Genomic DNA, 71218 nt, shown 5'->3' with positions numbered 1-71218 from the left:
GAGCTTTTAGAGGAGACAGAGACAAAGGGGGGGCTAATGAGCAGATAGGAAACAGGCGAGCACAGAGGCAGAAACAAAACAGAAGCTAGGGAAAAAGGAGAACACAAGAGGGCAGCAGAGGGCAACAAATGAAAAACCTGGAAGACTGAAAACAAAAAAATAATAACTAAACCACTAAGACTAAAAAACATGGAGTAAAACTAACCACTAAAAAGAAAATAAAACAGAACCAAGACTCGGACAGTAACAGAGAAAAAACAAAAGAACACAATAAACAAAGAATTAAACCATAAAAAACTAAGAAACAAGAAGAAAAGCAAAACTGAATACTCAAAAGAAAAAAACATCAAAGAAAACAGAAACATAACAATTAATACAAATTATTGATAGTGATGCCCTTTTTAAATAAAATTACTTCTGTATGTGAGAACTATGACCTAAAAACACATCTAGAAAGATGGCTGACAGGGTTAAGGTGACAGCAACCGTTTTTTAACTGAAATTCACCAGATTTATCTTTCTAATCTTCACCGGTTTTTATAACAAAATAAAAAGGAAAAGCTCCTTTCTCCTCTCTACTTCATCAACCAATTCACCTGAGAGGTATTACAGACAATTAAAGCCCTTTGGGAAACTCCTCCAACTCCCATTGTCATTGTGACACAGCACACACAAGTGAACACTGCACACCATGAAATTGCATTTATGCCTCACCCGTGCAAGGGGGCAGCCCTCAATGGCGCCCCAAGGGAGCAGTGTGGCGGGACGGTACCATGAGCATAATTATGATTATTCATTCTTCCTTTTGTCTTATACAGAAATGATTTCTTTTGTATTAAAACATTTTTAGTTAGGAATTATTTTGTATCACTACTGTTGTAACATGAGTGTTAACCATTTCATTGTCGTTACTCTCAGTCTCTTTAGTTCATGATTCTGGTCTGTCAAATACTTGTCTTTTCCTTTACTCTCCTCCTCTGGCTCTCCACCTTCCGCTCACTGTCATCAAAGCTCGTTCCTTCAACTTGTCTCAAATCCTTTTTTTAAGCAGCATCAAACTAGTTGATAGGGCCAGATTATTGAAAACCTATGGTTAGCAGATGTCCAGCGTTCCTTTTCTGATCCTGGTTTTGATCTGCAACTTATTCGCCTTTGATTGGCCGCCCCTGGACCTCACAGATTTTTCAGAACATCAACGATATTTCTGCCCCTGACTGCCGCCTCTGGCCTAGTCCAATTTATAAGCCTGATTCTGCCTCCATGGTTCTGACCCTGTTTCTGTTCCCGGTTGAACAAGCTCTGTCTCTCCCCTGGAAAAGCAAAACTGAGAATCCTCTTCAGAGGAAGTGACAGCATTCCTCCGTCCACCTGTTTCATTTGAATGTCACTAAACCCGCTCTCTGAGTCATCTAAGCCCGCTTCAAGGCTTAGATGACTACCAGACTGTCTTCATTAATGTAACAGTTATTTTTTTTATTTCACAGATTCAGGCTGCTGTGTTGGTAAGAGCTCATTCTGGATTTAATCTGGTGAGGCACAAACGAGAGTGGATTATTCCTCCAAAAACTCTGAAGGAAAATGTTGACTATAGTCATCTGGAATATATTGCCAAGGTGAGCAGCTCTGAACCATCTCACTGAAAGACTTCTCCATGTTTCATGCGTCGTCTAATCAGAGTCTTCTTCTGTTTCAGATCCGATCTGACTATTCAGCTGCAGAAGGTGTGACTTACTCCTTAGAGGGAGTTGGAGCAAATAAGTTTCCTTTCCATGTGTTCGTGGTTGACCCTAATAATGGAAATGTTCGATTGACCAAAAAGCTAGACAGGGAGAGTATTGACACCTACTATGTAAGTTTCCAACTGTAAATCCAAACGCATAATTCTGTATATTCATATTCACGATTTAAACTTCTTCCGTCCGTGGAGGATCAGGAATCAGAAAGGTGGAATAACTCTTTTTTTTCCCACTTTTACCCAATGTATTCCAGCATCCAGCTGCCATGCACGTGGGCATTGTCAGTTTCACTATAGCTCTGGTGAATTTCAATGGTGAAGTCCTCTGGAAATCTTCAATAATTGTTGTTGATTGCAGATGTGTCTAGTAGTTCCCATTGATTTAGCTTGGAAAGCGGGGAGAATGGCGCTAGGCTTACCGCACCGTGACGTCACTGCTGGACGATGGCAGGAGGGAGGGGCTACTATGTTTGGGCAAAAATGGCTGCTCCCAGACTCAGTGATCGCAACGAAAATTCGTTTTTTTATTTTTTTACTGATAAACGCTAAATTCTTTAAATCAGAGCAAACGTATTAGTTTTAGGTATAAATAATGATGCACTGATTCTCCTTTAAATGTGAAACTTGTTCAACATCTATCTGGCTTCACCCAGATATCAAGCATTTATTCAATTCAACTCCATTCAATTCAGTTTATTTCTATAGCACCAATTTACATCATGTCATCTTAGGCACCTTCCAGTTCACCAGATAATTCAGTCAAATTGATTCAGAATGATAACGCAGCAGCTACATATCTCCTTTTTTGAAGAGAGTTCGATTCGGAGATCATCCATTTTGTTTTCCAACGAGCGGACGTTGGAGAGCAGGATTGAAATCTATTTTTAGCTGCAAATAAAACCATGCCTGGGCTTCCCAAATGCAATGAAACGGAGCTATAGCCTAAAAACACAGAATAAATCTTAGTATTTTAGACTTCAGAAAAGCTCTAGAGGATGCCAACGTCATCTGCTTAAACATGTGAACTGGAACTGATTATAACATTGATATTAAAGCAGTCAGAAGATGAAGTTTTTAGGCAGTATTTAAATGTCAATAGCGGCATGTAAGGTTCGGCCTTTACTCACTCATTGTCATTGTGGGTCAGCTTTAAAAAGATAAATATTCAGGAGCTGAATTTCCAAAGCTTTTTCCCCAAACAGGTCAGGAAACACTTCTGTCACCAGCTGAACGTATAAAGAGCTACGTAAAAAATGTTATTGAAACCTTTGCTCCATCTGTAGGGGGCGCCGTTTGTAAAGTCAAAAGGTCAAAAATTAGGAGCAATATTTATGGTTATTTAGCTGTTTTTTAAGAGAAAAATCTAGGGGAATATTTTTTTCAAACTAATTTTTTCACTATGTCATTCATTCATTTATAAATATCTTACTTTGTTAAAAATATAATTAGTTAAGAGCTCAATATTTAGTTTGCAAATTAAATATTTAGTTTGTTAAATAATTATTTAGCTCTAAATTAAATATTTATTTAACAAACTAAATATTCAGCTAGCTTGGTGCTAGCTAAATATTTAGCTAATATGCAAATTCACTTGCCAGGAAGCGGAAGTGGACTATCAAAGTAAAAGCGTGGTGTCATGATTTAATTAAAGATCTAAACCCCAAAATGCAGAGGACCAAACAGAGAGACCAGGGGAAGTTTAACAGGTTTATTAGAATCCAGTGCTGCTCAGAACACTGTCAAACCGGAACTGGGAGGTGAGGGGAAGACACTGCGGTTAGTTCAGGCTCAGTGGGAAGTTAGATTTTTAGGCTTGAATTGGAGGAATAGGTAGCAAACTCACTTCTCCAGGAAAAGGTGTCCATTATGGAATCCAGTCTGTGTGGGAAGATTCCAGTGATTGTCTTGTTTGGTGTTGGGCGGACTGGGTTTACTCAGACTGCGGTTATTCCTAGGAGAACGAAGAAGCCGACTGCCACTCAGATTTCCTGCGGTATATAAACTGGCTGCGGTGCAGATGAAACCTTTGCTCGGTGTGAAGCTCAAACGACCTCTTGGGGAAAGTGGATCCAAACTTCCTGTTTGGAACCCCAGCTTATGTAGAAGCTCAGTTGATCCTTCCAGGGAGAGAAGGACCGAACAAATCCAGTTTGCAGGATGACTTCCTGCCGAGAGGCAAAGACAAAAACAAAGTTAAGACTCAGGTTTACAAAAACTCATTTTGACTCAGAAAAAACTCAGCTTGGCTAGAGAATCCAAAACTGGCAAACCAAAGCTCAGGTTAGACTCTGCTAAACTAAGCATGGCTAGAGCACCCTGTTTAGGCAAACAGTCTGGCCTCAAGGGTAGTGGCAGTCAGCAGCTTGAGAACACTCCACAGGTAATGAGGCAATGAGCTGCAGGTGTGCATGGAGAACCAATGAGGACGAAGCACCACCTGGTGGAGGAGGAAACACAAAAACAGACCACACAAACTGGATTCCTGACACGTGGGAATATCTACACAACTCCTGCGGCTCAAGAAGAGAAACTGATCTCTGTTTAGTCACTTTGTCGTCAGCTGAATCCCAAACTACCCCCTAAGCACTAACCCTCAACTATCGAGTGTCACTCCCAATGAAGTCTCACTCACCGCTTCGGAAGGCGCATTGATTGAAGGCGGTGGTGGAGGGGTACTGATCGAGAATGGGACGGCCTCTTCCCTCTAGTGGAAAGGGCAAGCAGTCGTTGCTATGGCAACACAGTGACGCCCCATGTGCGTGGCTGTAGTAGCTCTGTGGTGCAGGTTTGAAAAAAATAACCCCCTTATTTTTCTACTAAAACAAAATAACCATAAATATTACTCCTAAGTTTTTACTGCTTAGCCTTAGAAATGGCGCCTCATATTTCTATGTGTCTTTGTGATTTTTATAATCTTTAAGGATGTTTTGGAATTGGCAAATGTATTTATATCCTTCCTGTTATTAATGTTTTGCAAACAGCACAAAAGATAACAACACTATTGTTTATTTTCAGCTTCAAGGTATTGCTACATTCAAAAATGGAAGCGAAGCAGAGAAAAGAATTGACCTGAAGCTTAAGGTGCAAGATGAGAATGACAACGCTCCAAAGTTTGACTTCTCTGTGGTGACAGCTTGGGTGGATGAGCACAGTCCTAAAGGTCAGTAGTGCAAAAAAAAAACATAAAACAATAAATATAATTGTTTTTTTAAAAGTTGATTAAACTAATGCTAGTGAGAATGTTTAATTTACTCAGTTCAAACAACAAGCACTCGACCATATCAGCATTTTTGTCTTTTGTTGTATTTCCTTTCACAGGGACGTCGGTTACAACAATCTTCGCCACCGATGCGGATGAACCAGAGACGCTCAATTCTAAGATCGCCTACTCCATCATCAACCAGATACCCCACAACTATTTCAGCATAACCAAGGAAGGGACCATCATTGTTAATAATTCTGCATTGGACAGAGAAGTATGTTCTCCAAAAACTGGTGTTTTACTTTTATTTTAAACATGATAGACCTTTATCAATGAATCTGTATTCATAGCAAAGAGCTCAAAGCGTACACTAAGCCCTTTACCTTCAAAAGGTTTGAGTTTATTAAAACTCCTGCAAACTCTTCACCTGATCTCCAAAGCTATAATATAAACTCTAGCAGCTCAGCTTTGAATTTAGACATTAATGCAATCAATAAATCAGCATCCCGCACTATTTTTTATGCAATGATTTTGCGGTTGGAATAATTAATTAATGAAATAAACTTTCCCTACATTTTTTTTTTGGCTAGTGATAAATACTATTTTTTTTTTTCAGGAAGAAGACACGTACATTCTTACAGTGACTGCTGCGGATCTGGATGGTGCAGAAGGGGGACACACTGCAACAGGCACTGTCACTGTCTACCTCGATGATGTAAATGACCATCCTCCAACTTTGGAAAAAACAGAAGTAGGTGTTACATGCGAATTGAATCAGCAGAATAATCTCTGCAGATGTCAACATTCTTTGGACCAGTTAGCAATGTTGACCTTACTGCTGCTGAACGTCCATGTTTGCTCCTCTAACCCGAAGGCCTTATTAGGTGTTAGCAATCTATATAATATACTTGTAAGTATTATTACTACGGCTACTTCTATCCATAAATAAAGCTTCTGCTCACTGAGCTCTGTGACGCATCTTCAATATATGGAAGCCTGTTTCTGCCACATGAAAGTAGAAATTACAACATAGAAAGACATAATTATGGGATAACTTTTACTTTCAAACTTTGTATCATACTTATGACTTTGAAAGTCAAAGTTATGACTTTGTATCTCATAATTATACGGAAGAGGATTAGGGTCAGTGGAAAAAAAAAAGTTAACTGATTTTATTTCAGTTTAACATGGGAAAAAAGTCAGAATTCTGACTTTTTTCTCAGAATTCTGACTTTTTTCTTAGAATTCTGACTTTAATCTCAGAATTCTGAATTTAATCTCTGAATTTTGACAATAAAAAACTGAAACAACTGAAATAAAATTTAAAAATCAGTTAACTTTTTTTTTTTTTCAGTGGCCCAAATCCTCTTCCGTATAATTATGACTTTGTATCTCATAATTATTACTTTGTAAGTCATAATTATCACTGAAAGTTGAAGTTATGACTTGGAATCTCATAATTATGACTTTCTATTTGGCATTTTTTTATTTTATTTTTGTGGCGTAATAGGCTTTCATATCAATAACCTTTGCTTAGTAGAAATTTAAGTTTACGTATTTCATGTACTACTACAACTTATATATAATACCTCTTATATATAAGTAAAATAATTGAATAATGATGATGAGGATCAACAGTTTCTGCCACATGAAAGTAGAAAAATGCCAAATAGAAAGTCATAATTATGAAATACAAAGTCATAATTTTGACTACGTTTGTGTAAATCTAGACATAAAGATTTGTTTTTTATGGTCAAATTAGTCATGAATGTCAAATAAATCAGTTTGGAACATTTGGTCCAAATTTGGCACAATTGTGACCTTTAAGATGGAAAACGGATAGTTTCAAAATGCTTATGAGATCTGAAAATTTACACAGTTGTTCTTAGCAACATGAAGAACGGGTGCAGTACGTGGGAAAGGTCAGCTTTAAATCATACAAAATATATAACATAATAAATATTGTATGCTTTGTATTTCGGGGGAAACAGGAGGGTTTTTTAGACATGTTGGCATAGTTGGACAAACCTACAGAGTCGAACACATATTTCCAGAAACTAGAAGGGCTTAGCTTTCAACTGAAATATATCACAAGCATGTGAGATGTAGAATATTATTTTACTGGCCAATGGCATTTTTTGGTACGCATACTTTTGTGCACAAGCTATAAAAATGTGGGTTTGAAGATGTCAGTAGATCAGAAACCCTGAGCTGGGAACATATTTAAGTTAAAGAAATGATGATGAACAAATGTTTTAACTGATCAAATGTTACCACAATAAACCATCATGTTGTTTTGTGTGTTTTTTTGCAGTTTGAGTTAAATATTAAGGAGAACATCTTTGGTGTTGAGGTGATGAGGTTCAAAACACAGGACATGGACCTTAAGGGTACAGAAAACTGGGAAGCTGTTTTTGAAATTGTCAAAGGAGACGAGGGTGGATATTTCAGCTTTAAAACTGATCCCGAAACCAATGAGGGCATCTTAATGCTTGAAAAGGTAATGTTCCATCATTTTCCCCTCAGGATGTACAGCTAAACTCCAATAGTACATAATTCTGGCAAATGTATGTTAGAAAACAAAAAAATACAGGAAAAATGCTAAACTAAAGAATGGTAAGAGAATTGAAAAAAGTGGCAATTATGTCCTCCAGCAGCCTAGGCCTATATCAGCATTATCTAGAGAGAAATAGCAGGTTAAACCAGGCCACTCTATGTTTTATCAACAATGAAAGGTTTATGTCTGGTCTTATAGGTGGACCGGTTGTCCGCATCACTGACTGTTAATGAAGGTTTGTTACACAGGAGAGGAACCTGACTAAAAAAAATCTACCTGTGCTCCTTTTTTTTAATTCTAGAAACCTCTAGTGAACCTGTAGTCTGAAAGGAAAGTGCTCTGCACTCTAAAAAGAAAATGCTACTCCAACTTTAATTCTTTCAATTAGTTACAAGTAATTGAATCAAGTTGATTAAACTCAATTTATTATGTTTATGAGTTGAAACTTAATTAAATTAAGTCGGGCAATTCTTAGTTATTCTGATTAGCCACTGTCAGTTGCATTTTTTGAAATAACTCTAAATATAATTTCTATTTTCCCATGAAGCTAATGTAGTAAGTAATGTGCTTCAGTGACGTGATTATCTCTGCATGCAGCTGAATCCTACTGAAGCGCATTGCATTCAACGAAGGAAAAATCTTATTTATATATTCCGTCAAGTTATTGTAGGGTGGGCTTTTTCGCCTAAGAATCCTAAGTACTTAAGCTATCTGCGCAACGCTAACAAACTCAAACTAATTCCATCCACATTGATGAAACTCAGTATTTCCCAGTGTCCCATTTCAAAAAGAAAATAAAAGCATATTGAATCCGACAACCCACCCATTGTTCACGTTTCATGTACATCTTATCAACATTATGGGATACTGATTTCATAATTATTTGGTGAATGCAATACGCTTCCGAAACCGCTTCCATTTTGGTAATACTCCGCATGCCAAAGCTTGTTTTTGAACCTGTACTTTGTTTTCTGGTGTCATTTCCAGCCTTTGGACTATGAATCCATTAAAAACTTGGACCTGGGACTAGAAGTACGCAACAAGGCTCCACTGTTTGATGGATCTGGCTCCAATGCTGAAGCTGGTATTAGCGCAGGGGCTGGTGGTGCTGCAGGAAATGGTGCAAGCGGAGCCAGTGGAGCCAGCGGGGCCAGTGGTGCCAGTGGTGCAAGCGGTGCCAGCGGAGCCAGTGGAGCCAGTGGAGCCAGTGGAGCCAGTGGTGCAAGTGGAGCCAGTGGGGCCAGTGGAGCCAGTGGTGATGGCAGTACCACCGGATCTGGAGGATCCAGTGGAACAACATTTAAAGGCTATTCAATCAAAATCAATGTGATGGACGAGCCAGAAGGACCTAATTTTGATTCAGCTGCTAAAGCTATTCCACTCACACGGGCCCACTACTTGGACGGTTCTAATATCATTGGCCGTTATCCTGCAATAGATGAAGTCACAGGAGAGCCAGTGAATAATGTCACGTCAGTATAAACGCAAACCTAAACCTTGTAAAAATGAAAATACTTCTCCTGTCATGAGTCATCTAAATATATTTTTCTACGATGCGTAGATATCTAAAAGGCTCTGACCCTCGCGGATGGTTTAGTATTGACCCCAAAACAGCTGAGATCAAACTGATCAAGAATCCTTACAGGGAGTATTCTTCACTGGTCAATGGGACATATTTGGCTGAAATACTCTGCATCACAGAAGGTAAAGTTTTATTATTTGTGGTTATTGTATTGTTATTATGAATATATTAAATAATTAGAACTGCAAGTTATAGTTTATCAATAGGTCATTCAAATTGACGGGAAAAATAATTAATGATTATTAGTTGATTGATTACAACTGTAATTTGTTTACTCAACATTGTTCTTAGCCTTTTACATAAAATGTTGGACTCCCTGACCAGCTGTTAACATCCAGTTGCCCTAACCAATTTAGTAATTCAGACTATGGCTATCACCAAATCAACAAACTATGGATGCTAGAGGGTGTACTTAAACAAATGGCTTTCAAGAATCTGGCAGTTAGTCACTGGGATTGCCAGAAATATACAGTGCTCCTCTCAAGTGCAGAAACTCCTCGTACGTGGGGCTGTTTGAAGGATAAAAGACCAAGCCACCATATTAAAAATAACATTCTGTTTTTGCTTTTCCATGACAGATATGCCCGCTAAAACATCTACTGGTACCATAGCCATCCAGGTGGACAGCGGCGACTGCCCCACCCTGCCAAGGAAATCCCTGTCTATGTGCACATCAAAGAACTTTGTCATTGTTAATGCTGATGTTGAAAATGCATTATATAGTAGCCCACCTTTTGATTTTACCATCGACCCAAGTGAGACAAAAGGAAGTTGGCAAGTGGAATGGTACAATGGTAAGACAATACATTGACATATATCTTATGTGAGGAAAAAGTGGAAATGTGTCCAAGACTGCTGAAAATATTTGAAATCAGACAAGATAATATCCTAAGGAAGGTTTATGGAAATTACAGAGAGCTGACAGGCTGTGGTTTCATTCTAGGGCTTTTAACCATAAACTTTTATGACCTGCATCCAGTAGGTCATGAGGCAGAGTCACACTGTTGTGTGACTTCCATCCAGCCAGATGGTCATTTCACACTGTCTTATGACCTGCATCCTGCCAGATAATCATTGCAGGGTTTTCTGTTTAAGACCCGCCCTATTATTATTAATAAAAGGCTTTGCTGTGAAGGGATCAGTGTGGAAAGGTGCTTGGATATGAGCATTAGCCTTTCTCATTCCTGCAGAAAAAAGCTCTGTTTGAAAATCCTTTTGTGCTTCAGATAAATTTTTGTCCTATATGAAATATGAAAAATGAACTCACAATATTTTGAATCTAACAATATATAAACAATCAGTACTGTAAATAAACAGTCAGCAGTGCAAATCAATATTCCAGTCAATGTAAATAGTTCAAGATGCATTTAAACAGTTGTTACTATAGTAACAACACCAATATTTAATAACAATGTTAGAGTTTATAAATGTCGACCATTGTTTTATCTGACAGATACTGCAGCTATTGTGAAGCCGAAGGAGAACCTTCCGCCTGGTGTCTACGAGGTGACGCTGATGGTGAAAGACCAGCATGGACAGACTTGCCTAGATCCACAGAAAATCTACATCATTATCTGTCAGACTAGGAAAGTCGATGCAAATCCGGTTAGCAAATTAGGAAATGCAGGATTAGGCGTTCTTCTTCTGGGATTGATGCTTCTGATATGTGAGTATGACTGGGTTCTTATTTTTTTGCAGGATAATGTAAATACACAGCTTAAAGCTCCCATTTTCTTGTTAAGTAGTTTGGGTCCCTGGAAATCCAGGTTTTATTACAAGGAATTAGTCATGATTTTTTATGTTTTCCACATGAGTTTAGCAGAATGCCTCCCGATCTATAACCTCAAAACAAACCAGTAGGGCTGCTCCAGCTTCATAGGGATTAGATTAGATTAGATGCAGTTTAGTTCTAACCAGAAGTGCAATAGCAGCAAGTGCAGGATATACAATGCTATTACTATAAAAAGAATAAATAAAACTTGGAGTGAAGCTTTCTGTATTAAAGTGCAGTGGAAGGTAATTGCATATTACAGTTAAAGTACGGTAATGCAGATATATATGTAAACAATCGGTACTGTAAATAAACAGTTGAAGTGCCAACCAATATTCCAGTCCAAGATGCATTTAAACAGTTGTTACTATAGTAACAGTCAGCATTGTGGCCGGTGTGAGGAGGGAGAGGAGAGTCTATAAGGCTCGGGCACAGCGCGTTGCATCCTGGGTACGCCGCCATATTAGTAGCTAGTTGCTACCGTTGCTACGGTAAACAAAGACCTAAAACAGCATAGAGACAGAGCAGAAAGACGAGTAAACAGCGATGTTAAAAGCGAAGAAAGGATGCGGAATATACCGAGACACACTGCAGAGGGAAGCCAGGGACCGTTATCTGCAAAAGATGGGCTTCATAAACGGACTTGATCCCTACGAAGTAGAAAGCAAGGAGTGGTGCGTTGGGGAAGAATTTCTACCGCCGTTTGCGAGGGAGGACGTATTTTCGTATCTAGTGTGTGGCGTCAGTGCCTACACACATGAAAAGTTTCGCTGCTACAAGTCGCTAGAGGCTTACAAACAGCTGACAGATGGAAAAGTTCATGACATGGAAGTTATCAAGCCGAATGAGAACACAGTCATCAGAGCCAAGGTAAGCTACCGTCTCAACATGGTGTGGTGTTTGTTGTGGTGATAAGACTAGGTGCTGGCACTAACGTAAAACATCAAAAATGTATCTAAATAAATCTTGTGCTGACTGTACGTGTCCAGGGATAATGTAGTTACATTCTGATGATATATGACTGTCCTAGCATGGTACTACCACGCAGGGGCGGAGATAGATGAATAAAAACAGTATGTTCTGTAACTTACCAGAATGAAAATGCCGGGAACACACTCTCATGGACACTGGGATTGAGTTGAAAGTTATATTTGGCCGTCTTACAGCAGCGACCCATGCTAGCCGGCGACTCTTTGTTATGGAGGACATTTGTTTTCCATTGAGACGCCTCCAGGTTGGAAAACGGTAAAAAGACAATCCATTTGGGATTTTTTTCCCCGTCCAGTCACAGCTTGCGTTACTACACCCTACGACACAGCAACGGGCGACCATAACGACAGCAGAGGTAAAATGAAACGGCAAAAAACTAAGCAAACTACTAGCAGAAGAAAGCTAGTCCTTACAGGCGCGAAGTCAAAGTGTAAACAGTGGGCTGACCAGCTATCAATATGTCTGCCGCGCAACGTGTGACGTCATGTGCCCGAGCCTTATTAATATGTGAGCGGAGTGGGATCAGTGAGGATCAGAGTTCAATAAAGAGACAGCTCTGGGAGAAAAACTGCTCTTTAGGAAATAAACTTCTTAAATTCTTTTTTTATCCCAGAAGGCCTCTGGAAAAGTTGACCCAGAAAAACCATTTGCTAAAAGCAGGTGTTGTTCTGTGATTAAAGTATCTCTGACAGCATGAAAAAAAAATTAAATGTTGCTAGAGTTACCAAATACGGCCAAAGATAAACACTATTATGGATGAAAACATTTCATTAGCATTTAAAGGAGAACTCCGGTCAGCAAGGAATAATAATAATTCATTATTTATACATAAAAACGAATATTTTCGCAGTTATTTGATGAATTTAGGGTTAATCAGTAAAAAAATAGAATTATGAATTTCATTGCGATCACTTTAGTCTGGGAGCGGCCATTTTTCCCGTGACGTCACTAACCAGTAGGTGGCAGTAGTGTTCTTTGACAAACATGGATGCCTCCAGTAAAGCACATTCACATGAAAATAACTCTGAATTAAAAACACTGATCATTTATTGAACAGGATGGAATCATTTCACATTTAAAGAACTTTCAGAAGTTTGGATTCTGAATCTGACCGAACTTTTCCTTTAAATATCTTTAACATGTCCTAGATTCCGATGCTTATTGAACTCCTTTACTTTTGCCATTTCTCTTCTAATCTGTCTGCTCATCTTGGCAGGATTCTGGGGAGAGGGACATATGATTTATATTTAAAGTATTGTTTTGCTTTTGGTTGACGTACATATTTTTGTTTCAGTGGGTACATGCCTGTTGCATCACTGCACCTGTTCAGGCCCATTATTTACTGAGTTAAATGATTCCACAAGCTCACAACTCATTTGCCAAAACTATGAGCACCCAGCACCAGCGCCCAATATGGTGAGACAAACAGTTTCTAGTTGCACTTGCCAGAAAATATGTAAAAACAGATTTTGCTCTAACATTAGTATTGTTGGCCTTTCATAGGACATGCCTTGGAAAATCTGGTCAAACATGAAAGCTGCCAGGATTCCATTTCAAAAAATGGGAGCAGGGTCTTATACGGATTCCCAGCAATCAGGTTCCTTCATAAAGGCGGGCGTGCACCCGGCTGACCACAGAGCAGAGCTGTGGGAAATAAACCAGTGGGATGGCAGTACCTTCTACTCTGAGTGTGAAAGCAGAGCGGCCCGAGAGGACATTGTTACTGAGGACCTACGTTTGTCAAGATACCAAAACATCTACCTCAACCAGGTAAAATTTCAAATTATTAAGCCTCCATAGTAAAAAACATGTAAAAGAAGGAAAATATTTATGCAGTCCTTCTTTACCTTCTTTACCAAAAAAGTATTTTCACAGTATTATTGTCATGATGGGTATCTGGATGCTAGCCCATATGCAGAACACAACCAGGAGGCAGGGAAAAAGTTCAAAGATTTAAAGGAATAGTACACCCAAAACATGATTAGCCTTCACAGGGCCGGTTCTAGCCCTTTGGTTGCCCTAGGCGAGATTGAGTTTTGCGCCCCCCCCCCCGCACACTTTTGCCGTGCTAAATACGAATACTGTTTTCAGCATCTGTTTAGTGCTTCATTGAGTTCAGTGAGTGGATTTGCTATAAGTATTAATAGTTTTAGAAATTGTGCTATAAGAATCAAGGTTGTGTTTAAGCATTCAGAAAAAACTGTAACTTAGCATGGAGTGATGCATAGACAAATACCAGAATAGGTTTCAGTACCTCTTATTTTAAATAATTTATTACACACTCAAAGTTAGGACTGTGCAAAAACACTTTTAACCATCTGTAAGGACACTTAGGTAAAGTATAACTAAAAAACTGGATTGAATCATTGAATGAATTTATTTCAGACAATTAACAAATTTAACACACATTAAACCAATATTAAATAAATCAATTTCAGAAATTACCAAATAACAATAAAAAATAATACATTTAAGAAATTCTTCAACCAAGGACTACATAAAAAAGTAATTGATAAACATTAAATTAAATTTTCTTTTCCAGTTCAATTAAATCATTTGAACATAAATAGAAATGAGATAAACAAAATTTTCCTCTAAATAAAATATATCAGGTATATTTACCCTGATTTCTGACATTGATTAGTGATTAAAGAAAGGATTAACCCTCTACAAACAAAAGTGCTTTTATGAATACCATTACAAAATTAAAAGTTTGAAGTTGTTGTTTTTTTTTTGTTCACATATTCTATGATGAACAGCCATAACTTCATATATTTTGATGATTATTTGTACATCCCTTTTGAACACTCAATGCAGATAATCACTACAAAATATTTTATTTATATTAGTATCTTCTACCCATTCTCAAGCTAATAATATAGCACATAATTCTGAGAAAAAAATGTCAACATTAGGGATGGGGATCGTTAATATTTATTGATATCGATACCTTTATCGATACTCCTTATCGATCCGAGTCTTTATCGATACCACTATCGATACTTTTCTGTTATTTGGTGGAAAGACGATGCACCAAAATTTATTAACAGAACTGGTATTGCTTCTATTGCTTAACAAGTGAGCATAACAAAAACGTTTCTAGCCTTCAATAAACATGGCTAATGTAATAGGCCACTTGGAAATGACATAAAACTAACTAGAATATATTTTCACAATTGTTGGTTAATGTATTGTCTACTGTCACTTTTCATCATGTTTTTAGTGATTACGAAAATATTTAACAAATAAATAATTGTATTTTAAATTAAATGTAATTTTTAATAAATGTTGGCATCAGTAGTTTAATTATATATAGAGCAATATACAACTGTATTACTCATGTTTTTCGCCAAAAACAAAATTTCCCGTTTTCTTTACGTTACACTTGAACGCATCATGATAACCTAATTGTCATTTTACTGAGCCAATCTGAACACATCATCACGCAGCACGTCTGAAACTTTATTTACTTTTCAAGCTAACTAGCTTGTATGCTTCCGATTACAAGACGGATTTCACAATTAATATTTTTAACTGACCGGACAAGCTACAAAGTCTGTGTGCGCTTACCAGTGGTACTCTGAGTGGATGATTAAGACGGCCCGACTGCGGCAGCAGCTGGAGGAGGAGAGGGGAGTCTTTTCCGTTCAGCCATCCTCGAGTCGCGAGCAAAGTTAAGTGTCAGAATTCACTTGTTTTACTTTTAATATCTGTTTGCTTACAATTTCATTCCAAAATATTGGTGGACATGCTGCAGTGATTGACGTCACGACTTCCGGGTTGGAGGGCGCTTGAAAAGAGATCAGAATCTTTTCCGATTTTCTCTTAAATGTGAAAAAATAAATAAAAAAACGGTGGTATATTTATTTGTTCATATTTTGCTATTTATATATACGTAAGCTTAAGTCAAACTGACGGACGCTTCATAACCGGTTTAATTCGCTTTTTTTTCTAATTCTATGATTAATGGGAAGTAAGCCTAAGGGCGACGCTAAGTATAGAGGGCGCCCCCAACACATTTGTCGCCCTAGGCAATTGCCTAGCTCGCCTATAGCAATCGCCGGCCCTGAGCCTTCATTTTCTACTCACCCCCATGCTGAACAACACTCTGGAGTACTTTTTTGATATCTCAAATGCATCTGGAGATCTGGGAGGCTGCTTGCTGTCTGCTGACATTCAAATAATGGAGGTCTATGGCGCCCGAGACAGAAAGGTCCATAAAAGTCCACAAAAAACGTGTCAATATTCCTCCATACTGCTCGTCCAATGTATTCCAAGTGTCCTGAGTGGGTAGCATCCAGAATTTACTCGAAACGAAGTCATTTAGAATGTTTTTAGAGCATAAACAGTAGTGTATAGGATTTCCTAAAAGCGCATTCACGAGTCTACGGAAACCGCGGCAGACCAAACCAGATGAAAGTGCGCATTCAGCTCGGCAAAGAACTCATGCTCTTCCTCAACACTGAAGTCCTCAGAAATTTTTCTTTCGTTGTTTCTTTATTTGCACAGGTAAACAGCACATTTCTTCTTCTACGCTTGCATTATCGGCAGAGCAGACGCTGAATGCGCACTTTCATCTGGGCACAGTTTGCGCACAGTTCAGCCCAAACTATAAGTTGTAAATACAATTGAAGTATATAAACGGCTAGGATGAAAATGTTCATTGACAGAAATGTTTACATTTATTTATTATATAGATTTTTACAACATTGGAAAATAGAGTGAATGTTTGTTTGACCTCCTGCACACCATATTAAAATACACAAACAAAAAAATCTATTTTCATACATTTTTGAAAAAGGTCCAGGGAGCCGCAAGGGGGGGGGGGGGGGGGGGATGGGGGCGCTAAAGAGCCGCATGTAGCGGCAGTTCTGACCCCCTCCAGGGTTTGGAGAGGTGAACATAGCTGCCTCTCTCTATGTGTTTAATATTCTCAGAACAATGTTTATAATTCAAGAAAATTTTGTAATTATGGAATTTCAAGTTGATGATTTTCTTTGTTTCATGCAAATATTAAAATAACTGATGATTTCTTATTTTACCAACAGAAAACCAGGGGAAATGAGCTCCTTGGGGGAGAACAGGACGGCCCGCATGCGTATGACTATGAAGGCGCGGGTTCCGTTGCTGGCTCTGTGGGCTGCTGCAGTTTTCTGGAATCAGACAACGATCTGCAGTTCTTGGATGATCTTGGGATCAAATTTAAAACACTTGCTGAAATATGTGGAGCCAAAAAAACTCAAACTGAGATAACGCGATTGGATACTCCCCTATCTAAAGATTCTTCAGGCAGAATTCAAATGTCAGAGGCAGATTTGTTGACAAGCCAAGCGATGTCCTCTTCATCCAAAGTGCAGCAGACTGTAGCCAGTGAGATAACAGAGCATAGTGAGATAAGGGAGAGCAAGGCCACAGTGAGGGAAGAGATGCACTCAGTGCAAGCAGGGATGGAACATCAGAACAGGATGCTAGTTTTAAAGCAACAGCAGCCTGTCTACCCTACAGCCATACCTGTGATTCAGCCCGTGCACTATGTTGTTCAGCAGCCTCCTCAGAATGTCATGTTTATGGTTACCGGCACTAACATTGGTTCATCCCAGGCAGTTACTGTTCAAGGTCAGACAGTGATGCACAGAGCACAAACCCAGAGCCCAGAGATGGTGCTGATGGACAGCATGGGGACCAATGAAAACCTGGTCTTTACTTCCCAGAATATGTTTATTAAAGGCATGCTCCCTGCAGGATCCGTGAATGGGAACCAGGTTAGCCTAGCTCAGGGTGATACTGGACTAAACCAGCTCTCAGGGTCTCAGGCAATCCTGAAGGTTGAGGCGTCAAAGTGCAAAAAGGATGGAAGAGGTGTCTTCCAAAGGTCCGAAGTCTTTGGGGTTCAAAAAGTTATCAGCGATGGCGCATCCAGTGGCTCTGAATGCAGCACCTCTTCCTGCAGGCTTACAAAGCAAATCCAGTTCAACTAAGCAGCTAACTCTAATGAGGGAAACAGACAGGTGAAAAAGGCCGTTAATGTTTGAGGCCTTTCTGAGCAGCAGGTAGTCTTACTCATTGTGAACAGGGATAAAGGTGTTTTTGCACTGGTTCTGATTGCTTGGGCTGTGGATAATAATTGCAGGCTTGAAGTTGTGAATGGGTATATGTATGTCTATATGTGCATCATCTGATTCATTTATTTCCTCACTTACTGGTTTTTGTGTAGTATGGACTCTTAAGTTAAATGGGAACCAGGAAGATCTTTGGTGTTAAGGACCGTAGTAAGGTGAAGGGTGATGGTTAAAAACGTTACACCTCTTTGTTCCTCCCTCAAACAATAGCACAAAATTACAGTATATACTTTCTTGGTTATAGATAACGTTTGCATTTGGTAGTTTTACAATTTTACATGGTTGTCTGAAATAAAGTCATTAATTCATTCATTCACTCATTCATTCTTTTTTATGACAACAAAAAGAAACATTTCCATTCTAATCGGATGGATAGGAATAGAGGAGAAATAAGAGAACAATATTTAAAGAAGGTCTTTTTGTTTCCATCTGGGTCTTTATACAAAAGTAAAGATGGCGGCACAGCAGTGCTTGGAACATTTTGACAAGAAAATGCTTTTGGAGCGTTCCAAGAACGTGGAGCGTTCCAAGTTCTCCCGATCTCATTTTGCTTCAGTCACTTTGAAAGCAGCTTAGGATCCTTAGGAAAGTTAAAAAAGGAGGCGCCATCTTTATGGTGGCTGAAACAAAAAGCTGGAACAGAACGTGAAGGAAAAACTGTGTCTAAATCCATGAAAACTTCGGCAGCTGTTCATAAGTAGACCGCTGTTCCAGCTTCTCCTGCAAACTTCTCTCCTGTTTTCTCTCTCAGTCACTGAGTGGTGCTGCAGCTCTCTGAATGCCAGAGGTTTTTTTGATAAAACCTATTTCATGCGGGGGTCCTCTGAATTTCATTGATCATTGATATTAATGTTTTGGTCTACAAAAAAATACTAGAAACTTTCAAAATTGTGTCATCAACACTTTAATGTAACATTTAGTATTCTAAAAATTATCCTTAAAGCTTTCCAGAATATCTTTCTCTGTTTCATTTGATGAGTCAAAGGGGTAATTGGTCTCAAAGTTATCATTTTGGTTCATCTAGAAGAAAAATAAATCAAATATACACAATAAAGTAAATAAACATCTAATTCAGTGTAATTATTGGTTCCTTCAGCGATCAGCATCCGGTCCTTATCGGATGACCTGAAATCGGGTGCTAACCTTCAGAGTTCTTTGATATAAAAAAAAAAAAAAAAATTATATATATATATATATATATATATATATATAGAGAGAGAGAGAGAGAGAGAGAGAGATTTATTGGCTGCCACCCCAGCAGTAGATCCCTGTCCTGTGATAATGCCCCACCTGAAGTCATGTTATTATACTTTTATCTCCTTTTAAGTGAGATCACATGATATATTCCTAATATGAAATGTTTCACATGAAACACGTACTGTACAAACTATTTCTCACCAAACTGTGATAACTGCGATTAAATAAAGAATAAACAACCGCCATATGTTGCCACCCTTCAAAAATTCCTGCCCCCCTCTCACCACCCCATAAATATTTTCCTAGATCCGCCCCTACTTAAAAATATAAGTAATTAAAAAATAAAGTTGAAGATTATAAAGGACAGAAAAATAAATAAGGTAAATATTACAAAGGCAAATAAATAAAGAAGCTAATTAAGAGTTATATACATTTATGTCTCACTTTTTTGTTATTTCTGTATTTATTTTTAAATATGGCAGAGTTGGTCCTTCATATGGAAGACTTTATATATATATAAATAGCGTCCCGATCCGCACTCCAGCCCAGTAGGTGGCGGTAATTCGCATCAATAAGTCGCCTGCCAGCCGCCATTAAAAGAAGAAGAAGAGGAGGAGCAACAACAAGAAGCGTGTCTGGTATTGTGTTTCTATCTTTGTGCCTCTCTGGTGTTTTTCCTCAGGTTGGGTTCTGGGTCTCATTCAGGAAGCAGCGTTAGCCTGACATGCTAGCTGCATGTCGCTACCCGATCCGTACCGGTAGCACGATCCGTACCATCAGCTCTTTTTTTTTTTTTTTTTTTTTTTTTTTTCCAATGAACTTTATTTAAATGAAATTAGTATACAACAAACAGCATAAAGAACAATACAACATTCAAACAATACAACCAGGGGTGATTAGATGAGAACATGCAAAGACGTACATATCGAGATTGTCCTTTGAGCTTTTTGATTTGTAGAGTCTGTTATTGATTTGACATATAGAGCCATATCTTTAATGAAAAAAGAAAAACAAGGTGTCCTATTAGCAAACTTGCATTTATGAATATAATATTTAGCAGAGAGTATTAGTAAGTTTATTATAAAGAAATGATTAGCAACCTTTCTATGAAATCTATAGAAACAAAATAAAACATTTTCCCAGCATAAAGAAAAATTGTTTAAGATATGGTCAATAATAAACCTGCTAAATTCAGACCAAAACCTTTGAATAACAGGGCAGAGCCAAAAAAGATGTGTCACAGTTTCTGGATGGCCCTCACAGAAAGTGCAATTAGTGTTTATGTCGCGTTTATATTTTAACATATAATGTTTAGCAGGGTAAATTTTATGGAGAATTTTAAATGACACTTCCTTCACCTTGTTAATAATTAAATATTTATGAGGGATCATCCAAACAGTTTTCCAGTGAATATCTGGGATATAACGGCTCCAATAAAATGTTATGGCTGGACGAGAAACAAGTTCTTGGAACAATCTTCGTATTCTCTCATTGCTTTTCCTAAACTCGATTGAAAAACAGCTTTTTCCCACAGATGATTCGGTTAGAGCAGGGATAAAAGGTGGAACAGACAGAGAATAATTTGTGTTTTTAAACAACATTAAGGTGCCCAAAGGTACAGCATTAACCACCATGGAGAATTCCTGGATACTAACTGGAAAATTATATATCGAGCAGAATTCATTGTAATTGATTAATCGTCCTTCTTTATTAATCAGCTGAGCCACCAGTAAAATTCCTTTTTGAACCCAGGTTTCAAGATAGAGTGACCTGTTTTTAAATAGAATATATCTGTTGTTCCAGATGAGGTATTTGTGAGGTGAGAAGTTATGTTTATAAATGAGTGTCCATGCTAAGAACACCTGCTTATGGAAAGATGAGAGTTTTACAGGGAGTTTCTCAACATTGTAATTACAATGTAGAATAAAGTTGAAGCCACCAAAGCATGAGAAAATGTGTTGTGGTATAATGTTCCAGATAGAGGTTGGATTCTTAAGGAAGTGTTTAGCCCATTTAATTTTAAATGTGTTATTTAGGGTAGAGAAATCCAGAAAGTTAAGTCCACCTGATTCATAATTATTCATAATAACACTTTTTTTGATATAGTGAGTACGATTTTTCCATATAAAATTAAGAAGCATACGATCAATATCTTTACAGATTTTATTGTCTAAATGTAAGGCGAGAGCAGCATAAGTCAGTCGGGATAATCCTTCAGCTTTAGAAATCAAAATTCTTCCTCTAAGAGATAAATCCCTCTGAAGCCACTGGTTCAGTTTATTTTTGGTTTTCTGTATAATTGGTATTAAATTAGAGGAGCATCTTAACTTCTGGTCTTTAGAGATTAAGATTCCTAAATAAGAAACTTCTTGTTTAACAGGAATATTGCAAATATCATTAGCATGACAATCCTTAATCGGTAGCAATTCACATTTTTTTAAATTTAAAAATAATCCAGAGGCTTTGGAAAAAGTATTAATCACCTCTAAGGCCAGAGGGATCTGGTTTGCATTCCTTAAAAATAGTGTTGTATCATCTGCCAGCTGGCTGATTATGAGTACTTTGTTAGGTAAGCTGATTCCTTGTACGGCACTATTGGAGATATGAGTTGTAAGGATTTGAGAGCAAAGTAAGAATAAATAAGGTGAGACGGGACATCCTTGACGAATGCCACGTTTTAGGTCAAATCTTGGGGTGGTGCCGTTTGGCAATTTAATGACACTATTGGAGTTGGAGTATAATGTTCTGAATGCATTACAAAAAAAGGGGCCAAAACCAAATTTTATTAAAGATTGAAAAATGAATTGATGTTCTATTGTGTCAAAGGCCTTATAGAAATCAAGGAAAAGAATAAAACTTTCATCAGGCACTAGATATGAATAATCAAGTAAGTCTAGAACAAGTCTAATATTGTTAGAGATGTGTCTGTTCCTCATAAAGCCTGATTGTGTCTCATCAATAACTGTGTCCAAAACCTCTTTAAGTCTGTAAGCAAGTATTGAAGCCATAATTTTATAATCATTATTGAGTAGACTTATAGGTCTCCAATTATCAATAAGTAGAGGGTCTTTGTTTGGTTTTGGAATGAGTGTTATTAGGCCTTGAGTCAGGGTAGGAGGGAGAGTGTTGTTCTCTATACTTTCTAGAAATACCTGTAAGAGAAATGGAGCTATATGCTTAGAGAATGATTGATAAAACTCAGCAGATAAACCATCTGTGCCGGGGGATTTATTGGCCTTGAGTGCATTAATGCACTTAGAAATTTCCTCCACGGTAAAAGGGCTGTCACAGAAGTTTTTATCTTCTACATCAATAGTTTGTACATTTTTTATTTTGTTAAGGAATGATTCTGATATCTCTTTATTATATTTTGAGCTGTATAAATTAGAGTAAAATTTAGTACAAAAGGTTGCAATTTCTTTAGGATTGTTTGAGATAATGTCATTGATATTTAGTTGGTAAATAGAGTTTATTTTTGATCTGTATTTTTCAAGTCTAAAAAAGTAAGCAGAATTTTGTTCTCCTTCTTCCAGCCATCGTTTCCTGGATCTGATGAAGGCACCTTCAGCCTTGTGTTTATACAAGGCATCCAGTTTATTCGGATTTTCTATTAAATTTAATTTATCTACCTCTGAAACTTCTTCTTGGCATTTTAGGTAATAGGAGGAAATCTTGCTTATGACTTCTTCCTCTTCAGCTTTCTTTAATTTAGAGATCTGACTTCCGTAATGTCTTAAAAATTTGCTAATTTCAAATTTGAGAAGTTCCCAATTGTTGCAAAAGGACCCTTCCTTGTTAGCCTTATTCCAATAATATAAAATTAATTTATTAATATGAGTTTTAACCACATCATGCTTTAGCAAGGAGTTATTTAGTTTCCAGTAAGCACATTTATACGATGTATTATCTGGGGTATAAATCTGGATGCTAATGCGAATAGCTCTATGATCTGTAAGAGGGGTGGCAAGTACGTTAACATCGATATTGTCTTTGTTAATATATTTGGAAATAAGCCAAAAATCTATCCGGGATTGTCTGGAACCTATTTTATTGCTCCATGTAAAGGTTTTGTCATCTGGGAATTTTTCTCTCCATATATCAACAACATTAAATTTCTCCATAAAATTTTTTAAATTGGCACTGAATGAGGACTGCGGCTTAGGGGGCCATCTGTCCATCGTATTGTCTAAGGCAATGTTAAAGTCCCCACCAATTAAAATGATTGAGTTTGGGTATTTGGCAAGCCAAAAAGTAATTCTGTCCTCTAATGATTCGAATAGTTTGTTGTTTTCCGTTATTTTATTGTAGCCATATATATTAACAACAATAAAGGTATTGTTAAGGCATTCAAGCAAATGTAATGACCTAGAGTGTCGCAAACAGTATGTAAAACAGAACCAGAAAAATTATTTTTAAGTGTGGCGACACCAGCAGAGCGCTCAGAACCGTGAGATAACCACATATCATTTCCCCACTGGGATTTCCAGAAATTAACATCAGAAGATGTAGAATGACTCTCTTGAAAAAAACAAAAATCTGTTTTAAATTTTTTGGCAAATAAGAATAATGCTTTGCGTTTACCTGTTTGTCTTAACCCCCTGGCATTGAGAGATACAAATGAAACGGACAGAGTTATTTAAGAAGAATAACCGAGAATAAAGAACAAGAACTAAACTTTTATGATAAAGTGGAGTTCACAAAGGAAGGGGACCGATAGCTGCACGCTTTAAGTAGTAAATCGGTAAGAGGCCTGACTAAATTTTTATAATATAAGAGAGATAATTGAAAAATAGCACTTTGCTATCTATTTTGGTTTGACTATGGTACTTTAGGATCTTACAATAAGAACAAGGTAAGACTTCATAACTAAATTATATATTGCCTAAAGGAGAATATATAATGTTCAAAAGGAACGGGAAGTGAGAGTATAGTGTAGAACACACTTAAATTGTAAATGAAAAGGTGAAATTAACCTTTCTAAGGATTCATTGAGAGTTAAGGAGGGAAGACTTCTGATCTGTTGATAAATCCACGACCTCCAACGAAGTACGCTGGTTTACCTTCCTTGCGGGCTTTGTCTATCAAGGGCCAAAGTTTGTTGCGTCGTTCTCTGTCATCCTTGCTCAGGTCCTCAGTGAATCTCAGTTGGTTGTTTTTCAGGTACGAAGATGTCTTGGCTGCTTTCCATGTTGCATCCCTGAGGACTCTGGAGGAGAACTGAATGATGATCCCTCTAGGTTTGGTGTTACCTGTACGTTTGGCTCCAAGACGGTGAACAGAGTCGATGGCATCAGGCAGCTTGTGTTTATGTTCTGGTAGAACTGACTGGCAGATTTCTATCACTTTTCTTCGTATGTCTTCTTTCTCAGTTTCTTCAGCTCCTTGTAGTTTGAGATTCCACCTCCTGGAATATCTTTCCAACTCATCAAGTCTCTGCTGGTAGTTATCTACACGACCTTCTTCTCTTGTAACTCTTTTTTCCAGATCATTCACTTTCATCTTCACATCATTCATTTCAGCGCCTAAAAAGTCAATAGTCTTTTTGAGACCCTCAATCTTTAGCGTGTTCTCCTGCACCATGCTCTCTAGGTTGTCAGAACGGGCGTTTATCAGCGCAGACAGACTGGATATGATCTCATTTGTAGCAGAAGGCTCCGGGTTGCTGCGATCATACATAACCTTCTTCGGTGCTGGCGATTTCAGAAGTGTAACAGGTAGGGCAGGAAAGTCGGTAATTTCTTCCTCATTCAAAGTCAAAGTTAAGGGGGCAGCTGCGTAGTTGTGGCAGTTATCAAATAATGCGTTACCGGTTGAAGCGCTAGTCACGTTAGCTTCGCTAGCCGTCTCAGACGCAGGCTTGGACTTGGATGTTTCTAGAACTCTTTTAGCTCCTTTCTGGTTCGGCATTTTGTTGTAACTAATATGTATTATGTTGACTATGTTGTCTTGTAGAGAATCAATAGTGCTATTGTTTATATAGTCAGGGCTTTACCGCGTTTTATGAGTTTTATGTGCAGATCTCGGTAGGGAGCGTCTCCTCACTCCGCCATCTTGAAGCGGACCTCCCGTACCATCAGCTCATTTGCGCCTGCGCGAACAGAATAACTTCCGGGTCGCCAAAAAATAATGTAATTACGGTACTGAAAAAACTTTATTTATATCCTTAAATAATTAAAGAATACTAAACTACATCGTAAAGACAATATTGAAGACTTTTCTGGAAGAAATGGATGCTTTTTAAATTCAATCCATTGTATTGCTTGACGTCATTTTTTCTGGAATAAAAATCCAAATTTTCGGGAAATGTTCCCTTATCAATGAAAAACTGCAGGTCAGGAAAGGTAGCAAATGAATCCATTGTGGGATCAGTACTGCTGGAGTGCATAGTTAAGTACAGAGTAAATCAAATATTTAAACAAATTTAAATATATACGCTGTGTGACGTATATTTGCGCATGCTCAGAGCAGTCAAAGTAACTATCACAAGGCGATTGAACTTTTTAATGTATTTCTGTTTTTTATTTTTAGAAAATGCAATATTGACGAAAATACAAAGATATACAAAAAGAAACCCATGCCTCTAAAAAATACAAAAGAATAAAAAAGTAAGAAAACGGAAATATTTCCACCGGAAGTTATTCTGTTTGCGCACGCGCAAATGAGCTGATGGTACGGATCGTGCTTCCGGTACGGATCGGGTAATGACACTGCAGATAGCATAAAGTAAAACCCTCTGATGTCTCCATTCTCTGCTCTTTAGGGAATGTCGTTTTTTTCCTGTTTGTTTAGAACCGCTGGGATTATTTAGATCCAACTGAAATGTTCATCTTGGTTAGCTTTAGCTAAAGAAGCTTTTCATCGTTTAAAATGTTGAAAGCTTGTTTTAGCTTCTCACGGTCAGTTAAATGTGATGGTGTTTATAGACGGTCAGTGGACATCATTGTCCATCTGAGGTCAGAGATTAGAGAGAGAAACCAAACCTCTGACTGAAAGCTGTCACTCTGAGAATAACCTGAGAATAACTACAAGTGAATAAAAAAAAAAAATGATTAAAGCTTATTTAATGCTCCACATCTCAGCCTTCATGGTACTCATCTACATTAAGATCCACAATTCTGACATTAAAGTCAGACTTTGAGAAAAAAGTCTGAATTCAGTTAATATATTTTTTCCCAGTGGCCCTAATCCTCGTAGATGAGACACCCCTAGTTTGTTTATTTTTCTTTGCGTTCTTCTTGTTTTGTTCTTATGTCTTTTCTATAAATATGGAAGCAACCTGAGTCGGCTTCTCCAGGTTTTTCAGCTTTATATACACCTGATGCAGATAAAATCTCTGTTTTATATGATGGTTAGAATAATCATAATTAAAAAAAAGGTACCCCTCATTTTATTAAAGGGAAACCTCACGTGGAGCGAAGATGCCTGAGATGATGAAGGTCGAAGCTGAAGATCCTGGAGGAGGAGTCGGGTTGGTGACCCCTGAACCTGCAGCCTCCACCTCACAGCTGGAGCAGACGGAAGACAGCAAAGACCTCAGTAAGTGACGAAGATGCTAAAGACGCCACAGAAAAATAATAACAGCCAAACACAAACATTTAATGGTCTATAGATCATAGATCTATGATCCATGCGCCTCACTGACCAGTCAGACCAACATCTGGATACATTCAGAGATCCTCAGTATCTTTACTTACTAACTCTACTTAACTATCTCTACTTTACATGGGCGCACATTCTTCTGAGGACTTTAAACTTTTCCTCCCTACATTTGAAACCATATTTATACTTTTTACTCCTGATTTTCTCCAAACTGGCTCCTTTTTTACAAATTGATACCACCATGCAGTAAGAGCTGCAGCAGAACAGAGAGAATCTGTCCAGTTGGAGCTCAGTTAGTTTATAGAAACACTGAACACTTTTATTTAACTGGTGTATATATTATTACTTAAACAAAAATGTAAGAACAATTTACACCTTTAGAAACACATTTTACTGCAGGAACCAGCAGCTGAAGTGAGGAAAATAAGCATTTTAACAACCTTTTATTTTGTAAAGTCCCCCACTTAGAAATCATGGAGGGTCTGAAATTGAAACTATTTATTTGTATAATAATTTGAATAAAAAAAGAAGAAAAACGACCCCCATTCCAAAGGGGGGGACCCGTTCATCCGTTTCTATTTGCATGTTTTCTAAACTAAAACCAGGCTTTGTTGGGCTGCTGGATAAAACCTGGAACTAAACGCTATTTCTGACATTTTGAATTGGAAAATCTTTCTTTTTTGGAATGACTATGACCTGGATTTCTCACAGTTTTATTCTGGCAATGGTACGACTTTATACTGGTAATGTTATGACCTTAGTTTGCCAATGGTACTAGCGTATTCTTGTTATTTTATGACTTTGATCTTATAGATCTAATATTATGACTTCATTCTCTCTAGGGCAAAAACAACTAATCGGATTAATTGTGATTAATTGATTATTAAAATAATCGTAAACTAATTTATTAATCAATTAAACGTTAACTGGAGTATAGAGACTGTAAGACGTGCCTTTAGATGACAAAGTGACCCACTAAGAGCAGGAATTAAACCAAGATTGTAAAAAATTATAAAAATACAGAAGAGGATTAGGGCCAGTGGAAAAAAAAAAAAAATTAACTGATTTTTTTATTTTTTTTTCAGTTTAACATGGGAAAAAAGTCTGAATTCTGACTGAAAAGTCATAAATCTGTAAACTTTTTTTTTTTTTTTTCAGTGGCCCTAATCCTCTTCTGTATAAAAACATTTTGCATTTAGGATAAAAAAAAAACAATTTTTGGATGTCAATCTGTTCTATCCAGAACTCCTCAAGTCAAAAAGTTTGAGTTTCACCTGGTTTCATTTCTTAAAAATCTTCTTTAAGGAGCCTTTGGCTATCTGATTATTAATCGATTTATCGAAAAAACAGTCGACAGATTAATCAATTTGCCAAATAATCATTAGTTGCACCTAATTCTCTCATTATTATTCATGATGTGATTTTCATAGTTTAAAACCTGTATCTCATAGTTTGGCTGTATTACGTCACAGAAAAGAAAGATGTTTGCTTCTGATTTTCATGATAGATTTAAAGTGTGTTTCTTTCTGAGCTAATTGAAATAAATTTAGTCAGAGTGTTTGTTCTAAACTTAATCATATTTGTTATTATTATTATTGCTGCATGGAGTTAGCATGTTCTCCCTGAGCATGTGTGGCTTCTCTCCGGGTACTCCGGCTTCCTCCCACAGTCCTAAAACATGAGTTAGGTTAACTGGCTTCTCTAAATCCTCCTTAGGTGTGTGTGTGAATGGTTGTTTGTCTCTGTGTTTCCCTGTGATGGACTGAAATAACTGTTGAGTGTAAATGTCACGCCAAACTGAACCAGACTGCGGCAGATACGACCAAACCGCGCTAACATGGTGCTAGTTCATCAGTCGGGCTCGGCGCGGTTCAGTTCTGGCTCAGTTCTCAGATAACAAAGAGCAGACCGCGTCATCTCCTTACAGTCAGCCTCCGTAATCATTCATAAAATCCTAGCTTCCCTACCGTGCCGCACGATTTCCATTGATGGTTCTGCTCAGCAGTGTGATGAACCTCAACGTCTGTCGTTGTTTCCTGCGTCTGGAGGCCCTGATTAGACGATCGTTTGTCGTTTCCACTTCCCAAAAGCCGACTCTGTCTCGTAAATTCACCAAAGGCTGCCCTCTACGCCTGACTCTATGTAACACTTGGGCTTGACTGACTGCTAAATAAGCTCAGAAGTAGATTCGGCTACAGAGTCGAGGGGTGTGAATAAGCACAACGAAGAAAATTATAATTAATAGTTGTATATTTATTTTTCTAACAGAGTATTGGTTACATATACATGTTAATGAGCTATATTATATGATTTATATGGATATGAATTGATAGAATAAACATACACAAAGTAGATGATCAATATAATTTCAAAGGAAAAAAAAAACAAAACAAATATATTCCAACAGGATAATTCAAAAGAGAAAAATAAAACCAAAGACCCCCCCAAAAAAAATTTACACTCTTCAGTTCAATTAGTTACAGGTTCACAGTTCATGAGGTCCATTGGGAAACCAAATTCAGAGGATCCGGGTTTGTAAGAAACTTTTTCCTACCACTCTGTAGCGGTGGTTCTCTGGTAGCTCGCCACCCAGTGGACAGTCAAAGGAACAGCACACAAAAAAAAAACCTGACCGAAGGGTAGATGATTTGGGAGAGAATATAGGGAATGTCCACCAGGTTATGAGTTGTAAATCGAGTTGAAAGAAGCTAAAGTGATCTATGGTGAAGGCATCAGAGTAAATTAAGCAGCGGTGGAGTGTCAAGGCGGGTTTTTTTTAAAAACAACAGAGAAGCCACAGCGAGGAGCAGCGTTGGCTGTAGCATCTGTGGAGCAATCTGTTTGGGTCAGGGATCCGCCCCCTTTGTAAAGGGACTGGGCGCACTACTCTCAGATTGAACCCGGAAGTAGGGCCTTATGTGATATGGGTTACATCTACGCATACAAAGAAATATAACAATTATAACCAAACTTCCTGAATGTTACACCATGTTTGTTTGCTCGTTTACCTCTAGAGAGCAGTAGTACCATAAATCGCCACTAGGAGGCGAGGAACCGTGCTAGAGTGGCGCGTAAACGCTTGTAAGGAACCGAGCTCGGCACGGATCGGTTTTCAGAGGGTAGTGGAAAAGCGTAATAGACCTCCATAGAGGGGCACCGGCCCCCGCGACCCTGACGACGACTAAACGGGAGAAAATAGAGGGAATGGATTTTATTATCAGTCACTCAGACTTTAAGCTCTTAATAAAATAAATGCTCATCTTTATTTGCAGTCAGATATTAATGTCTTTATGTGTCAATGTTCTCAGTCCATCAGGTTGCATTGATAAAAGATGAAGTTCCTGATGACTGGAGCTCCGGTTTGGACCAGCTGGACCCACAACCTGCCCAGGTGAAAGAGGAGGAGGAGGAATCTGGGATCAGTCAGGAGGAAGAGCAGCTGGCTGTGAAGAGTGAAGAAGAGGATAAAACTTTATCAGTAGAGATTCAACTGATGAAAGCTGCAGAGAAAAGTGAGACAAAAGCTTCAACGAGCAGCTCAGTGGAGCAGAGAGACACAGAAACTTCCTCCCGACAAAGGAAGACGGCCAAATCTAAACTATCCTTCAAACCTTTGGCTGAGATCGGACTCCGTGTGGGGGGGGCGCCTTGGCTGCAATGTTTGTGGCAAAACATTCAAATATAAAACTTCAAGTAAATTACACGTGATGATTCACTCTGGAAAGAGACAACATGGCTGTTTGCTTTGTGGGAAAAAGTTTAAGGATATGAGTTCTCTGCAGACTCACATGAGACTTCACACTGGAGAGAGACCTTTTTCCTGTGCTGACTGTGGCAGAAGGTTTCACCGAAAAACAATTCTTCAAAGCCACCTAAAGGTCCATGCAGTAGAAAAGGCGTTTTCCTGTCATGTCTGTGGGGCTAAGTTTAAAAGACAGGGAACTCTAAAAAAACACTTTAGGATTCACGCCTCAGAGAAACCGTTTGTATGCAAAGTTTGTCGTAAAGGATTTTCACTTGAAAACAGTCTAAATTCTCACATGCATGTCCACACAGGAGAGAAACTGTGCGTCTGCAGTGTTTGCAGTAAAAGATTTTCACATCAGGAGGGTCTAAAACGACACATGCGCATTCACACAGGCGAAAAGCGGTTCCTTTGCAGTGTTTGTGGTAAAGGATTTTCACTGAAACATCACCTGAAAAGCCACATGGAGCTTCACACCGCACCCTTTAGCTGTAGCCACTGCGGTAAACATTTTGTGAGGGAAAAGCAGCTGGAGCGACACGCCAGAGTCCACTCAGAGGAGAGGCCTTTCGGCTGCGACGTCTGCAAAAGCCGATTCTATCAAAAGTGTCAACTAGAAAACCACGGCAGGGTCCATTCAGGGGAGAAACCGTTTGTTTGTGATGTTTGCAGGAAATCGTTTTCATTAAGTGGAAATCTGAAGCGGCACATGGCCGTTCACCAGGCTGCATCTGGGAACTAGTGATTAGCCAGCCTGCTAACAGTATTAGGAGGACGATCCGGTCTCAGGATAACTGGAGTCACTTTGTTAACCTTCATTTTAAATATATCAGAATTAAAAAATCATTTCCCAAAACTTGCAAAAGGAATTTATAAATTGAGCAAAGCTTTTTTTAATGGTTTGTTTTTAAATCACCATCTCACCACTAAGGGCTGCTGCAGCACCCCTACACCCTCAGCCAGGCATCAGGCTGCCTCCAACCAGCATCACCAGGCTCAGTGGGAGCAGGAATCTGCTGAGGCTGATGGGTTCAAGGAGACAGAAAAGGTCCGATCCCTGTTAAGATCCTTTGTGGAAAATCTTTGGGAAGAACCATCAGGAAGTGTCCGATTCATGGCTGCTCTGGTTAGACCAACACAGGAAGCTTCCATGCCTTTAAAAGCACCGGAGGGTTGATGAACCATCAGGTAGCTGCAGAGAAGCGAGTGAAGGTCTGTGGAAGCTGAGACCTTAACTGAGGGTTCATCTGGATCCTCTGCCAGAGAGCAGCGGTCCCAGATAACCTCTCTTCCACTCAGGGGTAAAACTACATATTTTTGCAGTGGATGTGAACACGTCGCCTCCCCATTTATGACATTTAAACTGTTACATTCCGTGACTTTGCACTTGCCCATTTGTCAAGTATAGCATGAAATGAAATAGATCGTCCCATAATGTTTTTAATAAACATCACTGCTAACTGGGACAAACCATCGGTGCTCATATTTCAACAAAGGTATGTTTTGATGATCAGCTTGCTAAATTATCTCTCTGCAGATGCAACTGTCAGAGGCAGGCATCCCCAAAGTGGGTCCTGGAGGGCCGCTGTCCTGCAGGTTTTAGAGGTTTCCTGCTTTAGCACAGCCGATTATGATTGCAGTTCAGCAAAAGCATGTTAATGAGCTTTCAATTAAAATCAGCTGCTGGAGCAGAGAAACCTCTAGAACCTGCAGGACAGCGGCCCCCCAGGACCGACTTTGGTGATGCCTGCTCTAAGGCTACTGTCAAATTTGGAAATACCAAACAAAGCTTCTCTTGAATGAGGAACTGAATCGCTCTCCCTTTGTGGAGAGGAGAGCGATAGGAGGTGAAGGATCAGTGCCGACACTCCGTTATTTATCATTTGATGCTGTTAAATACAGAAAATCTATTTTCCTAGAGGGGGTATTGAAGCTGCCCTCTAGTGCAGCGCCCCTATACGCTGCATTCACTGCATGCCCAATTTTTGCACCACTACCTTGTCAAACAGCAATGGGTGGCGTCACACTCAGATCTCAGAAGGTCAGCTTAGACATCCTACAGAGGAACAGACATCAGAGCCTCAGGAGGATGTTCTGCTTCTTTGATCAGCAGGTAGAGGCCAACTAAACCACTGCTGACCTTTGCTACGACATGTTCCATTAAGCCAGGCCTGCAATATACCATTTTTCTTTTTGCAGAGTTTGAGCCTCATTGTGTAGTAGACAGGAAATAACGATCAGCCTCTCACGACCAACTCCTGATCAGGAATCATGAGGGAAAAAACCAAACTGAAATTCAGGCAGTCGTCGTGATCGTAGACAATCCTGCTGTTGAAGCAGAGCTAGGAGCAGATTTACCAGAACCTCCAGCACTGCGCAGTCGCTAACAATGGAGTTCTTCTTCCAGACGGAAGAGTCCGACCAGCGCCATCTCTCTGCGCCGAGTCCGATGTGTGAGCAGGTAGATCGCATCAGAGCGTGTGAGAACATAGTGAGCTGTGAACTTTTAAACCCCACGGTTTCATCGCTGTACAGGTGCTGGTCATAAAATTAGAATATCATGAAAAAGTTGATTGATTTCAGTAATTCCATTTAAAAAGTGAAACTTGTATATTATATTCATACATTACATACAAACTCATATATTTCAGATGTTTATTTTGTTTAATTTTGATGATTACAAATGACAACAAATGAAAATCTCAAATTCATCATATCAGAAAATTAGAATATTGTGAAAAGGTTCAAAATTGATGGCCCCTGGTGCCACACTCTAATCAGCTAATTAACTCAAACCACCTGCAAAAGCCTTTAAATGGTCTTTCAGTCTAGTTCTATAGGCTACACAATCATGGGGAAGACTGCTGACTTGACAGTTGTCCAAAAGACGACCATCGACACCTTGCACAAGGAGGGCAAGACACAAAAGGTCATCGCTAAAGAGGCTGGCTGTTCACAGAGCTCAGTGTCCAAGCACATTAATAGAGAGGCGAAGGGAAGGAAAAGATGTGGTCGAAAAAAGTGTACAAGCAAGAGAGATAACCGCACCCTGGAGAGGATTGTGAAACAAAACCCCTTCAAAAATGTGGGGGAGATTCACAAAGAGTGGACTGCAGCTGGAGTGAGTGCTTCAAGAACCACCACACACAGACGTATGAAAGACATGGGTTTCTGCTGTCGCATTCCTTGTGTCAAGCCACTCTTGAACCACAGACAGCGTCATAAGCGTCTTGCCTGGGCTAAAGAGAAACAGGACTGGACTGCTGGTGAGTGGTCCAAAGTCATGTTCTCTGATGAAAGTAAATTTTGCATTTCCTTTGGAAATCAAGGTCCCAGAGTCTGGAGGAAAAGAAGAGAGGCACTTCATCCACGTTGCTTGAAGTCCAGTGTAAAGTTTCCACAGTCAGTGATGGTTTGGGGTGCCATGTCATCTGCTGGTGTTGGTCCATTGTGTTTTCTGAGGTCCAGGGTCAACGCAGCCACATACCAGGAAGTTTTAGAGCACTTCATGCTTCCTGCAGCTGACCAACTTTTTGGAGATGCAGATTTCATTTTCCAACAGGACTTGGCACCTGCACACAGTGCCAAAGCTACCAGTACCTGGTTGAAGGACCATGGTATCCCTGTTCTTAATTGGCCAGCAAACTCTCCTGACCTTAACCCCATAGAAAATCTATGGGGTATTGTGAAGAAGAAGATGCAATACACCAGACCCAACAATTCAGAAGAGCTAAAAGCCACTATTAGAGCAACCTGGGCTATCATAACACCTGAGCAGTGCCACAGACTGATCGACTCCATGCCACGCCGCATTGCTGCAGTAATACAGGCCAAAGGAGGCCCAACTAAATACTGAGTGCTGTACATGCTCATACTTTTCATGTTCATACTTTTCAGTTGGCCAACATTTCTATAAATCCTTTGTTTTTATTGGTCTTCAGTAATATTCTTATTTTCTGATATGATGAATTTGAGATTTTCATTTGTTGTCATTTGTAATCATCAAAATTAAACAAAATAAACATCTGAAATATATGAGTTTGTATGTAATGTATGAATATAATATACAAGTTTCACTTTTTAAATGGAATTACTGAAATCAATCTACTTTTTCATGATATTCTAATTTTATGACCAGCACCTGTAGCTGCGTGCAACGATTGAAAATATGGCAGCTTTAGGTTTGGATTCAGGAAGTTCTGGACAGAGAGAGGGGAAACCTTCCAGGAAATTTAAACTTTATTGAAAATCCAGCAAAGACTCACATTTCGCCACAGTTTCTGCTGAACAGCTAAAAATCAAGAACAGGACCTCTAAAACAGAACCAGTAGAGCAGCGGGTCGGCCCGGCTCAGAGAACAAGTCCATTAAAGTGCAAGTGATAAACTCGCTTAAATAAAAAATAAAATATGGTCTCAGGAGGCTTTGATGAGAGGAGCTGCCATCTTCTGGATGATGGAGGAGCTCAGCTGAGGAAGGAGGCTGATCTTCATCAGTTTGCTGCTGCAGTATTTCTTCTTCACGGCCTGCAGGAACAGCAACATTTACGCTCCGTTCACACGGCGGCAGCAGGCTGGAAGGATCAGAGACTCACCAGGAACTTGGTCTTCCCCTCGTTCACCATCACCACATTCTTAGCCAGGTGCTGCATGATTGGCTTCAGGTGGGCCTCATCATAGGTGGAGTAATGCTGCTGGGTGGGCGTCTGAGGAAGAGGAGAAGCCTTCAGAATTCTATTCACTTTATTTCTATAGCTCCAATTCACACGGACTAAAACTGGTAGTTGGTTCCACAGGAGAGGAGCCTGCGAACTAAAAGATCTGCCTCCCATTCTACTTTTAGAAATTCTAGGAAACACTAGTAAACCTGCAGATTGAGAGCGAAGTGCTCTGTTAGGAACATCAGGAACAATCAGATCTCTGATATCAGATGGAGCTTGGCCATTTAAGGCTTTATATGTGAGAAGGAGGATTTTAAATTCTATGCAGAAGCAGAGGACAGGAAAGCAGGATGACTCACCCACGGCAGCCCGCCCAGCAATCGCTGGGAGAGACATAAAGAGGCAGCTGCGATCTCAGAGGGCCGGTAGTGGACCATCTCGTAGTCCAGGAGGGTCAGCTCCATCAGGTACTTGGCCAGAGTGTGTTTCTCTACGTCAGCCTGAGACAAAGACATCCAGTCAGCTCCGATGGATCCCAGCACTGCCCAGATCTGAGGGACACTCCTGATCCCACCCCAGTCAGGGTTCACCTCCACGCAAGGTCTTCAGGAAACCCAGAGAACATGGAAGGAACCGAGGGACGGACCAGGAGTTCCCCGCAGTATCGTCCCAGACTCACGTTGGCCACCTTGGACGCCCGTCGGAGGAAGTGCAGCGGCAGCGGGAGTCCCAGCTGGAAGTTCAGCCTCCTCAGGACCAGCTGCTCCATCTCCAGGATCTGAGGCTTGCTGAAGGCGTCATCTGTGATGTAGGCGAAGTCTCCTACCTCCGGGGAGTACATCTCCTCGTACTTACAGGCCACCAGCATGGCCGTGACCCCGACCAGCTGCAGCTTCCTCCGGGACACCGGCTGGACCTGCGGCGCAGCAGCAGAGGGTCAGATCTGGGTGCACGAGGGGAGAGGAGAAGGTTCTGGTGTGGCTCACCTGCAGGAAGCGGTCCAGGATGGCCACGGTGAGGTACAGGGTCTCTTGCAGCAGCTGGAAGCGGGAGTGGACCTGAACCAGCCAGTCAACGAGGATCGCCCTCATCTGCGGCGTGATCTCCAAGCCCTTCATGTAGTCGGCACGTACAGCCTGCTGCACCTGATGAGACACGGCGAGGTCAGAGTGCTGGCGGCGGCGGCCGTGCAGCAGCAGGAAGGAGGTTACCTCCAGGAGGTGCAGGTAGGCGTAGATATCTCTGACATATTGAGAGCAGAGCTGAGGCTCGTCTGCGTCCCGCTCGTCCACATCCTGCACCGCCAGCAGCGTCCCAGAGAACGCCAGGCACAGCTCCTGCTCCTCCTTCATGGACGCGTCGGCCGACTCCTCTGGAAGAGCGGGGAGCAGAGCGGCGGCGGCCGGAACCTGGACCACACCCCCACGGTCCTGGGCCGGTTTAGGTTTCTGGGAGCTGGAGGCCTTCTTAGATGCTGCCCTCCTCTGTGGAAACATCAGAGCCGTTAGACTGGAACTGGATCCCAGGCTGGACGGATTCACTCGAAGAACCCAAACCAGCAGCAGCGTTTTCATCAGAGTTCCTTCATCCAGAGCAACACAATAAAATATTCAGTCATCCTCTGAGCTGAAGAGAAGTTTGAAGAAAAGAGTTCAGTTCAATCTGAGGGTCAGACACAGACAACTTTTTTTCATTTTGAATTCAGACTATACAAAACATATGGTTTAGTACAGCTTTCATGATATTTCCATTTTTTAAAGTGCAGCAATGATCAAATGTAAACAATGTGGGAGAAAAAACATGGTGCAGAAAAAAAATAATAATAATAACACATATGGTGCAATTATGCCGTATTTTAGGTTGACGTCACTGTGATGCAGAGTCTAAATCTTAAATGTCTTTAATGGAGGGAAGAGGAGCCCACCCCCCCATGATCCTCTGCTGTTCTTACAGAGAAGATCATCAGTAAACATCTCACTCAGCAGCAGTTTCGTTTGATCATCTCTGGTTTAACATTGCCAAATCCTGTGGGAGCCAAAAGCAAACCAGGGGCCCGCCCACATCCTGTCAGTCAATATGAGGGGGAAATGTTCTGCTAGAAGCCTCCTAGAGAGGAGATGAAAACTGGAGGATATGGAGGGTTAGAAGGGACAAAATTAAAATCAATGCAACTCTGAATAATCCTTTTATAAATGTATCAATAAATTAAATGTGGAATAAATATACATTTTAGATTACATTAATTTAATGTCTTTAATAAACATAATTTCACCATCCATTTATTTCATGGCTCAATCCAGCATCGTAACTGTGAACTTATTCAAACCATCATCCATGCATATTTAAATGACAAAAAAAATTATGGAGTACCATTAATAAATCTAATTTAATGAATCAAATTCAAACATGTATAAAAAGCTAGAGGAGATTTGTCCTACGGCAAGCAGCATCAAATCAGTTTCTCTTTGGGGTCAATGAATGATGGAAGCGGCTGTTCCAACCTTTGCATTTCTGAATTCTCCTGAGTGATGCCCGACGAGTGAATAAAGTGTGACTGGTCGATTATCAAGGGGGCGGGATTGTTGTGGCGGAAGGTTCACAAGCTAGTTTAGTTGTAGCCGGTTTGTTGGAAGCATCTTGCTAACCAGTTAGCAACTTAGTGCTAGTAGGTTCCCAATGGGAAATTCCATTGGGACCAAGTAGCACTAAATTGGTGACTTAGAAACGACGCTGTCAAGGAACGCTATGGACAGCGGAAACATGCAAGAGGAGGAGAGTTTAGTGTCGGAGGTCGTGGATGAGTCTCCTCCGTCATCCATTTTTTATTTAGAGGAGGAAAGCGGGGACGAAGATGTTGTGGAAGAGGACGCCAGGGCGGCAGAAGCTTGGTTTGGTGTAGAAGGCTTCCAGCCGTACATGTTTGAGCCCTTGCCTCGCAACGCTGCCAGTTCTGTTAGCTCTACGCCTGCTGAAGACACAGACGTCCATCCCCGTGAACACTGGGACGCAACTCAATGGGAAAGGAGGGATTCTGATTTCAACCGTTGCGTATATTAGCTGCGACATATGAATCAAGATGCTATGACCGAAAACATTCGATTGACAGATGACCGCTGATATATGATTGGCTGAATTTAGGTGTTCAGGCTGACGTAGAACTAACTGGCCTGCAGAAGATAACGGAAAAACAGATTTTAAAACAGGATTTTTTTTTTAAACATACATGTTTAAGCCAGAATGATTTTAAATATGATTTTCCTACAACTTAAAGAAAAGCAACTTATGGAATATCTCAATAAAAATAATTTAACATCAAATTCAAACTAGAGGAGATTCCTGCTATGGAAAGCAGCATCAATTCAGTTTCTCTTAGGAATCAATAAATTGTTTTTAAACTGAAATAAATGGAATGTTTAATGTGCATTGAATAGTTTGAGAAATATTTCATTTGTCCCCTTTAAGCCCCCATAGAAACGTCCTTCCCTGCTCAGTCTGCGTGCTTTGAACCCAGTGCTCAGTCTGCGTGCTTTGAACCCAGCCAGGTGTTCCAGGTGTTACCTTCATGTTGGCCTCAGCTGCGGGGAGGTTGGTCATCTCTCCCAGGGCAGCTCTACTGGGAGCCGATGCGGAGCTTTTCCCCTTCTTCAGAGGCTCCTCTGCGGCCTGCAGCGGCTGCAACACACCGAGACACGTTGGACAACGTGGACACAGAGAGACGAGGACAGGGACAGACGGGCTGGAGACTCACCGCAGCTCGAACCTCCATGGCGGCCATGAGGAGAAGAAATCAGGCGGAAAAACCCAGAAAAACAAGCAGAGAGCGACTTTAGCTGCAGCAGGAGGCTGTTCATGGAGCGACAGGCTGGCAGCGTTCAAATAGCGCTGCGGACAATCTGATTGGCTGGAGCTCAGGCAGGAAGGCTGCTGATTGGCTGGAGCTCAGGCAGGAAGGCCGCTGATTGGCTGGAGCTCAGACAGGAAGGCCGCTGATTGGCTGACAATCGGAAGGCTAGGTCACATGGCAGGCATTGTTTATCAACGATTAAAGTTGATTTTTAAAAATAAATTTTATTAGAACATTCTTTATGAAACAAAAATAAGTACAATTTCTACAATTGCTTAGAAAATTGGATAAAATCAAAAATTGCACTTCCTGAATCTTATCTCTAGCGGTCACTTTTGGAATATTATTGAAAAACAAAACAGTAAAATTCTTTATTCATAAACAAATAATCTTGAGATCATCTTAACGTTTTTTTTTTTATCTGAATTCAAGTTAAATTTGAAATCTCTTAAATGTATACAAATACCTGACTGAAATACTGATGGGATGCCCACCAATGTACATCAATCTTAACACGAACTTGTTGCCATGGTAATAATTATTTCATTATTATCAGTAATTCCTTCTTTCTTTTTTTTCATTATCAATCTTGCCTTTTGTTTCCATTCTGAAATCTCCCTCTACACCTTCCACAGATTTGTACTGTTGTTATTGCCGTACCTGTTTGTACTTTCTTCTTTAAATAAAGTTAATTAAAAAGATAAATAAATTACAATTTCCAATGAAGAATCACCAGGACTTTGAACAATAATAATAATAATAAATAAAAAATAACTGAAAAAAAGTAAACATAGTAACAGTTAGTAAGTAGATGTACACATAAAAGCATATACAGGGATTAAATAAATACTTAACATTTAGAGCTTAAAGATAAAGCTTTAGCAGCCTTTTTGTTATTGGAGGAGGAAAAGGTAGAAAAATAAGTTGTTTCTTTCTTTAAAAAGAGATACATAACGGTTTACATATAATAATTTTAGGTTTGTGGATATAAATCTTGGTTAACAGTAATGAAACATTACATGAGAAGAAATGGTCAGAAATTTGTTTTTTATATTTTGTGATTCCAAATAAACGTCCTTATAATAAAGTCCAAATTTGTCATAAATATTGTCCAGAATGAGGCGACAAATAGCTTGCCATAGATGCCTGCTGTAGCTTCTCACAGGACCAACAGGTGAGGGACAGACTCAGAGTAAATGTTGCAGAAAGTGCCAGTGGAATCAATGTCTATTTTATATTAAATCAAAAATGATTGACTGAGTGACAGCGGTGAATAATCTTAAAGGAAACCTCTTTAACCTTCTTTACTAGAAAATATTTAGTTCTGAGACCAGCCTAAACTGAAATTATGTAAGGAACTGAGATGCAGCTTGCTTGGAATGAAGTAAACTGCATCTGATGCCTTGACCTTCCAGGTTTTCTTCAGCTCTCCTCTTAGACCCTGGTATCATCATATAACCTGGTATAGATATAGATATATAGATAACACTCATAACCAGACATGTAAGATGTAATTACCATAACAATGTAATACATCCATGTATATCACATTTAAATCATCAATTTAGCACTTTTGGCTCATCTTTATTATTTTGCTCCATTAACACATTAATTTTATTGTGATGGGTTTGTATAATATGTTACATGATAAATAGACTTCAATGACTTCATAATGACTCTGCAATGTGATGGGCTTTTTTTTTTTTAATTCTAAGTTTAATTCTAAGCTATGAAACAGCCATTCTGTGTCAAAGTGATGAATTTATCTTTATTTCAAAAGTCTTCAGTCCCTGAAAATGAGAACATCATTGTTGTTCGATGCTGTAGCGCACAGATTGTTTACATTGTGACCGGTCTAACTAGGGAGTACCAATATGGCGGCCGGTGGCTACACTTCAACCCTGTTCTACCAGCAGGCAATCAGCAATCAGGGAATAGATAGAGATCAGTGGGTCTGACATGGCTGTGGGTCAGAGCGGTTCATGGAGATCAGCTCTGGGCAGATTTTGTTGGATTGTAGCGTTTTTTGACATGTAGTGTTGAATGTAGTTGTACTGAGGTGTGTTCATGTTCACACAGTAAATATAATAATGTATTAATTGGGTGGTTCGTTGTGTGATTTGGCGTTTTTTAACAGATGTTGGGCTGGAAAACCTCCACTTCATCTGGCAACACTGTCCGCTAGTTTCCAGGCTGTTATTTTGAAAATCAGCCTCTGTTGGTCGCATGTGTTTCCGGTGGAGGTTGTTGTTGTTTTGATCTGCAGGCAGAAGCTTTTGAACCTCCGGATTATTTTATTTCCACATCAGCCAAATCTTTCCATTGAATCAAAGCCTTTTTTTGCTCCTCTCAGATTATTGATCTTTGATCACAGACCGAGCTAGCACCAGCTAGCACCGAAGCTAGCAGCTAACAGCTGCTAGCTTCCTCTGACGGTGAGCAGCTATTGCTAACTTAGCATCCTGTCACTGTGGCGTCCAGACTGAGCGAAACCTGCGTGTTTTATCTAACATGTGACCTGCAGCAGACTCTAATGATCGATGTGGATTTTAGGTCAGAAGGAAACTGACTTCCAGCAGAGGAGCCTGCAGCTGCTGCGGTCTTTGCTCTGCATCAGATTACAGGGAGCTCCACGAGCTTCAAACCAGGTAGAAATAATAATAATCTCATCCTATCAGTCTATATTCTCTACTCATGCTCTATGAGCTCAATTTCAAGAAAGTCATGAGAGGAGCTGTTTCTAACTGACTGACTGAATGGCCGCGGGAAGTGATGCAGCACCCCCTAGTGGCCAGAGGGAGATATATATATATATATATATATATATATATACAGGTGCTGGTCATAAAATTAGAATATCATGAAAAAGTAGATTGATTTCAGTAATTCCATTTAAAAAGTGAAACTTGTATATTATATTCATACATTACATACAAACTCATATATTTCAGATGTTTATTTTGTTTAATTTTGATGATTACAAATGACAACAAATGAAAATCTCAAATTCATCATATCAGAAAATTAGAATATTACTGAAGACCAATAAAAACAAAGGATTTATAGAAATGTTGGCCAACTGAAAAGTATGAACATGAAAAGTATGAGCATGTACAGCACTCAGTATTTAGTTGGGCCTCCTTTGGCCTGTATTACTGCAGCAATGCGGCGTGGCATGGAGTCGATCAGTCTGTGGCACTGCTCAGGTGTTATGATAGCCCAGGTTGCTCTAATAGTGGCTTTTAGCTCTTCTGAATTGTTGGGTCTGGTGTATTGCATCTTCTTCTTCACAATACCCCATAGATTTTCTATGGGGTTAAGGTCAGGAGAGTTTGCTGGCCAATTAAGAACAGGGATACCATGGTCCTTCAACCAGGTACTGGTAGCTTTGGCACTGTGTGCAGGTGCCAAGTCCTGTTGGAAAATGAAATCTGCATCCCCAAAAAGTTGGTCAGCTGCAGGAAGCATGAAGTGCTCTAAAACTTCCTGGTATGTGGCTGCGTTGACCCTGGACCTCAGAAAACACAATGGACCAACACCAGCAGATGACATGGCACCCCAAACCATCACTGACTGTGGAAACTTTACACTGGACTTCAAGCAACGTGGATGAAGTGCCTCTCTTCTTTTCCTCCAGACTCTGGGACCTTGATTTCCAAAGGAAATGCAAAATTTACTTTCATCAGAGAACATGACTTTGGACCACTCACCAGCAGTCCAGTCCTGTTTCTCTTTAGCCCAGGCAAGACGCTTCTGACGCTGTCTGTGGTTCAAGAGTGGCTTGACACAAGGAATGCGACAGCAGAAACCCATGTCTTTCATACGTCTGTGTGTGGTGGTTCTTGAAGCACTCACTCCAGCTGCAGTCCACTCTTTGTGAATCTCCCCCACATTTTTGAAGGGGTTTTGTTTCACAATCCTCTCCAGGGTGCGGTTATCTCTCTTGCTTGTACACTTTTTTCGACCACATCTTTTCCTTCCCTTCGCCTCTCTATTAATGTGCTTGGACACTGAGCTCTGTGAACAGCCAGCCTCTTTAGCGATGACCTTTTGTGTCTTGCCCTCCTTGTGCAAGGTGTCGATGGTCGTCTTTTGGACAACTGTCAAGTCAGCAGTCTTCCCCATGATTGTGTAGCCTATAGAACTAGACTGAAAGACCATTTAAAGGCTTTTGCAGGTGGTTTGAGTTAATTAGCTGATTAGAGTGTGGCACCAGGGGCCATCAATTTTGAACCTTTTCACAATATTCTAATTTTCTGATATGATGAATTTGAGATTTTCATTTGTTGTCATTTGTAATCATCAAAATTAAACAAAATAAACATCTGAAATATATGAGTTTGTATGTAATGTATGAATATAATATACAAGTTTCACTTTTTAAATGGAATTACTGAAATCAATCAACTTTTTCATGATATTCTAATTTTATGACCAGCACCTGTATATATATATATATATATATATATATAAGTAAAGATATTCTTACACACAATTGAGACGGAGCATTAGAGCCAGGCTAGAATAATTTTTTTGTTCTAAAGCTGCTAAACTGTGTTTAAAAACATTCTGTCAACATCATGCTTATGCTAAAAAAAAATAAATAGCAGTTTATCAATAAAATGATCAAGAATTCTGGAGCACTTTAAAAGGAATAGTTTTTTATTTTCATTTTCTCGTTGAGTCATCATTTTCCTCTCAGTACCAAAGAGGATTAGATTTTATTTTAATACAATATGGGGGAAAAAATCTGAATTCTGACTTTTCTCCCATATTATACTGAAACAAAATGTAAAAATCCGTTTACTTTTTTAATTTTTTCAGTGGCCCTAATCCTCTTCCGTATCCCAGTTATCGTTCAACTTATATGAATTAATGTTCATCTCAAATTGATTATTAGTTTATTTACTCATTTTACTATATTTATTGTTTTAAAAATATGATTTAAAATCCTGGTCCAGCAGCATCCTCATTCACATTTTCCCCTTAAATTTCACCTTATGATAAATGTTTACATTATTTATTGGCTGCATCTAAGAATATCAAAGACATTTTCAATTTCAACATAGATATAAAATAATACAATATAACCCACAATAATTTAAATGATATCATTCTTCTAGGTCACCAGATCAATTCAGTTTATTCTGTCCAATCAGCTGCCTGTAGTGTCTTTAAATGTCCAGCAGGTGTCAGTATTGTGCGAGACAGAATAAGGGCAGCATCAATAGTTTGGCTTCATGATGCCTCATTAACCTTTACTATTCTCTACAGTCTTTGAGTCTTTGGTTGTTTTAGAACCACTGTGATTATAATTAACTCTATGCTTCATTTACAGAAAGTAATTAGCATCTGTTAGCAGTTAGCCCTGCTAAAGCTAAGAGCAGAGAGCTGATCAGTGATCAGACTCTCCTCTCTGCTTTGCTCTGGATTTTCTTCTTCATTGCATCAGATGCTGATGAGTCTGACTCCTTGTTGATGATTCGTGGCTGAAGCCATGACGGACCAGAACAAGAGGAGCTATCCAGGGTTTGGAAAAAGCGGCTCATGGTTGTGAAGATGATGAAGTTGGAAGTGGAAGACCCTGGAGGGCCCAATGTGGAGCCATCCCTACCAGCAGCCTCCTCCTTAGAGGAGGAGCAGACAAACGACAGCCAAGACCTCCGTAAGTGAGCCTCACTTTTCCAACAGAGTGGATTTAGGCAAAAAAATTAAATACAACAAGAGGTTGAACATATTGATCTTAATGCAAAGTCTCTGTAATAATCTTTGAAAGAAAACAATAAGGAGGAAATGACTCCTCAGACACTGAGGGAGTAATCTAGTTCTAGTTCATCAAATCTGGTGAATATGATCATTTCTACCGTCTATTTACCAAATGTTTTATTCTTATATATAGCTCCAATTCACATCATGTCATCTCAGGTCACTTTCCAGACCTCTGGCTCAAACCCAAACCTCAGAACTTCTGACTCTGGTTCAGCTTCCCCATTCCTCAGCTTCCTTCAGAGCTCTCAACAAGATTTGGTGGAGTTTTTCAGTTCAGTTTTTAATTCAGTTTATTTCTATAGCTCCAATTCACATCATGTCATCTCAGGTCACTTTCCAGTTCACCAGATCATCCAGTCAGATTGATTCAAAGTTTTCTATCTAAGGAAAACCAGCTGATTGCATCGACTCATTGACTCTTCAGCAATCCCTCACACTAAGCATGCTTGTAGCGACAGTGGAGAGGAAAAACTCCCTTTGAACAGGAAGAAACCTCCAGCAGAACCAGGCTCAGTGTGAGCGGCCATCTGCTGAGGCCCACTGGGGTTCAAGGAGACAGAAGCAGAGATAGAAAAAGAACAAAAAAGCACTGATCTATACATACTTTCTATGTTAGAAAAGCTAACGTAAGCTAGCTCCACAGATGGCTCTGTCTGGGAAACTAATGGTTAATAAGCTGAGCTCTGACACTGCTTCCAAGTCAAAGGATGAAAGAGTGAACATCTAGTTAGTCCCAGTAGAATAGCCCTATAGCCCACAGCTATAGGAGAGAACAGGACTAAACACTGGAAAACAGGCCAAGCTCCAACATCTAGAAACAAAGGTGTTGATGGCAGCAGCACAGCTGATATTTCTCTCCAGGATGGAGTCACAGCCAAACAGGAACAGACCAGATGAAGCTGCTATGAGAAAAAGCAGAGAGAGCAGAACGTTAGAGATTGAACTAACAGATTCTGCAGAGTGGGAGAATAGAGATAGAATGAAGCAGAATGATGAAAAAGGGGTCCCTATGTCCTCCAGCAGTCCAAGCCTATAGCAGCAGAACTATAGAGATAGATCAGGATAACCTGAGCCACTCTAACTAGAAGCTTTATCAAAAAGGAAAGTTTTAAGCCTAGCCTTAAAAGTAGACAGGGTGCTGATAAAGTACCATAGTCAGTTTTTTTGGTTGGTGTTGTACCGATTTCTAGTACTAGTATCGGATCGGAGCAACCGTGATTTTGGGTTCTTTAAATGTAGTTTAAAGTTGATGGTGGGCATCAAAGTTTCCAAACAGATTCTAATTGTTGTTCCTAAATGACCGCGCCACAAATAGTTTAATTTTCCATTTAAAAAAGATCCAGGCTGTTTTCAAGATGGGAAACGATCTGTTTTCTTTTATTAGAAAGATATATTTGCCTTTATTTGTATTGAATTATTTTAGTTTCTTCCACGTTAAGTCAATTAAAACATGTAAATAATTTGATAATTAAAAAACGGTTTAGAAACGATCATTAACATGTTTGCATGTTTTAATCTCTGCAGTCCATCAGATGCTGGTGATTAAAGTGGTCCCCCATGACTGGAGCCCCGGTTTGGACCAGCAGGACCCAGAGCCCCCCCACATCAAGGAGGAAGACGAGGAAGTCTGGATCGGTCAGGAGGAAGAGCAGCTTACTGTGAAGACTGAAGATGAAGAGAAACCTCAGATGTTGGAGCTTCATCAGATCAAAAGTGACGAAAAGAGAGAAACTAAAACTCCAGCCTGCAGCTCGGCTGATCAGACGGAAACAGAACCTGCTGGAGACCATCCCGGACCCCTAGAACCAGACCAGAATCCAGATCCAGTTTTTCCTTCTCTACAAACTGAGAAGACTTCCAACAAAAGAGTTAAAACATCTAAATCTGCTGGAACTGTGGAAGATAAGCCATTTTGCTGCCATGTTTGTGGCAAGAGTTTCAAACGTAACGCTCACATCAGATTACATCTGATGACTCACACGGCAGAGAGAGAACACAGCTGTGATGTCTGCGGGAAAGGATTCAAAGAAAAGAGTTCTGTTCAGACGCATATGAGACTCCATACTGGGGAGAGACCGTTTTCCTGCGACGACTGTGGTAAAAGGTTTCATGCAAAGACCAACCTTAAAACTCACCTAAAGGTCCATTCAGTGGAAAAACCTTTTTCCTGTGATGTTTGCGGTACAAGATTTAAAAGGAAGGAAAATATTAAAAAGCATATGAGGATCCACACGGCAGAGAAACCGTTTGTTTGTACCGTCTGCAGTAAAGGCTTTTCACTGCAGGAGACGCTGAAGAGACACATGCATGTTCACACAGGAGAGAAGCAGTTCACCTGCACCGTCTGCAACAAAGGATTCTCACTAAAACATAATCTAAAAAGCCACATGGAGGTTCACACCGCACCTTTTAGCTGTAGCGACTGCAGTAAACGTTTCGGGAAGGAAATCCAGCTGGAGCGACACGTGAGAGTTCACTCAGAGGAGAGGCCGTTTGGCTGCGACGTCTGTAAAAGCAGATTCTATCAAAAGTGCCAACTAGAAAACCACACGAGGGTCCATTCAGGGGAAAAACCGTTTGTGTGCAGCGTCTGCGGTAAAGGATTTTCACAGCATGGAGATATGAAGAGACACATGGGTATTCACAGGGACGGTAACTAAACAGTTAATCTTTCATGATCTTCTCATCACAAATATTGTCGGGTTTAATTAAAAGTACAGAAGAAACACAAAAACCTGAAACCTGATTGGTTTTTGACTTTAATTTGCTCAATTCTTAAACCCAAAAACTGAGAGGAGTCAGCCCTGATTATTTTCATCTATATTTCTGCTAAAGCCGGACATACACTGTGCGATATTTTCAATCGTTGCACGCAGCGACAGCACAAACTGTACGACCAAACCGCGGGGTTTAGAAGTCCACAGCTCATGATGTTTGTTTTTCTACTGTACGGCCTGATGCGACCTACCTGCTCACACTGCACGACCAAAAACCACACGTCGGACTCAGTGCAGAGAGGTGGCGCTGGTCGGACTCATCAATCTGCAAGAAAAACACTTTATTTACACAATTCAAACCCTATAAACGATGTGAAACAAGTGTTAGCTAAAATCATTAAATGAGGAGCTTGTTAAACTGTAGTTCTCCTTCATCTGACACAGAACATAAAATATTGTTAAAACCCCACAGAACTGAATAAAATCCTCCATGTTCTGTGTGTCTCTGTGGAAGTAAAACTCCAGCTTTATTCTGGCTTTAACCTCCACAGGGCCACCGTCCCAAAAAGACTAATAGCACAAATTAAGCGGCTAAAAATGGTCTTAAGTATTGTTCACTCCATAAAAACATAGAACACATTTTCAGACAGACTGTAGAAAGGACACTCGTTTAAAACACCCTGATAAATAACTGATAAAAACAAGTTCATGGTGATGGTGCCCTGTGAAATCCTCCACTGGAGATCACCACTCCATTAAGTCCTCCACTGGGAGCTTTCCCCTGAAGCTTCTCTGTCCAGATGCAGACCGTCCGGTTCTGAAGATGTCTTTGGTTTATTGCTTTAGTGCAGCTGTTGGTAAAGATCTTTCTGCTCCATATTGGATAAAACCAGAGCAGAGTTACTACTTTGCTCCAGGAAACAAGGATCCAGGATAGGGATGCACGATATAATCGGCCCCCTATCCGTATCGGCCTTAAAACTGAATATCGGACATCGGCCACCCCACCGATATTTAACCCGATATTTGATCAGCTTCTGAGTTTCTAAAGTCTAAAAAATAAATAAAAATAAATACTACTTCTTCTTCTTCCTCAAAAAATTCTTTTTACAGACTTAAAAACTTCTAAAGACGAGGGAAAAAATATTGATACATTAAAATATCCCAATATCTTCATATGCTGATATATTGCCATTTAAAAACACCATATCAATCTCTTTTACTAATGAAATATTGCTATATGTCATCGTTATGCTACGAAATCCCCCGAAAATTCACCAAATGTTGCCATATTTTTATATGTTGATATATTGACGCGGTATCGATCTATTTTACTAACAAAATCTCACAAGAATTTGCAAAATATCACGAGAGTTTGTAACAGAACGATGAAATTTCACAAGATTTTAAAAGTAAAATAGATCGATACCGCGTTTTTAAAAATCTATTTGATATCAGCATATAAAAATATATTTGAGTATATTATTTTTCAAAGTGTCAGAAATGGATAACAAAACTGCTATTTTCAATGACTGCTTATTTTTGTCCAGCTTTAACATCGGTATCGATATCGGTTATCGGCTACATGAGTTTTAAAATATCGGCATATCGGATATCGGCCAAAATCCCAATATGGTGCATCCCTAATCCAGGATCCGGACAGGAAAGGAGTTCGGAGAAGAAGAAGAACTCCCTTGTTTGCACATGTTCAGTGCTTGAGGTTCTTTTAAATCAGCTCATAGCTCTGCTTCAACAGCAGGATTTACTCACCGACACCTCAGGAGCGACTGGATTTTAAACATGTTTGATTTTCTCCCGACCTTATGATTCCTGATGGGGAGGTGGTCGTTAGAGTCTGATCTCCCCTGGTTACCTGCTGTATACGATGCTGTATACGATCCCAAAAAAATTCTCAGATGACTGAAGAATCGGCCCGAAACGGGCAAAAACTCATACACTGTATGTCCGCCTTAAGGCTGCCTTTATGAAGATCTGCATTTTTTATTCTTTTTTCTTATGCCTGGAGTTTAACCTTCCAGCCTTAAAAAAAAAAAAACCCCAAATAAAACCAATTATTTTTTATGTTCCTGATTGTTAGATATAGTCATTCTGAGCTCAAAAATTAACAAGCCTTCGTTTCTGTTCTGAGTGTTAAAAGTCTGGGATTATATAATCTGAGATTAGCTGGTCCTTATGAACTGCATGTATTTTTTTCCTGCTTACATTTGAATACTGTAGATATTAATGAAAAGCGGACTGCATATGGCTAATAAGTGTTTAATGTTTATCTGCAGCTGACTTTTTGAGAACACAGTTATTAGTTATTGAAGTATTGCACATGATGAAGCAACATTTCCTCCGCCTGTTGGACGGAGCCTCGCTGCAGCAGACGTCTTTACACAGATTAGTGTCCGGTGGAAGCGGCAGACGGACAATGAAATTATCACTTCAACCAATCATGATCACTGAACTTTCTTTATCAGCTCTGCTTTTCTTCCCAGGAAACTCCTGAAACAAAAATCTAAATGAAGCACCAGTTCACTTTGTTTTTACTGCTTGTAGTGAAATATGTTTATTTATTAAAACTTTTATTATGTATTACGAGTCGATTTATCATGTGCTTTAGTTTAGTTGGTCTGGTTTTAGACTTTATGACTCAAGCCAGGCTCCACAGGTGCAGCTACGTCCAGCCAGGTGTTAGTAATCAGGCTAAATGCAGGTCTGCTCTTTCCTTCAACAGACCAAGAATGATAACTTAAAGAAAAATTTGATTAAGAATTGATCATGTTGGGCTAAGTTTAGCAGTTCGGAAAAATATATCACATTTTTTATTTTATTTTATTATATATATATATATATATATATATATATATATATATATATATATATATATATATATATATATATATATATATATATATATATATATATATTATTGTTTCCTGTTTCCTTGTTTAACTCCTTATCAGTTGGTGGCGGTAATGAACAAGTTTACCAGCCGCCATAAAAGATCACAAGAAGAAGAACAACATGGTCACTGATTGGTCAATGAGGAGGACGTGACCGGAAGTAGCCACGTTAGCTTGACAGGCTAAGTTCCGACAGCAAAATGTTGATAAATTTGTGTGAAACGAGTTTAATTTACTCCTCTGCTTTTCTCCCTCCAGAGGGAACAGCCATTAAACATGTATGCGGATGATATCTGACATATTTACAGAATATAATCAGCAACGTTACTGTTTAGCTAAAGAAGCTAAGCTCGGAGCTTTAGAGAGGAAAGCTTTCAAATAATGTTTAATGATGCAAGATGAGTCCACTGTGAGTGGACCCCGTGGGGAAGAGCATCATCTGTGGACACCTCCTCCTCCCTCTGAGGACAGGGAGGAGGTGATGGAGGCATCAGACTCTGCAGCATCGCGTCTGTTTGGTTGAAAAACTTTCATTTTCAGAGGAAGGTTTGACTTTTAGAACATAGAGATATGGGAAGGTCGCAAACAAGGATTTAAAGGATAAAAGCAAGGAAGGCGATGATGATGATGACGTCAGACATGATGAAGCTTGAGGCAGAGGACCCCTGGGGGCCCCTATTGGAGCCTCCTGGACCAGCAGCATCAACATCAGAGCTGGAGGAGACAGGAGGAGGCAGAGAGCTCAGTAAGTGGACATTTGTTTGTTAGTACAACAGGTGTGCAGCTGGGCCCCCAGCCCTGGACCCCCAACCCAGGGCCCCCATCCCACATCAATATAGATTTACACGAATAATTAGCGACATTAAAGTATTTTGTTGTGCATGTTTCACTCATCCCCAAATAAAGTAAACATTAAGTCCAACTTATACACTGTTTAAGTTTTCACTAGTTATGATTAATGAGGCACCATGAAGCCAAACTGTTGATGCTGTCTGGCAGAATACTGACACCTGCTGGACATTTAAAGACACTGCAGGCAGCTGATTGGACAGACTGAACTGAATTGATTTGATGACCTAGAAGAATATCATTGAAATTATTGTAGGTTATAGTTTTTTATTTCATATCTATATTTAAATTGAAAATATCTTTGATAGTTTTAGATGCAGTCAAATAAATAATGTAAACATATAACGTGAAAATTTAGTGGGAAAAGTGAATGAGGATGCTTGTGAACTAGGATTCTAAATCATATTTTTTAAACTAAGTGCAGTAAAAACAGTAAATAAACTAAGAGTCAATTTAAAATTAACTTTAATTCAGATAAGTTGAGTGATAACTGAGAGAAAAAGGATGACACAGAAAATTAAAGTAAAAACTCAACGGCTGAAACGTTCCTGTTCCTTTTAGGCTCTAAAATTCTGGATTATATTAATGATAAACCGCATAAGATCAGACATTATTTTTAGCAGATGCATCATGGTGACAGAAACATTTTAAAACCCAGTTTAATGAGTCAGTCAGTTGGAGACAGCTCCTGGATCGGTCACATGACTTCCTGGAAATGACACGCTCACCAATGCAGCGTCTAGCTCTATGGGCTCCCTGCATCGGGGTTGATGGACCCATCACTAGTTTTCACATCTTTCCATCTGCTGTTAAAGGGGAACGCTGTTTTTTTTCCATTGGTCCCTTGATTTTCCGTTATTCCATCATGTTCTACTCTCCCATATGAGTTTAGTGTCATCTGGAGCCGTTCTGAAGATATTCCGTTAGGTTATATCCAGTTACGCTTCCTATGAGCAACGACTTGAAGGCACAAACTAAACTGTTCATCATTTATTCTTTATGGAACGCCAGCATTCAGAACATGGAGGCCAATCACTGTCCCCCAGACATCCTTCTATATTTGTACATTTTAAAGACAAAGCTGCGCGTGTATGACATCATCCGAACGCGCCGGCTACCGTTCATTCTTCCTGTTCGCTGAACTGCTGCTAGTTTTCCTCACATGCCTGGAAGATGTCTAGTTCTAGCTCTGAAGACATTTTTTTTTTTATTCTAATATTTGTTCATGTTTTAGTTTTCACGGTGACTGAAGTAACTTTGGTGACTGATGAGGATCTTCGTCAAATAAAATAAACGCTAAATTCACCCGTCGAGACTGACTGAGTAATTCAAGTGCTGGGGAGCTGCTACTATAGAGATATATATATTTATTTATTACTAGTATTATTTTAACAGCAGTGACTGGGAGATGCATTTTTCTCCTCCAGTCTGCCACAGATACAATAAATTTATTTCTGAAAGTCAAAAATGAGAGGCGGTAAATAATGGATGCACCGATATAAAGATCTGAGCTGATATCTGATATTAATATTGCTGTTATGGTTAATAACCAATATTTGCTGATATCATACATTTCATTAGCCTTTTGAAACCATCATCAATACAATAAGGTGTAAATATTCTGATCTAAATATATATATATTTTACAAACATCTAATTGTTAGAATAAAATATGGAATTTGAACCCATGATTGATGACAGCGGATTAAAAATGATACATTTTCTTAAATCATTAGTTCAACTTTTTTTATTTTCTGTAGTCCAAATGTTTTTAATGTTCTTTTTTCTTTCTGCATTTTTTGTTTTTTGCTTTATATATTTTAATCATGTAAAGCACTTTGCATTGTCTTTGTACTGAATTGTGCTTTACAAATTAATTTGACTTGCTTTAAAGAAACCATCAGATTTAATGCTTTATAAAATTAAGGAGCCTTCTAAATTACTATATTTAAAGTGTTATTTATTTTAAGAGTTTCTTATTGCTTTGTTTTCTTAGAACTATTTTAAATGAATCCAATCGCTTAATCAAATTAAAACCACTTCATTAACCAAACAGGTGAAGACATGATAAGTAAATGATTCCACGTTTGTTTTAATCTCTGCAGTCCATCAGATGCTGGTGATTAAAGTGGTCCCCCATGACTGGAGCCCCAGTTTGGACCAGCAGGACCCAGAGCCCCCCCACATCAAGGAGGAAGACGAGGAAGTCTGGATCGGTGAGGAGGAAGAGCAGCTTACTGTGAAGACTGAAGATGAAGAGAAACCTCAGATGTTGGAGCTTCATCAGATCAAAAGTGACGAAAAGAGAGAAACTAAAACTCCAGCCTGCAGCTCGGCTGATCAGACGGAAACAGAACCTGCTGGAGACGATCCTGGACCCCTAGAACCAGACCAGAACCCAGATCCAGTCTGTCCTTCTCTACAAAGTAAGATGGCGGCTAAAGAAAGAGGAAATGCAGGTAAACGGTCTTGCAGCCTGTCGGCTATGGAGAAACCATTGGGCTGTAATATCTGTGGCAAAAGATTCAAACTTAAGGCAAATGTTAAACTACACACGATGATTCACACTGGAAGGAGGGAGCACTGGTGTGATCTCTGTGGGAAAGGATTTAAAGAAAAACTCTCCCTTCAGACCCACATGAGAGTCCACACCGGGGAGACTCCCTTCTCCTATGGCCACTGCGAGAGAAGCTTCCATGCCAAGAGGAATCTTAGCATCCACATGAAGCGCCATGCAGGAGAAAAGGCCTTTTCTTGTGATGTTTGTGGTTCCAAATTTCAGGTAAAGGAAAGTCTTAAGAAGCACATGTGGATCCACGCTGCAGAGAGGCCCTTTCTTTGTACCATTTGCAATAAAGGATTTTCCCAGCAAAATCTTCTAAAGAGACACATGCTCATTCACACAGGAGACAAGCACTACATCTGTAGTGTTTGTAGTAAAGGATTTTTGCGACAAGGAGATCTGAAGAGTCACATGCGTGTTCACACCGGGGAGAAACCTTTCCTTTGTCCTGTTTGTAGTAAAGGATTTTCTCAGCGAGTATATCTGAGAAGACACGTAGATATTCACAACGCAGAGTTTGGCTGTAGCAGCTGTGGTAAACGTTTTGTGACGGAAACGCAGTTAAAGCGGCACGCGGGACTGCACACGGAGGAGAGGCCGTTAGGTTGTGACGTCTGTAAGAGCAGATTTATCCAGAGGAATCATCTGGAAAATCACATGAGGTTCCATTCTGGAGAGAAACTCTTTGCTTGTCGTGTTTGCGGTAAATCGTTTTCTCTGCGTGGCGATCTGAAAAGGCACATGCGCGTTCACACGGGGGAGAAACCGTTTGTTTGTAGTGTCTGCAGCCAAAGATTTTCAAGACCAGCATATCTGAAAAAACACATGGATGTTCACACTTTAGCTTTTAAAAACTTTAGTGATTATAGCTGACTTTTTTAGACGGAAATATATATAAAGCAAATAAACAGCAATAATTAAAAGTGTTTTAACGGTTTGAGGAGACAGTCTTACTGTGGGTTGCTGTAAATCTTTTTATCCAAAAGCTGCGGCTCGTTATGATGTTAAAAATGTTTCTTACCCACCATACTTTGTTATCAGTGTTTCTATGTTTGACTCTATGCGATAGCTGGGTTTTGCATGATCAATTTTAAGCTAATGCTAGTTAAATGAGACTGGACAATGCTTTAAGCAGTTAATTTGTTTATTAAATTTGTTGTTTAGCCTTTTTTTTCCATCTTTGCAGTGATATGAACACATTTAGAGGCAGCAGCAGGTTCCTGTCTGTCGTCTAACCTGTTCTGTAACTCTGATCTGATCCAAGGCCTTTAAGAGAGAATCCAACTCTGGTTTTCTGAAAGAAAAGAATATTTTATCACATATTTTTCCTTTACTGGAGCTAACATGAAACATCAGCAGCTAACTATGAATTATCGAAACAAAGACCGAATGAGTTCAGCTTTGTGTTAAAGGAAGAGTCCGTTCAGCAAGAATAATCAATGGATCATTATTTATAACTAAAACTAATATGCTTGCAGTGATTTCATGAATTTAGCGTAAGTCAGTAAAAGAAGTATTAATTTATGAGTCTGGGAGCGGCCATTTCTGCCCAAATATAGTAGCCCCTCCCTCCTGCCATCTTCCAGCAGTGACGTCACGGTGCGGTAAGCCTAGCGCCATTCTCCCCGCTTTCCAAGCTAAATCAATGGGAACTACTAGACACATCTGCAATCAACAACAATTATTGAAGATTTCCAGAGGACTTCACCATTGAAATTCACCAGAGCTATAGTGAAACTGACAATGCCCACGTGCATGGCAGCTGGATGCTGGAATACATTGGGTAAAAGTGGAAAAAAAGAGTTATTCCACCTTTCTAATTCCTGATCCTCCACGGACGGGTTGGTCGTTGGATCGCCAACTTGAAGAGGGAGGATTTGCCATCGAACTTCTGGCCAGAGAAAAAACCCGTAATATGTAGCCAACATTTGGAAGAAGAATGTTTTCAAGATGACTTGGATAATAGCGCGTTGTGACAAACACCAGATACAGCACTGGGACTTGATCAACAGCCGATACCGCACCGTGACAATGTCACTAACCAGTAGGTGGCAGTAGTGTTCTTTGACAAACATGGATGCCTCCAGTAAAGCACATTCACATGGAAATTACTCTGAATTAAAAACACTGATCATTTATTGAACAGGATGGAATCATTTCAGATTTAAAGAACTTTCTGAAGCAGAAAACATGATTTTTGATTCTAAAGATGTTTCTGGTTCCTATGGATTATATAGGAAATTAACTGTGTCTGTTTTCAGATGATCTAGCCTTGTTTATTTATTTTCTCAATAAAAGTTTAAAAAATGACTTATTATTATTGTCTTTAATTTGTCTCATCTCGAGTAGACGTATAAAGATGGATCACACCATAAAAGTTGGTTTGAGCTTTTCTTTCTCCAATTTAACCATAAAGGAAAACATTAAATTAGAACCTTTTCTATATTGTTCCCTTCTGCTTCCCACATTAAGTGCTGGTCTGACATAGAAAGAGGTACATAGAAGTTAAAATCCAAATTTCTAGCAATCATAAAAATAATTGTATGATGAAACTGAATTTAATACTCAATTAAATCGGATGCATTTGTGACATCAAACCAGTCACCAGTCACAAATGATGATTGTGCATCGTTACGCGGGCATTACGCTGTCGTTAGAAGTTCAGGACTCATTATTAATACTCTATGCATACGCACAAAATTGAAAAAAATCCATAGAAAGTTCAGCGTATTCCAGCATTTTAGGAGCTTCTGGGACGTCAGGCAGACGCTGGATATAGATGCTCAGGGTTGACAGGAGCCTGTGGAACTAAAAGATCTGCATTATTTTCCCATCAATCTCCAACCTATTAAAAGATTCAAGCGAAATTTATTTTATGAATGAGATGGATAAATGCCAGTGAATAAAAGTTTCTGCCTTTTTTTGGGATTACTTGTTTAATGTTTATCTCTTAAATCTTTCACATGATCAAATTCCAACAAATAGGAAAACAAGATGAAATAGTTTTAATCAGAAATGGGTTGGTTACTGGTTTCCAGGTAAAACCTGCTACGATAAAGTTAAAACCACTTTAGTTTCCTGTCATACTGTTCCTCTGATAAGTGATTTGGTTAAACTTTATAATAACATTCATTTATAGATAGTAAAGAAAGCAGTTATTAATGAATAACAGATGCTTTATTTGTTTGATAATTTATAAAAGGTAAATAGGTAATTTATTAAGGCCTCTGATGGTGGTGTTAGGATCAAACTAAAATAGCAATTTGATCTGTTTACCTTTTATAAATGGCCTAGATTAGATTAGATTGGATTCAATTTTATTGTCATTACACAGGTACAGGTACAAGGCAACGAAATGCAGTTTACATGTAGGTCTAACCAGAAGTGCAATAGCAGCAAGTGCAGGATGTACAATGGTTCAATAAATACACACTGGAAAAAAGATCTAGAAATAAGTAAACATTTCTTAAATGAAGTGAATTTACCCTTAGTTTAAGTGGGTAAATGAGATAGTTTGCCATTGGAATGATTATTTTTACTCTTATAATAAGATAATTAGATCATATACACTTGAAATAAGACAATTCAATTGAGTTTTCTTTTTTTAACTTTAAATTGTCTTGTTCCATTGGCAAAGTGTCTCTTTTACGTCCTTAATCCAAAAACAAAAGCACTTATTTTAAAGCTACAGTGTGTAACTTTTAGCGACATCTAGCGGTCAGACTGCAAACTGCAGCAACATGAACATCTCCCCCCCCACCGCTTCTCCCCCCCAACAGTACAGCGAGCGTTACGGGACAAAATGTCTTCCACGACGTCTGCATCACCTACCTTCTCAAGTGATGAGGTTTGTTTACATAGATAATTTTACAGATAGTATTTCATTAGTCTGTGTAGGGTATAGATTTCATGTAGACTTAAGATAATAAATATACCCGTTATTTTTTCTACATCGTTGTGACATTATGGCGATCTCGCAATCGCTAGTTTGTTGGCTCTGCGCTGCCGTAGCGCAAAGATGTCTGCCTCCATGGCTGCGAGACCCGCTCCTATGTAATTATAAATAACGAATTCTAAGGCAACGCAAATATTAAGGTTAAGAGGCTGAGCTCGTAGAAGATGATAAATAACATAGTTATGTATAATATATTACATTTCTGACTGTATATCCCTGTCATTATTACACACTGTAGCTTTAAGAAAAAACGACTTATCCAGATTTAATTTTTTCCAGTGCAGGACATGGGTTCTACTGAATGAGAATAGAGATGAATACTATTATAAATAATGAATATAAAATATAGATCACTAGTGTTATGAACTAAATTTACAGCTGGATATGTACCGAATATAATATACGGGTGGATATTACTATTAAAGAAAGGGTTTTTACAATTATGTACAATAGCATAATATACAGAAGGGTTTTACTATAAAATCAATAAATAGAGTTTGGACAGAAGTGGGAAAAAGTTGTTCTCTAGTCTGCTGGTTCTGGTCCAGAGGTACGCCTGCCGGAGGGCAGGAGAGAAAACAGTCTGGGGGATGGGTGGATGCAGTTAATCAATGATTATAAAATATAGTAAACTGTTTATCGTTTATAAACGGTCTCTTTGCCATTTATAAATGATGCTTATATAAAATAGTTTTCAGTGATATTTGGGTACAGAGAACTGTTCAGGGGTCTGACTTCAACAAGTTGGAGCTCCGCTCCTGTTTTTCACTTCATCAATAAAGTACCCAGCTGTAACCCTGGATTACTGCTTAACATGCAGCCTGATGACCATACCTCAAAATCCGTCAACATCTGCATGATGCATGAATGTTTAACTATAAAGCATCTCGTGCTCATCCAGTGAGATTTCCAGCGAGTCACAGTAGAGTGGACTTTTCCGCCTCAACAATTACAGGACCTTCTGCGCTACGCTGACAAACTAATTTCATCCACATTGATTTCTCAGTGTCGTAAACATAAAAGGAAATAAAAGCCGATTAAATCCGACAACCCAATGATTGTTAACGTTTCAAAAAGCATAGCTCAGCAATGAAACTGTAATTAGGAGATAAGATCTCATAATATTACGATCAGGATAATTACAAGATAATATCTCCTTATTATGAGATACTGATCTCATAACTAAACGCTATTCCTGACATTTAGAATTGAAAAAGCTTCCTGGATTGAAGAGAAACGTCTTCAAACTTGGAAAGTCCAGAGGATTGATTTTCATGTTCTTGTTTTGGAAAACCGAAAAAATCTAAATAATAGTGAAAGCTGCAGTGAAAGATTTAAAGTGGGAAAAGGTTGAAAGTATGACGGGAAACCAGTAGGACCATCAGAAACTAACAGAATGACAATAACTTAAAGATAAATTAGAATCATGAGGATTAATTTGATTAAGTATTTGTTATTGATTATGTTTTGTTAAATTGAATAGTTTGGAAAGTTATAATTTATTATATTTTTGGGAGGATGAATCTTGTTTCCTTGTTTGGCTCCTTATCAGTTGGTGGCAGTGATGCACTTTAACTAGTTTACCAACCGCCATAAAACACTATGAGAAGAAGCAGAGTCAGAGTCAGCACTTAAAGTCAATTCTCAATAGAGAGAAAATAGGATTTTCAATATAAACCTTTTAAGTAGTAAATTAATTCAGCTAGAAACCAGTTAATTAGATTTTTTAAAAAACACTGGATTATTTAATTGTATTTAAAGTAAGAATATAAGCGTGTGTTTGCATGTGCATATGCTCATATATTATATATAAGTGAGTTTGTTGAATTGATAGATAATATGCAGATTTGTGTGACATCATTGATGACCTCACTCCATTCTGATAGGTGGCGGTAAACGTACCTTCAGTTGGTTACCATCCGCCAACAAAAGAAGAAGAGTCAGAGCTTTCCTTGTCTCTGATTGGTCAGCGATCAGGAAGTTACCGGATAGCAATGTTGTTAGCTTCACTGGCTAAAAGAAAGTCGTCTTAATTTATTTCCCAAATTAATCTGTATTTAATTTCTCTCTGGTGGGAATATCTTCCTGATGAAATCTTTTTAACATGTTTTCCTCTGTGATTGTTTCCCTCATGATTAGCTGCAGGGACCGTTAGCTACCGGGAAGCTAACGCAGCTCCTCCGCTGGGGGGGCAGGAATAAATAAATACCTGCCTGTGTTTAAGTTTATTTATTTATCTGCAGACCGAGATTCTGGGACCAGTTAGTGAAAACAAACCCTGCTGGGCCTTTATTTGCACCATTTCACACCAGGATTGTGAAAATCCTGATCGAGATGATGAAGGTTGAAGAAGGTGATCCTGGAGGCTCAGTGTCCAACATCCCTGCAGATCATCTCAGCTCATCAGAGGAGCAGAAGGAAGACAGCAAAGAGCTCAGTAAGGGACTCACATCCTGCATGTAATCCAGAGGCAGAGATTAGGGTTCATCAGATTAATCCTTTAATTTAATCCAGTAGGCTGATCAGAGAATAGAGAAAAAAATAAAAACCAGAATGAGGAAAAGATGACACATTAGTTAGCAAATAAACTGCTGCTTCAAAAATACAGATCATGTTTTCAGTTTAATGAAAAATTCACGCAGGGTTCCTTTATTATTATTTATTATAACTGTCTAAAGAGAGTGAATTAGTGATGGTTAATGAGGCAACTTGATTATGTCTCACAGAATACTGCCACCTGCTGGACATTTAACCTCTTAAATCCACCCAATCTGAAGTGATCCTGGCATATTTTATATTTACCCCAATGGAAAAACAAATACCTTGGAAACTGTAAGCCCAAATTTACGGAAGAGGATTAGGGCCACTGAAAAAAAAATGTTAACTGATTTTTTTAATTATTTTATTTCAGTATAGTATGGGAAAAAAGTCAGAATTCTGACTTTAATCTCAGAATTCTGACTTTTTTTTCTCAGAATTCTGAATTGTTTTATTGTCAGAATTCAGTCAGAATTCTGAGATCAAAGTCAGATTTCTGAGATTAAAGACAGAATTCTTAGATTAAAGTCCGAATTCTGAGATTAAAGTCAGAATTCTGAGATTCAAGTCAGATTTCTGAGGTTAAAGACAGAATTCTTAGATTAAAGTCCGAATTCTGAGATTAAAGACAAAATTCTGAGATTAAAGTCAGAATTCTGAGATTAAAATCAGAATTCTGACTTTTTTCCCATACTATACTGAAAAAAAAAAAACAGTTAACATTTTTTTTTTCAGTGGCCCTAATCCTCTTCCGTACAATGACATGTGTGATGTATCTGTTGAAAGATAACACCCCCTAGTTTCTGAATATATTGTATATGTTTAGAAGCATGAACCTTTATTTAATTAAATGAACTGAGGGCCTATTCTAAGTTTTACTTCTGATTATGTCTATTATCTACCATGATTTTAAAACAAAACAAAATGTTTCTGAACAGATTTCAGATTCTCAGCAACTAATGTATTTTTATTTTTTTTAGATGAAAAATGGATGACTTGCATTTGTTTTTATGGCAGTTACTAATCCATAAGATTGTTTGCAAACAGTCATCAGGATCATCTGTGTTTTGTTGTTCCCAGTTCATGAGATGTTGGTGATTAAAGTGGTCCCTGATGACTGGAGCCCCAGTTTGGACCAGCAGGACCCAGAACTTCCCCACATAAAGGAGGAAAAGGAGGAAATGTGCATTAGTCAGTTGGGAGAGAAGCTTCCTGTGAAGAGTGAAAATGAAGAAATACTTCAGGTATTGGAGGTACAGGAAATCAAAACTGAAGACAACAAAAAGACTGAGGCTCCAATCAGCAGCTTGGCTAAATATCTAATAACACAACATGATGGAGGGACCCGTGGAGTACCAGAACCAGACAAAAACTCTGATCCAGTGTTTTCTTCTCAACTTGATAAAATAAAAGCTCAAAAAAATGGAAAACAATCCAAGCTGTGTTCCACAGGTTCATCTCATAGTGGAGTCAGTGCAGGAGAGAGACCTTTTGATTGCAATGTCTGCGGCAAAAGATTCAAACGCAAGTCCCACGTCAAGCTACACCTGCTGACACACACTGCGAATAGAGAACATACCTGCGATGTTTGTGGAAAAGGATTCAGAGAAAAGAGTTCTCTGCACACGCACATGAGACGACACACCGGAGAGAAACCATTTGCCTGTGACAGTTGTGGCAAAAGGTTTCATGCTAAGAAGTTTCTCAGTACTCATATGAAGGTCCATTCAGGAGAGAAACCTTTCTCCTGTGAAGTCTGTGGCACAAAATTTAGAGTAAAAGAGAGTCTTAAAAATCACATGTGGATTCACACCACAGAGAAACCGTTTGTTTGTAGTTTTTGCAGTAAAGGGTTGTCACAAAAAGAGAGTCTAAAAAGTCATTTGCGTGTTCACACAGGAGAAAAACCTTTCATTTGTTCTCTTTGTAATAAGGGATTTTCACGACAACAAAGTCTAAAGAGTCACATGAATGTTCATACAAGAGAGAAACCTTTTATATGCAGCGTTTGTGGTAAAGGATTTTCACAAAAAGAGAGCCTGAAAACTCACATGCGTGTTCACACGGGAGAGAAACCGTTTATTTGTAGCGTTTGCAGCCAAGCATTTTCACTGAAAGACAGTCTGAAGACTCATATGCGTGTTCACACAGGCGAGAAACCGTTCGTCTGTGACGTCTGCAGTAAAAGGTTTTCACAGAAAGAGAGTCTAAAAAGTCACATCCGGGTTCACACAGGGGAAAAGCCGTTTACCTGTGCTATTTGTAGTAAATGTTTTTCCCACTCTGGAGGCCTGAAAACACACATGGCCGTCCACAGCGCACAGTTTAGCTGTAGAGAATGTGGCAAATGTTTCGTAAAGGAAATCCAGTTGGAGCGACACCTCAGGCTCCACTCAGAGGAGAGACCATTTGGTTGTGACGTCTGTAAGAACAGGTTTAAACACAGGTGTCACCTTGAAAGTCACATGAAACTCCATTCAGGAGAGAAACCTTCTAGTGTTTCCCGGTGAAGCATTTTTCCTAGAAGAAATTCTGCAGAAACAGAAAAATGCTCATCAGGGAACCAGCTAATGGTTATAACAGAAAGAGCACATCCTCTCACCAATGGGCTGATAATGTCTTCACTTCATAAATGACAGTCTAAGCAGGCGAGTTCACTAATGTGATTAAGGCGTTCATGATCGTTAAATCCTTTTATTGTTCCTTACACAAAGTTCTTCGTAATACCTTCTGCCGTCCTTTGCTTTTGTCTGGTTGAGATAGTGACACTCAATAGATGTTGGACTTTTAAAGGAAAAGTCACTCATATTCAGAATCCAAACTTTTGAAAGTTCTTTAAATCTGAAATTATTCCATCCTGTTCAATAAACGATCAGTGTTTTTAATTCAGAGTAATTTTCATGTGAATGTGCTTTACTGGAGGCATCCATGTTTGTCAAAGAACACTACTGCCACCTACTGGTTAGTGACATTGTCACGGTGCGGTATCGGCTGTTGATCAAGTCCCAGTGCTGTATCTGGTGTTTGTCACAACGCGCTATTATCCAAGTCATCTTGAAAACATTCTTCTTCCAAATGTTGGCTACATATTACGGGTTTTTTCTCTGGCCAGAAGTTCGATGGCAAATCCTCCCTCTTCAAGTTGGCGAACCAACGACCAACCCGTCCGTGGAGGATCAGGAATCAGAAAGGTGGAATAACTCTTTTTTCCACTTTTACCCGATGTATTCCAGCATCCAGCTGCCATGCACGTGGGCATTGTCAGTTTCACTATAGCTCTGGTGAATTTCAATGGTGAAGTCCTCTGGAAATCTTCAATAATTGTTGTTGATTGCAGATGTGTCTAGTAGTTCCCATTGATTTAGCTTGGAAAGCGGGGAGAATGGCGCTAGGCTTACCGCACCGTGACGTCACTGCTGGAAGATGGCAGGAGGGAGGGGCTACTAGATTTGGGCAAAGATGGCCGCTCCCAGACTCAGTTATCAGGACGAAAATAATTTTTATTTTTTACTGATTATCGCTAAATTGATTAAATCACTACAAACGTATTAGTTTTAGGTATAAATAATGATCCATATTTTATTCTTTGCTGACGGACTTTTCCTTTAAAAAAATCTAAGTCTAGTCATTAAAAGGTTCCATTTATGTCATTTTCAAACAATAAAGCTTTTACTGTGCTGCTGCCATTTTGATCATTAATACCAATAAAGATCTTAATTAATAAAGGTTCTCTTTTTTTAACTAAAGACCTAGATAACGTAGAGAACATAGAGCTTTATTGCATAGAATGTGTCCATATAAAACTACGACCAGGCAGCTTGTTTGTCTGACTGGTTGCTGATATTTTAACCAGTTTCTTTCCGTAGTTCTAGTGGTAAACATCCATGTTTTTTTGTCTTTACGCTTCTTATCGCTCCTCCTGATGGTTTTATACCCGCTGCAGCGGTTCTACGCTCCAACATCACATATTTACATGTCACAATTTTTATGTCCAGTATGGTGATAGATGGGTAATAATGTCAACATGTACTGAGGTTAACAGAGCAGGAGCAGATATTAATTATCTATACCAGTTGTAGTACTTTGTTTTTATTTCAGTTAATACATGTTGCATCTTAACTATTTTGCATCACATGAAGGAAGTCTTGTTTTTAGTAAATTCTGGGATTTTGTGTAGTTAGAGCTGATCTCTGACTGTCAGATCTGTCAAAAGTGTTTCTGTTAAAATAAGTTAAAACACAGACTGGTGTAAAAAAAAATTTTTAAGTAAAAGTAACAATTTCAATCATGAAGTTTAAGTACAAAGTAGAGGTTTAACTTTGTACTTTAACATAAAAAATACAATGTTTTTTTTGCCTCAAATGCTTCAAAGAATGTTAGAAAACTTTATTTAAAAAAGGAAAATCAGCTCCATGCACAGAAAATGTCACTTTGCTTCTTTTCTCACTGTTGGACAGCATAAAGCATTAAAACTGCAAATAGAACCTGAAGGATCATCAACATTTAATATCTTAAACGTGCTCCATCCAATGCAGATCATTGGCTCCACCCACATCTAGTGAAAACTAGTGTGATTGGATGAGTCATAGAACGCAAACACTCATTGGTTAGCTAAAGGAAATCATCAGAAGCAAGCAGGTGTTCTTCAAACTGCTAACGTGAATTGTCTATGCCATGCTACAATGTGGGATTCAGAAAAAGATGTTGAAATGTCTGAAAGGTCGGACACAGGCGAGAGCGTATCGGGAGACGGAGACCAACCAGACCTCCCTCATCCTTGGCCCTATCTCAAAGAATTTTTAGAAATAGTCGAAAAATGTATCTTTAATATTCATATAGCGGCATCTGGCTGTTTTTTTTTTTAAGGTTACTTTATACTTTTATACTTTAAGTAGATTTTGGAGCACATACTTTTACACTTTTACTTGAGAAAAGAGGTCAAGGTGATACTTTAACTTTTACCAGAGTTTTTTTTTAACTGCAGTATCTATACTTATACCTAAGTAACATATGTGTGAACTCATTGGTTTCCTCTCAGTTATCTCTCAACTTATCTGAATTAAAGTCAATTTCAAATTGACTCTTAGTTTATTTACTGTTTTTATTGAACTTATTGATTTAAAATAATTATTTAAAATCCAAATCTACAACCACCCTCATTCACATTTTCTCCTAAATTATCACGCTATATGTTTACATTACTTATTGGCTGCATCTAAATATATATATATATATATATATATATATATATATATATATATATATATATATATATATATATATATATATATATATATATATATATATATATATATATATATATATAGTAGTTATGAGGCTGATATCTATAGTGATCTCCTCAGCTGCTGCTGCTCCAGTCGCTCTTCTAAGCGGATCTGTAACTTTCGCTGCTTCCTGCTGTAGAACTCGGAGCCTTTTCGCTCCTCTCTGCAGTTTTTAACGGTTTATTATCCATTAATCATAAACCATAGACGGAGCATTGTCTCTAAACCCAAATTAAAAACTAAAAGCCTCGGTGGATGGTGAGCTGAGCTGCGGGCTGAGGAGGGACAGATTTCAGGTTATAAATCCTAAAATCATTTATTTTTTTTCCACACATTCATTAAAATACTGAATTCTTAAAATCTCAAATAAAATGGAAATGAAAGTTCTGACGGAGCGAATGGGAACGCCCACAGACCCTCCCCACACCGCGTCAACGTTCATGGAACTGTGACGTCACGGTGAGTGAGCCGTTACCCATTCAAATCATTCCCCAGACGGGCAGCATTGGATGCAGATCGACAGAACGTTTATCCACATTAACAACCCAGAAGGAATGAATTCAGTATCAGAAATGCCTTTTTCAACATCAGAAATGAACAGGAACATCCCCATCCTCATTCCAAACCTGGAGGAATTAATCAGACAACAGCTGAACACATTCTCTCCAACAGAATGGACCCTGCTTTTACAGGGTGTGAAGGATTCACACACGACTGAAGTCCTGGCAGACATTCTCACCAACATATTCCAGAAATGTGTGGAGGAGACGCTGAAAATCCTACTTCCAATGATTGGAAAGATGTTGGCTGCTAAAACACAACCGGAAACCATTGGAAATATCAATGTGACATTGAGCCGCCCGATTTCAAGAGCAATCCCAAATGTTCTGGATGTTGAACCAGAATGGATTGCTGAGGGAAATAAGATAGACGCATTGATGGAACAGGAGGTCTCTGATAAGGTTACATTGCTGGTAAACGAGATCCTACAGACCCCTGAGTTTTCCGAGAAACCAGTGGTATACGTGAGCCGATGCTTCGGTAATCTGAAAAACTTCAGAGAAATGCTTTCAGAGACCTATGACTGTATCCGAAGATATGTGGCGAAAATCCGTTATCGTTTCCCTGAGAAATTCTGCTGTTTATTTACAAAGATGCATGTTTTCAAAGCATCTTCAGGCCAAGAAGAGACTGGATCGCTCTCTTCAGAGAAACTTGTAATGACTCCGGCCTTGCAGGAGTCTCTGACCAATGGCATCGCTGATATAATTCTTAATGCCACAGACATCTTTGATCAAGACGCAGAGCCAGAACAATGGGGTAATCCTTTTGATATAGCAGAACTGTCGCAGGAAATCAGCAGAACTATCATAGAGGAAATGAGTTCAGCTGGAAAACCACAGAGCCGTTCAGGTGACCCCCTTTTTAATATTGAAAAAATCGTTGTCAAAATCAGAACCATTTTTCATTCAAGGCTCAGAACTGGCAGCTCCGACGCAATCGCCAAACCTGAATTTTCCCAGTTTGTCATACAGCAGTTTAAGAACATGTACGCTTCTGTGCAGAAAGCTTTACTTGCAGGTGACACCAACCTGGTGAAGCTGTTCCGTTACGGATTGGACCAAAGCATTTTGCTTGGACGTACGCCGGACTTTTCGTCACCAAAAGGCCAGAAGGACACAAAAGACATTCCCAAACCAGATTACCAAACCATCAAATCTGAAATTGACGACTTGTGTGACGAACATCTTGGAAATCCATTTCTGGATGACATGATCCAGGAATTTGCAAAGAAACTGACTGATCAATTATACTCAGATGTCATGAGGGAGTATTTTAGTAAAGTTCCCTCTCCTCCAAATGAAAACTGGCTGTCAGATTCTGACCTCTCCATAAAGAAAACTAGAGACACCTTTGGGGAGATCCAAATTTGCCCTGAAGTTTTCTATGCCAGAACTGAAGACGAAGTTAGGCTTTTCCTTGGAAAATGCTTTCTTTGGGTAAAGACAGAAGAAATGGAGGGGATAAGTGAAGGAGACAACGTGTGCAGCTTAGTCTCGAAGATCGATGATCTGGTGGAAACATTGTCAAGACAAGCAAGCCCAGAAGCCGGTGTTCAGAATTTCTCAATGGAGGAAAATGAACCGGATGAGCATCGTTTTCAAGAACTAGGGCCGAGCACTCCCCAACCCCAAAATGAACAAGACCTTTCCCAAGAATCAGGGTCAGACAGCAAACCATGTACATTGGAGGAAAATGCTGACCGGTCTGCATCTGTCTCTGGTGATCCAGTTTTATCTTTTGAAAAGATTCCGTTTGATCTGCCCAGGAAAAGAGAAGAAACATTTGATGAGAACCAACATTTGGCTTTCTTTGTAATGTCCACAGTGTTGAACTGTTCAAAGAAAAGAGGCGGACCCCTGACGTCATCAGAGATAAGACGGATCTTATCCAATCTGTCGGGAAAGAAAGTAAAGAAACTTGCAGACCTGCCTAAAGATGAAAAATTAGCAAAAAAGATCATTACAGATATCCGCAAACAACTGAGAGAGGAGTTTGGCTCGGATCAAGCGATATACAGTGAAATGACATCAGACACTGTTAGTCCAGTTGAGACTGTAGTGTTAAAATATTTGAGAAGTCATCTCCCAAAACCCCGAAACAGTAAAACTGATGTCTTCTTTGGGGGATTTAGAAACTTTTTCAACGGCCTGTTCCGAAAAAAGAAATCCTCTAACGGCCAGTAGATGAAAACTACAGGCTCTGTTTTTTTTTGTTTTTTTTTCTTTCTTTCTTTCCATCCATCCATCCATCCATCCATCCATCCATCCATCCATCCATCCATCCATCAGGTTTTCTCCAGGTACTCTGGTTTTTCCTATAAAAACATTAATCTAACAGTATATTCTAAATATTCAATGTTTCCTCTGCTTGATGCAGGCCAATGATTTGACCCTTCTCAAACAGACTAACATCTTTTCTACGACCACCGGATGTGTCTTTCGACATGGTTGTTTAGGAAATGAGAAGCAAGTCATTGCACCAGTTGGGGTTAAATAACTTGTTTCCAGCTGAAAGATAATCGGCCATGCAGTAATTATCCAATAGGAGGCTCGTACCTATCTCCTTAGTTGAATCCACGTGGCGACCTTTTTTTTGGCCAGGCAGTGTATAAAATCATACATATACACATTCGAGGGTTTGGAGCCAGAGGGGCGTAAGTGGCATTTGACCAACTTTACAGGAGAGCGAAAACAAAATCATGACCAAACTTTAATCAACTGTATTTATTAACCTTCAACGTCAACATTGCACCCACATACATACTTGTATTAAGTAGTAGTTCAGTAAACAGATTATGATATATTAAAGCAATTAACATATTGTAAAACATTACAAAATCATAAAAAATAGGTAAAAAAACAGCAGATACGCCCTTTTGACACCAAGCATATACAGAATTTGTAAAGAAAATAAGGCGTATCTGCTAATTTACATACAAAATATTGGCTTCAAACACTTGACATTCATAAGAAAAACAGTCTTATTTTATTATTTTTGCTATTATTATCATTTATTAATATTTCATTTATTTAGCCTGGGCGTGGCCAAAATTAGATAGACCTATTTTAATTCTGAGTCATGACAGAAAAAATATGTATTTCATTTAAAACAGTTATTCAGTTAACCAGTTAGTTCACCTTAAAACATTTAAACATGTAAAACTTTGACATTTAATTTTTGACATTTAACATTTAAGTTCTTTAACTCTAACATTTAATTTAATGCGTCATGTTTACACATTCCACTTGTCAACTACACATCTGTACTATCAGTGCCTACTACTTTCAGGGAGTTGTAAAACTCTGCATAGTAATTAGGAATACTCCCATTGGTGCAAAGGGTGAGGAGATCCTTTTTTTTCAAGGCATTTATGCCTGGGGGGCTTTCATACAGTGAGCTTGGTGGTTGTATGGTGCTTGTGGCTCTGGTTGGTAGGCGTACCATCATCTTTTTGAAAGTTGGGGCAGTGACATCATACTTGAAGTAGATTGTCTTCGGGTCTTCTTTCGTGTAGCGGAACCACTTTATCTTCTGCCAATGGACAGCTTGTCCCTCCTCATCTTTTGATCTGTTCTTCACCGTGAGGTTGGAGAGGGATTTGAAATCAAGGAAATCCTTATGCAGAAGCTCATTCACACAGTATGGGTTTCCCTGCCTTGCCATCCTCACCAGTGTGTAATACCCATCAGGGGAGTAGATGCACACTTTGCGCCTTGCAGTTTCTACTGCGGCATGCACACTGTCACATTCCATTTGGCTGTGCCCCGACTCCATGAACTTGTGGTCAATTGTTGAGAGAGGCAGCGAGCTCACAGCATGCAAGCACATAGTGCTGAAGGCTGCATTTCTGTTCTGTCCCCACAAGTGTCTGAGTACAGAACAACATGTTTCACTTGAGGACTAAGTCCTTTAAGGTACATGTGAACACATGTGCTGATCTCAGAAGATCCACGGCCACCTTCCCCCTCATGCCACATGTAGCAGTCAACATCCTTACAGCCCATGTCATACACGGTGAGGTTGTATGTACTCAACTTTCGTGAGTAAAACAGGCTACTCACATTACTCCATGGAGTTGTCAAGACTTGCTCAAGGTCAAAGGTGACAGCCTTGCATGATTCATCTTCTTTTGCTCTGTTTTTATCAGTTTCTTTCTGTTCTCTTGCCTTGGTCTTTCTTAATTGGTGGGCATTGTATTCCTCACTGTGCTTTGTTTTTTCGTGGTCTTCTAGACGTTTATACCACTCGCAGTATTTGCATGCATCTTTTTTAGGAGTATGGAAGGCCATGTTAAACTCCTTGTCAAACACTGACCTATACATACTAAGCTTTTCTGGTTGGATGTTCCACTCTCCACATTTCTCTTTATACAAGTCATACATTTTCATGAGATTTAGAGAACCTTCCAGATACAGCTTGCTTGTGTCTTTTCTGGAGTAGTGAGATTCAAGTGTGGGAAATGAGCGGATGTGTTCTCTGATCTTTTCTTTGCTGCTTTCTGGGATTTTGTTATGCGGTGCATGGCGTCCTTTCTTGCTTGGAGGGGTCATTCCCAAATCACTGTGTGTGAGGGCGCCTGCTGATCGTGCAAACTTCTCTGAAATATCATGAGGGTAGTTTTTGTATCTTACCTCCATCACTGAAATGAAGAGCAATCTCTGAAGCTTCATCTTCAACTTCATCACTTTCCCTTATTATACTGATCAAAATCTTTTCTGCCTCAGTCAGTTCTTGCATGTCTGCAGTTCTGTCACTTATTTTAGCACTGGGCACCACTTGTGTTACGCCCTTTTGACTCTGAAATGCACTGCAGGGTCTGGTATTACTCAGAGCCACAAGGGCGTATATGTACATACGCCCTTCTGGCTCCAAACAGTACTCCACCTTTTTGGTAAGGTCTTTGTTGTTTTATTGTGGACTTTTATGGACCTTTCTGCCTCGGGCGCCATAGACCTCCATTATTTGAATGTCAGCAGACAGCAAGAAGCCTCCCAGATCTCCAGATGCATTTGAGATATCAAAAAAGTACTCCAGAGTGTTGTTCAGCATGGGGGGGAGTAGAAAATGAA

General features: G+C 39.2%; 5 protein-coding genes across 7 annotated transcripts in view; 4 read left to right on the top strand and 1 right to left on the bottom strand.

The window, feature by feature from the left end:
- The window catches only part of LOC119799068 (desmoglein-2-like), a 19956-nt gene extending 1684 nt beyond the window's left edge, over nucleotides 1–18272 (top strand). The window contains exons 2-14 of the mRNA XM_038308764.1: nucleotides 1485–1613; nucleotides 1694–1849; nucleotides 4751–4895; nucleotides 5054–5211; nucleotides 5554–5688; nucleotides 7252–7437; nucleotides 8482–8966; nucleotides 9056–9198; nucleotides 9655–9870; nucleotides 10530–10742; nucleotides 13132–13253; nucleotides 13341–13607; nucleotides 16886–18272. Of these exons, the coding sequence (XP_038164692.1) occupies nucleotides 1485–1613; nucleotides 1694–1849; nucleotides 4751–4895; nucleotides 5054–5211; nucleotides 5554–5688; nucleotides 7252–7437; nucleotides 8482–8966; nucleotides 9056–9198; nucleotides 9655–9870; nucleotides 10530–10742; nucleotides 13132–13253; nucleotides 13341–13607; nucleotides 16886–17815 (3285 nt within the window). The 3' untranslated portion in view covers nucleotides 17816–18272. The remainder of the gene's footprint in view (nucleotides 1–1484; nucleotides 1614–1693; nucleotides 1850–4750; nucleotides 4896–5053; nucleotides 5212–5553; nucleotides 5689–7251; nucleotides 7438–8481; nucleotides 8967–9055; nucleotides 9199–9654; nucleotides 9871–10529; nucleotides 10743–13131; nucleotides 13254–13340; nucleotides 13608–16885) is intronic.
- Nucleotides 18273–34714: 16442 nt separating this feature from the next.
- Nucleotides 34715–39057, bottom strand: LOC119799069 (G2/mitotic-specific cyclin-B2-like). Its single transcript, XM_038308765.1, has 8 exons — nucleotides 38905–39057; nucleotides 38715–38828; nucleotides 36368–36640; nucleotides 36143–36301; nucleotides 35836–36072; nucleotides 35516–35656; nucleotides 35091–35201; nucleotides 34715–35022 (listed from the first exon to the last, which is right to left on the bottom strand). Exons 1-8 carry the CDS (start codon nucleotides 38929–38931, stop codon nucleotides 34912–34914), a joined length of 1173 nt encoding a protein of 390 aa, XP_038164693.1. The 5' UTR covers nucleotides 38932–39057; the 3' UTR covers nucleotides 34715–34911.
- Nucleotides 39058–41453: 2396 nt separating this feature from the next.
- On the top strand, nucleotides 41454–55457 carry LOC119799076 (zinc finger protein 665-like). Its single transcript, XM_038308804.1, has 5 exons — nucleotides 41454–41648; nucleotides 44453–44665; nucleotides 46294–47427; nucleotides 51003–51140; nucleotides 53350–55457. Exons 2-5 carry the CDS (start codon nucleotides 44548–44550, stop codon nucleotides 54678–54680), a joined length of 2721 nt encoding a protein of 906 aa, XP_038164732.1. The 5' UTR covers nucleotides 41454–41648; nucleotides 44453–44547; the 3' UTR covers nucleotides 54681–55457.
- A 4242-nt stretch (nucleotides 55458–59699) lies between these two features.
- On the top strand, nucleotides 59700–63183 carry LOC119799083 (gastrula zinc finger protein XlCGF57.1-like). Its single transcript, XM_038308812.1, has 2 exons — nucleotides 59700–60199; nucleotides 61381–63183. Exons 1-2 carry the CDS (start codon nucleotides 60097–60099, stop codon nucleotides 62808–62810), a joined length of 1533 nt encoding a protein of 510 aa, XP_038164740.1. The 5' UTR covers nucleotides 59700–60096; the 3' UTR covers nucleotides 62811–63183.
- Nucleotides 63184–67010: 3827 nt separating this feature from the next.
- Nucleotides 67011–71218, top strand: part of LOC119799087 (guanine nucleotide-binding protein G(I)/G(S)/G(O) subunit gamma-2-like) — a 7108-nt gene continuing 2900 nt past the window's right edge. Inside the window, exon 1 of one of the 3 annotated variants that reach the window (XR_005282808.1) lies at nucleotides 67011–68448. Coding sequence is in view for 1 of the 3 variants with exons in the window: in XM_038308815.1 (XP_038164743.1) it covers nucleotides 70996–71040 (45 nt within the window). In the remaining 2 variants the exon portion in view is untranslated. Of the gene's footprint in view, nucleotides 68449–69843; nucleotides 70251–70980; nucleotides 71041–71218 lie in introns of those variants that run through there. The other 2 variants (XR_005282809.1, XM_038308815.1) reach the window with 2 other exon arrangements.

This window comes from Cyprinodon tularosa, unplaced genomic scaffold (assembly GCF_016077235.1).
Source record: "Cyprinodon tularosa strain WSP-4 unplaced genomic scaffold, ASM1607723v1 ctg648, whole genome shotgun sequence".
NCBI classification, from domain to species: Eukaryota; Metazoa; Chordata; class Actinopteri; order Cyprinodontiformes; family Cyprinodontidae; genus Cyprinodon; species Cyprinodon tularosa.
Note: the sequence above shows the minus strand (reverse complement) of the source record. Positions and strands in the feature narration are given on the sequence as shown.

Coding starts and splice junctions, on each gene's coding strand:
- LOC119799069 (XM_038308765.1), bottom strand. CDS start 38,931: ATGGCCGCCATGGAGGTTCGAGCTGCG. Junction 38,829..38,904: donor CCATGGAGGTTCGAGCTGCG/GTGAGTCTCCAG, acceptor GGTGTGTTGCAG/CCGCTGCAGGCCGCAGAGGA. Junction 35,023..35,090: donor AGGGGAAGACCAAGTTCCTG/GTGAGTCTCTGA, acceptor CTGTTCCTGCAG/GCCGTGAAGAAGAAATACTG.
- LOC119799076 (XM_038308804.1), top strand. CDS start 44,548: ATGGTTGTGAAGATGATGAAGTTGGAAGTGGAAGACCCTGGAGGGCCC. Junction 47,428..51,002: donor TATTCACAGGGACGGTAACT/AAACAGTTAATC, acceptor AAAGGATAAAAG/CAAGGAAGGCGATGATGATG. Junction 51,141..53,349: donor AGGAGGAGGCAGAGAGCTCA/GTAAGTGGACAT, acceptor TAATCTCTGCAG/TCCATCAGATGCTGGTGATT.
- LOC119799083 (XM_038308812.1), top strand. CDS start 60,097: ATGATGAAGGTTGAAGAAGGTGATCCTGGAGGCTCAGTGTCCAACATC. Junction 60,200..61,380: donor GGAAGACAGCAAAGAGCTCA/GTAAGGGACTCA, acceptor TGTTGTTCCCAG/TTCATGAGATGTTGGTGATT.